Here is a 72,089-nt window from a genome sequence, read left to right as displayed (position 1 = left end):
TCTCGAGATGCGTTCTCGGCTGAGTGGGGTCACTTGCGGGAGTGACCTCACGCCCTAGTTTCGCCCTTCGTGGAACCCGCCACGGAAGGGGATGTGCACATTAATGGACAGGGTTATCGCTCGGTATGATGAGCGGGGCTTAGGTGGGAACGGCTGCGGTCCCCCACTGGCAGAGCTGGTCCAGTGGACAGTCGGTGATTGACATTGTTGGGATTGGTGTGATGGGGTGTGTGTGTGTGATGGTTAAGCTGTCTGCTTATCTTATTGTGACATGTATATTAATTGTGTGATTAGTACTGACCCCGTTTAAATGTTTTAAAAACTGTGGTGATCCATTCGGGGTGGTGAGCGATTGCTTGCGCGGTATATCTTGGATACGCGTGGGATCTAGCTGGGGATGGAGTCATCACATATCAGAGTCTTTAGTCTTCCGCTGTGTTTATTAGAACAGTTCCTTTCAGTTGGTTTATAGGTTGAGAACAGTTGTATTTTGCTTACAGTTGGTTTTGTAATGTAATCACTTAAACTTATTTAATAAAGTATGTTTCTTCATTGTCTTATGATTATCATGCCTCGGGCAACCGAGATGGTAGCATCCTTATACCTGAGTGGTCCTGGTAAGGCACTTGGAGTATGGGGGTGTTACATTTTCATTCTTCAATTCTCGTGTTCTTCATTGTAGGGGCACTACAAAGGCATGAATAGTCTAGGCAATTGCTATCCCCACACTAAGGTAGAGCACTACACATCAATAAAATCATAAGTCCCTCCCTCACTTCTCTCAAAATGATGAATATCTTGATCAAGGCACAAAAATAAATCCAAAATGACAAAGAATGCAATGTAATAATTGAAATACAAGTTAGGGAGTTAGAATATTTACAAATGGTGGTTTAGGGAGGACTCCACCAAACTCTCATCCAATGTGAGATGTCAAGGGGGCATGTTCAAGGTGTTGTTGATGTTACTCAACACCTTGAAGAAGTAGTCGAAAGCTTGTTCATTATCATGATAAAGGTCCTCAATAGATTTTTGCATTTGTTGTTCTCCATGATGGTCTTGGTTCAGAGCATTACCAATATAGGGATTGAATATCCCTTCGAACTCATCATCCCAAAGACCGCAAACTTCGTCTACTTGATCATTGAAGGTTTCTTGAGTTGATAGAGACAACTCTCTTTCTTTCTTGTCTTGGCCAATGGGGCCATCTTCTTCACTTGTCACGGGTGAGCTTTTGAAGCTCTCATTGTTGCTATTTCCTTGCTCTTTTGATGGAGCATCATCCACTTTCTTTTTCCATTGAAATTCCAACTTCTTCCTATCATCCTTCCGGCTATAGTGATCAACCATAAAATATGGCTCATGCAATCGGGGAGCTCTCATGGTCTTGTCAAGATTGAAAGTGATGGTTTCATCTCCCACTTCAAGGGTGATTTATCCATGCTTTACATCGATCACTGCTCCCGCGGTGTGCAAGAAAGGTCTTCCTAAGATAATAGGAATGTTGGAGTCTTCTTCCATGTCAACAATGACAAAATCCACCGGGATGAAATTTTTTCCAATTCTCACGGGAACATCTTCCCATACCCCTAAAGGTGTCTTTGTTGATTTATCCGCCATTTGAAGCGTGATGTTGGTACATTTGATTTATCCCATTCCTAGCCTCTTGCTAACCGAATATGGCATGACACTAACACTTGCCCCAAGGTCACATAAAGCTTTGTTGATTGTAGTGTCACCAATATTGCATGGAATGGAGAAACTTCCCGGATCCTTGAGTTTTGGAGGTGAACTCCCTTGAAGGATGGCACTACTCACCTTAGTGAAGGCAATAGTCTCAAGCTTCCGGATTGATTTCTTCTTCGTAAAGATGCCCTTCATGTACTTTGCATAGGCCGGAACGTGATTGATCAATTCCGTGAAAGGAATCGAGACTTCTAAATTCTTCACAATTTCCATGAATTTTCCAAGTTGGTCATCAAACTTAGGCTTAGCTTGACGACTCGGGAATGGAATCCTAATCACAATGGGTTCCTTCTCCTTGCCCTTTTCTTCATTTTTCTTTGAAACTTCTTGATTGGTGGGTTCTTCTTCCCTAGAGTTTTGCACAACTATTTCCTTGTCACTAGCTTCCACAACTTCATCCTCAACTTGCTTCTTTGGTCCTTCATATTTCGTACCACTCCTCAAGTGAATGGCACTAACCGTTTCATGTCTTGGGGGATTACTTTGAGGTGGTAATTGCCCCTTTTGTCTTTGGGAGTTTGAAGATGCTAGTTGGGTCAATTGAGTTTCCAACATTTCTGTGTGGGCTAGGATGTTGTTGATGGTGATGTCTTTTTCTTGGCTATCTTTTTGCATTTGAGTGAAAAATTCGTGTTGATTCTTTTGCATTTGGAGGACCGCTTTTTGAACATTAAAACCTTGGTCATTTTGTTGATTATATGGAGTTTGATTTTGATAACCTTGGTTTTGGTTGAAAAAGGGTCTTTGGTTTTGGTTTCTCATGGGAGGTAGGGTGTATGTTGGTTGAGGGTTTTGAACATTTTGGCTTTTGTATGAGAGATTTGGGTGGAATTTGGTGTTTTCATTGTAATAGTTGGAATAAGGGATACCACTTTTGTATGCTTGAAAAGCATTCACTTGTTCATTTGTTCCCCTACATTCACTTTGGTCATGTCCCAAAGTTCCACAATTCTCACATATCTCACTTGGGATTGACGAAGATGCTACCATGGCATTAACATGATGCTTTGGTGATTTTGAGGCTTCTTCAAGTTTAGTCATAGCCTTCTCAAACTTCAAGTTGATGGTATTAATATGAGCACTAAGTTGAGCACCCAATTGAGTAATAGAGTCCACTTCATGCTTTCCTCCTCTAGTAGCCTTGCGAGGTCTACTATATTGTGAATTATGGACCGCCATTTCCTCAATCTTGTTCCAAGTTTGATTATCGTCAACTTCGGTGAACATACCATTTGATCCCATGTTGAGAATGTTTCTTGAGTCTTCATAAAGACCATTCCAAAATTGTTGTACCAAGAACCACTCGCTAAGTCCATGATGAGGACATGAGCGACAAATTCCTTTGAATCGCTCCCAAGCTTCATACAAAGATTCTTCATCCCTTTGCTTAAAACCCGTAATTTGAGCTCTTAGCATGTTAGTCTTTTCCGGAGGGTAGAATTTTTTGTAGAAAGCTAGAGCCAACTTCTTCCAAAAGTCAATTCCAAGAGTAGCTTTATCAAGGCTTTTCAACCATTGTTTTACGGTGCCAATTAGAGAAAAAGGAAATAAGACCCATCGAATTTTTTCTTGATTCACTCCGGTTTGTGAAATCGCATCATAATAGTCACAAAAAGTTTCCATATGGGAATGAGGTTCTTCACTAGGCATCCCCCCAAATTGGCTTCTTTCGACTAATTGGATAAATGCGGATTTTGCAATGAAATTTCCGGTTAAGTGTTGTAGTGTGGGAGTACCATTGGGTAGGTTCTCTTCGGTTGGTACGGAATGTGATGAAAACTTAGGCATTGTGGGTTGGTTGTGTGATTGATTTTGTGTTGGGTTCTCCTAACCTTCTCTTGCAAAAGGATTGATGAACTCAATAGTGTTTGGTTGAATATCTACAACCTCACCAATACCTCTCAAAGTATTTGTAGCAAGTCTTATATTAGATGTCAAAGTCCTTTCAATTTCGTGATCAATGGGTAACAAGTTACCTTGTGATCTTCTAGACATGCAAAATATCAAACAACTCGAAAACAATTAGAACAAACCTTGAGGAGCTTTACTTCCCCAAGGCAAAGAAAGACACAACTAATAACAATCAAAGAAAATCAAATCAAGTTAACACCGTCCCCGGCAACGGTGCCATTTTTGGTCGGTCCGCTTTGAGCTTAGATTTCGGTTACTTGTCGTTAGGAGCACCTAGACCAAAACAATATTTATAACTTCACAAACAACTCTACTATTAGTAAAGAGGCAAGTAAAGGTCGGATCCCAAGGGACGGGTATTGATGTAGGATTTTCGATTGCAAGTAGCGGTGTCTAGGGGTGTCACAATTTGGGTTGAGATAAGAAGATCACTAAACTAAATAACAATTAAAGTAAACAAGCAAGATGACTAAAATGAGATGTAAACAATTGATTAAAAGCACTTGGGTGTCATGGGGTCATAGAGGATTCATGGGAATTGATTATACAAACATATTCTCAAATTATAAGCAAGCAATTATTGTTGTGATAGGATCGAGTTGGTTTATATCTTACAATCCTAAGAAGGTTTGGGTCCCGGAGCCGAATCCATTAGATTGTACAACACCTACAAGTCGACTTAATCCTCCCTACTCAACTATATGCATGGTCTAATGAGACTCGAGTTGGTTTATGTCTTACAAGTCTCATTGAAAAGATAAGTGATGGGTAAAAAATGCAAGGATTCATAGGCTTGCATTTCATCAAACATAACATGTGCATAAGTTGAGATCACAACAAGCAAGCAAATAAATTATGAAAACATATTAAATTAAGCATGGATCATCCCCCATGTTGGTTTTCCCTAATTACCCATTAACCCTAGTTAAGGAAACTACTCACTTATTATCAAGTTTAACATGTTAACAAGGTTGTCAATCATATTAACAAAGCAAAACATGATGAATAAATGAAGATGATTAACAATAATTAAAAAGGGATTAAGAGAGTTATACCTAATGATGATTCCAAAATAATAATGCAAAGACTAAAAGAAGTACTTGATGATTGATGGAAGGTTGTCAATCTCCCAATAAACCCAAATAATCTTCAATTACCCAAAATAAAAGATGAACAAAAGAGAAATTAAGGAAATGAGATTTGTATTAATATTTGATTAGAAGTTGATTACAAGATTAAGAAGAGATTAGAATGATATAAACTACACTAAACATTGATAAGAAGAACATGATAACCTAATTAGACTAATGGGGTATTTATATTGGGGATTAGGTGCACAAATTAGGGTTACTAAGGGCTTAAATGACGATTAAGTCCTTGAGGAATCACTCCTCTCAAGAAAAGATGTGGGTCTCCTTTTAGCTAGTTTTTCAAAAATATGCGCATCTTCAATGGAGGGAAGAAGAGGGCGTGTCCCTCTGGAGTAGAATCCGAGCGTCCAAGGATCGGGACGGGCGGATTGGGGAGCTGCTGGACGGGCGTCTGGGCGGCTTGGACGAGCGTCCTGGGAGGCTGTTGGACGGGCGTCCCGAGTGGTGGGACGAGCGGATCCTGACTCAGCTTCCTTTTCTTCTTTTCTTCTTCCAACAATCCTCCGGGATTTTGTCGGGGATGCAAGGATCTTCTTCATCATTGTTCATCTACTACATTATGTACAAAGGCCTTCTAGTCTTGTCTTCTCTTTGATGCTTGGTCATTAGATTCGACCAATTTAGCTCTATTTTGCCATGAAAATGCAAGGTTTGCACTCCTCTCCTACCAAGGAAACAAAACCTCAAAGAATATGCAAAACAAAGGACTAAAGATAGTAAATGACCCAAATATGCACTAAAAAGCATAGGAACAAGGCTAATTCGGGGACTAAATATGCTCAAATATTGATCACATCATATATATATATATATATATATATATATATATATATATATATATATATATATATACATACATATAGTGAAAAGATCAAATGAGTCATCCTCTTACATTTGAGTCCATAAGTCCCATTATGGGCCATTGGATCTTGGAAATGGAGGGCTAAGATGAGAACCCAAAAATTAAGGTTAATGCTCTAATTTTGCCATATACCTCTAATTTTCTCATTAACTACATTAATCCTCCTCATCTTTCATTCACCAACTCATTATCACATCTCCTCATTCTCTCTCTATATCTCACTTCTCCATATTCTCTCCAAAAAAACCAAGAAAAAAAAAACCCAAAAAACCAAACAAATAAAAAACCCAAAAAATTCAAATAAATCATTTACTCATCTTTTCCTCATTCACCATCCATCTACCACCACCCACCGGACACCACCACCGCCGTCGCTGCCGCCACCACCGCCGCCGCCACCGCCGCCGCCGCCGCCCGACGTCATTTTTTAATTTTTTTTTTTTTTTTTTTTTTTAAAAAAAACTTGATGTTTGGGTGTTCTTTTTATTTTTTTTTCTCCTTATATCGTCTTGCTATATAATATTGTTTTAAATTTGTGATTTTTTTTAATTTTAATCTTAGATCTACTAAAATAGATAAATTTTCATTGACCCGTTTTTTTTCCATTTCCGTTTTTTTTTTTTTTTTTTTTTTTCAATTTTGATGTTTTGGTCTTTTTTCTTCCGGTTATTGACAATCTTACAACTTATAGTGTGATTTTAGTACTAAATCTATTAGTTATGAAATCTCATTTTTTACTTTTTTCTTGTTGATATCACTTTGTTAATATCCGTCTTGTTATATATATTTGCCAAATTTCGTATTTAGAATTTTGTCTTGGTATTGTGTGATTTACGATCTATTAAACTTACTTGTTCGGTTAAAATTACACTTTTTTGGTTAAAATTACACTTTTGTCCGTTAAAATTACACTTTTTTCCGTTAAAATTACACTTTTTTCGGTTAAAATCACAGTTTTTCGGTTAAAATTACACTTTTTTCCGTTAAAATTACACTTTTTTCGGTTTAAATCACAGTTGTTTTCCTGTTAAAATTACATTTTTTAACGTTAAAATTACACTTTTTTCTGTTAAAATTACACTTTTTAACGTTAAAATTACACTTTTTTTCGTTAAAATTACACTTTTTTTCCGGTTAAAATTACACTTTTTCCCGTTAAAATTACACTTTTTTTCGTTAAAATTACACTTTTTCCCGTTGAAATTACACTTTTTTCTGTTAAAATTACACTTGTGTTCATTAAAGTTACATTTATCTCTATTATTAAAGTTACACTTATCTCTACTAAGGTTACCCTTTCAATGACTAAAGTTCGCTTTTGGACTAAAGATAGAACAATTTGGACAAAAATTACACAATTTGGACTAACTTATACAATTTGGACTAAAGATACACAAATTTGGACTATAGTTATACAATTTGGATTAAAATTACACTTTTATGGACTAAAATTACACTTCCGTTGACTAAAATTACACTTTTGTAGACTAAAATTACATTTGTGGATTAAAGTTACACATTTGTAGACTAAAATTACACTTTTTTGGACTAAAATTGCACTCATAAAATGATAAAAGATACACACACTATCAATTTACTAAGTTACACTTTAGCGGTTTTAACGGATATTATTTTGAAATTTGTAATTTTAAGGAATGTTTACGAGAATTTTGCGTTTTACGAGTTTAACTTCAGTCTTTTTTGAGTGATTTTGACGAATAATATTTTAAATTTTTAAAATTTTATCACAACTTATTGTAATTTTAGCATTTTACGAGTGTTATTTTAACGACAAAAAGTGTTATTTTAGTCCAGAAAAGTGTAATTTCAGTCAATTGAGAGTGTTATTTTAGTCCAGGAAAGTGTCATTTTAGTCCAAGAAAGTATAATTTCGGTCCAATGAGAGTGTTATTTTAGTCCAAGAAAGTGTAATTTCAGTCCAATGAGAGTGTTATTTTAGTCCAACAAAGTGTTATTTTAGTCCACGAAAGTGTAATTTTAATCCAGTGAGAATATAATTTCAGTCCATTGAGAGTGTAACATTAGTCCAATGAGAATATAACCAAGTCCATTGAGATAAATAATTGTATTTCTAATGGATATAAGTGTAATTCTAGCAGAAAAAAGTGTAATTCCAAGGATAAAAAGTGTAATTTTAGCGAGAAGAAGTGTAATTCTAACGAGAAAAAGTGTAATTTTAACCGGAAAAAGTGTAATTTTAACAGACAAAAGTGTAATTTTAAGCAACAAAAGTGTAATTTTAGCTAACAAAAGTGTAATTGTAACAGACAAAAGTGTAATTTTAACTAACAAAAGTGTAATTTTAATATAAATAAGTGTAATGTTAATTTCAATAGAAGATAAAAATTAACTAATAAAGAGAATATGAGAAAAATAAATAGATCTAGGACACCAAAAACACCAACAACTACACTAATTCCCAAATTTAAAAAACAAAATCAGAAACAAAATAAAACAAAAATACACAAAAGAAAAAAGGTGAAACGAGATTTGAAAAAATCGAGTCACCAACACATTCAACAACATCGCCAACAAAACAAAATAAGAAACAAGCGAAAAAAGAGAAAAAAAGGTAAAAATGACAGGAGAAAAAATAAGAAAAATAACAAAACAAAACAATATAAAAAAAAGATCATAAACGAAATCTGAAAAAAAAAAAAAAAATGAAAAAAAAGATTAACAATTTCGAAACAGGGGAGAGAAGAAAAAGAAAAAAAACACCCACATATCAAAATTTGCTAAAGAAAATAGAAAAAGAAAGTGTAGATCTAGTGGGTGTTACCATATGACCAACAACAATAAATTAAAAAAAAAAAAACAAATAAAGAGAACATGAGACGTGAGAGAAGAAAAAGAAGGAAAAAAAAAACAAATAAAAAGAAACAGGAGACGTGAGAGAAGAAAAAGAAGAAAAAAAAAATTTGGACTAAAAAGGAGGAGGCGACGTTTGGTGGGCTGAAAAGAAGGTGGAGGCCGTGTGGGCTGCGTCGAGGTAGTGCTGCGGCGGCCGTGGGGTGTGTGGTGACGGTGGGTGGTGACAGGAGGCCGAGGAAGGAGGAAGTATAGGGATAAGCGGAGTGGTAGGTGGCGGTCGGTGGTGGTGGGTGAGGAAGTTTTGTTTGATTTATTTGGTTTTTTTGGTGGTGGTGGTTTTTGGGTTTTTTTGGGTTTTTGGTTTTTTTTTGTTTGATGAGAGAATGTGAGAATGTGAGATATAGAGAGATATGAGGGGTTTGTGATAATGATTTAATGAGGGATGAATGATGATTAGGGAGGAATTTAATTGAGTTGAGTAGCTAATTAGAGGAGATTGGTTTATAAGCCTCCATTGAGATCTAATCTCACCCATCGATTCCCTTCATCCAAAGGCCTTAGAAAACTTGGACTTTCATAGATGTAAGGAACTTTGAGAACTTTTTATATATATATATATATATATATATCTATATATATATATATATATATATATATATATATATATATATATATATAAGCGGGATCTCGTGAGTTTGGTTCTTACGGTGAGTTGTGAGTTTGTGTGCTCACAAATATCAGCCATCAGATCAAGCAAAACTAACGGCTGGGATTGAATTACAAAAATAAAACAAAGCTAGCAGCCGTCAACTTCCGGATGAACTCAGGCAAAACCCATCAGCGTCGATCTCATTTCAAGCAGCCCAGAACTGCACCTTCATCTCAATTCGCCCAGCTGCCACCATCACGCAACTTTGCTCACCCTTGTCTCACATCATTGAGCACAACCGCAACACCGACAATCGAGCCATGCCATGGCCCAAAGCGAGGCTAAACCAAGTAAATTGAAGGGCACATATCAAAGCAATTACAAAAGCGAGATCGAAGGGACGAATTACAGGAGCGACATCGAAGGGACGAAGAGAAATCATTAGAGGCTGCATACCTAATTTATAATTTCAATGATCAATTTAGGAATCAATTTTTGATTTCGAAAATGGTAAGAGAATCGATTTAGGGATCTTTCTAAGACTTAGCTTGATCCATAATTGTTCTGTGTTGTTCAATTTGCAGAATTGTTAAAAAATTTGACTTGCAAATTTGGGTTTTCTTGTTGAGGAGTGCGAGATTTCCTTGAAACCAAATTGCATTCTTAGCTTCTTTAGTTGTTTCTATCTCTATGATTTCTGATCCTTGAAACCAAATTGCATTCTTAGCTAATTTAGTTGTTTCTATCTCTATGATTTCTGATCCTTGAAACCAAATTGCATTCTAGCTAATGATTTCTAAGTTGTCACTGGTTTGTTCGTTTTTACTACTACTCCATCCGGGTAAGTCATTTGTTTACCTTTTACCCTCTTCATCTCAATTATTTGTTTACCTATGATAAAAATACTCTTTACAAAGAACACAAAACTTAAATAATTTAATGAGACGGGGTGAGTACTACTCGTTCGCTCTCTGTTCCAGTTTATAGTTAATGATGATTTAGATTTCATTTTCTACGTTTTACTTTTTATTGAATCGTCAATTTGTAATACTGTTTGTATGTTCTTGGCTTAACCAATCCGGTTTATATGCACGGTTGATTTTTCGTTGAATGCCACTAGCATTGTTATATATATCAAACCTGAATGCCACTCATATTTGTCATATAGTGAAGATTTGTAGGACCTAAATGACGCCTCTTGGAGAGTAGAATTGCAGCAGAGAGTAGAATTGCAGCGAATACGGTAATTTCTTGATTGAGCAGGTAGGACTGAATTGGATTTGCTTGGCAAAAAAAACATCCCTGAATGATGTGTTTTTTTTTTGCAGTTGATAACAGTAAGGGTAGTTAGTATGTTGGATTTTGTTTTGCTTCTTGCATTTTCCTGTTTTCATTATTGCTTTTGAATTCCATTTTTCACGAAAAAAAAATGAACATGGAAACACTGCAAAGAAGAGGACAACTAGAAATACAGCCACTGCACAAGCTGAAATGGCCTTGGATGAAGATGATTTGTTTTCAGGACCAAGTGAGACTACATGACCCTTTGTCATCCTCAAACGTTCCCAGCTTGACAGGCAATCTGAGTTAAACTTGAACCAATGAGATCGGATTTATTAAGCACCCGAGCTGCCAAGTCACCCGCCTCAATGCATTTATTAGAAAGATTATTTTTACTCTCGACAATTTGGATCGTATCGTGTATGTGTAATTTTTGCTAATAATAACTTGAAATTAATTGTGACTATATTTTAGCAAGGCAATATTTGCATTGTTACTTTGAATTTCAAAGTGACACCGGAATAACATCACAATAACACCATAATAACAATAACACCAGAATAACAGCACAATAACACGTGGTGAAAAAAAAGAGTAAAAAAACCAAAGTAGTAAAAAAAAATCAAAGTGACACCGGAACAACATCATAATAACACCAGAATAACAATACCACCAGAATAACAGCACAATAACACGTGGTAAAATATAGTAAAAAATCAAAGTAGTAAAAAAATTAGAGTGACACCGGAATAATATCACAATAACAGCAGAATAACATCACAATAACAGCGGAATAACAATAACAGCGCAATAACATGTGGTAAAAAAAAAGAGAAAAAAAATCAAAGTAAAAAAAAAAAAGCACAATAACAGCATAATAACACGAGGTAAAAAATAAGAGTAAAAAAAATTCAAGTAAAAAAAATCTGGTACAAAAAAGAAAAAGAAAAAAAGGTAACATAATGAGAAAATTAGAGAAAAATATAAGAGAAAAAAAAATCAAAGTTGTAAAAAAAAGCATAATAACACGAGGTAAAAAAAAAAGAGATAAAAAAAATTAAAGTAAAAAAAAAGTAACATTAGAAAAAAGAGAAAATAAGTAAATGACAATGGTTTTATATGACATGTAAGATTAGATCTTGGCCATCCATCTCTAATATAATCTAGTGGTTGAGATTTTAAAGCGCAAACTCACAACTCACCATAAGAAACCAAACTAACAAGATCCTATCTATCTATCTATCTATCTATCTATATATATATATATATATATATCTATCTATCTATAGTGATAAGTTCTTCTAAGTCCTTAATATCTTTTGAGTCCCTAAGTCTTTATTAGGGCCCTTGGATTAGGAGAATGGAGAGTGGAGATTTGCCTACTTTAAGGCCATTATAGGCGTGAAAAAAAAAAGGAAATAGGGTGAGCAGGAGAGAGGATGTGTGTGTCAGTACAATTGGCTATTACCCACTGTGCACACACAAACACATGCATAATCACTTAACAACCTTCCTCAACACATTTCTAAACATACTCCACCAAAACACAATTTGAAAAAAAAAACTCATCAGACTGGCGAAAATTGAGAGCAAATCCTACTTTCTTCATTTCTCATCTTCCTTTATCAGCTTGCATTATCAGCTTCCTTGATCATCTTCCATTATTATCCTCCAAGCTCAGAAACAAACAACAAGACCAACGTCCAACGTCAAAAATGGCGGATTTGCAAATGGTTCCATTTGGCCATGGTAAATATTGGATTGTTTTTTTTTTTTTCTTCATGTTAGTTTATATATCATATTTTTATGAAAACATTAGGTTAGATATTAACAGTTGTTTAAATATGATGAGGAAGTGTATTTTAGGTTATTTTTGAAGCTTGTTTTTTATTATGTAAAATCTGTAAATCCACTCTTTTAACATGAACTCCATCATTATGGAGTTCAATATCAACTCTGTGAATAATAAGTTAAACTTCTCCATGATGGAAGTTAAACTCGTGAATAATAAGTTCAACATCATAGTGTCGGGCTTGAAATTTATAACGGTGAATTCGATGAAATTGTAATTTTAATCAAAAGGTGTGATTTTAAGCCACCAAAGTATTATTGTAATTATTATGGTAGAATTGAATTTCAAAAGTGTAATATTTGTATCTTAAATTGAAATTGTCAATATCGTAACTATAACTTATAAAAGTGTAATTATATCTGATAAAAGTATAATTTTAACAGGTAAAAGTGTTATTGTAAGAGGCAAAATATGTCAGTTTTCAAACTGTAATTCTAATAATTACAAGTATAATTGTAACAGACAAAAGTGTAATTATAACAACCAAATGGTTTATTGTAATGAAAAGCAAGTTTTGAAACTGTAATTGTAATAATAAAAAGTATAATTCTAACAGATTGGACCGTAATTTTAACGGAGTTAAATTGTTATTATAACAGGCAAAAGTTCTAAATTTGTAAACATTAATTGTTACTAGTAAAAGTGTGATTGCAAAAGACAATTTCTGTAAGTTTTCAAACTGTAATTCTAATAGAAACAAGTATAATTGTAACACAGAAAAGTGTAATTTTAACAACCAAAGGGTTGATTGTAAAAAAAAGTTTGCAAGTTTATAAACTATAATTGTAATAGTAGAAAGTATAATTCTAACAGGCAAAAGTGTAATTATAACTACGAAAAGTGTAATTTTAAGAAATATATAATTTTAACAAATATATGGGTTACTTTAAGTTGTTATGAAAACAATTGATAATAATTACGCTATTGTCAGATAATATTGAGCACAATGGAAAACGAAAGCCGAACGAAGAAGAATTTTGCAAGGATGTTGAAGCTAAGTTCACCCCCTATGTTGGTCAGGAATTCCTGGAAATAGAGGAAGCATGACATTTTATAGAATTTATCTTTGTTGCTTGTGGTTTTGATGTGCGTAAGTACACGACTAAGAGATGGCGTGGAGGGGAGATCAAATATAAACTCGTTGGTTTGCAACCGGGAGGGGTTCAAACAGAAGGGACAATTGGAGTGTAGTGGCGGCCGGGACTCGGGTAGGAGACACAAAGTCAGGCGTGTTGGTTACAAAGCGAGGATTAGGTTGTTCTTGATGAAGGGGAATTACAATTGATTCCACAGTGGGCACAACCATGAACTCGTATCGACCCAGGAGATAGAGAGTTCCAAAAGTTGGCATGCAACATAACAGACTATCACAAAATGATAATCCTTTATAATTCAAGGGTGAGTTAATTAAAATTACACTTTTCTTGATTAAAATTACACTTGTTTATGTTATAATTTCACTTTAATTTGTTAGAATTACACTTTTGTCAACTAAAATAACACTTTTTGCGTCTACAATTACATTTTTTCTTGTTAAAAGAACACTTTTCTTTTTTTTTGAACTTATACATTTGTATCTTTTTCTCTATCACCCCGAGATAGAGAGTTTCAAAAGTTGGCATGTAACATAACAGACTATCACAAAATGATAATCCTTTATAATTCAAGGCTGAGTTGATTGAAATTACACTTTTCTTGATTAAAATTACACTTGTTTATGTTATAATTTCACTTTATTTTGTTAGAATTACACTTTTGTCATCTAAAATGACAATTTTTGAGTCTACAATTACATTTTCTATTGTTAAAGCAACACTTTTCTTTTTTTGAACTGATATATTTGTATCTGTTTTAATTATGTTTTTGATGATTAAAATCCGTACATCTAAAAGATTGTCAATAATCAACAAACAAGATAAGAGCTACGAAGACTTACAAAATTCTGAAGGAACATGTTAATGGGTTTGAAAACATCGGTGCTAGTTTGAATTCTTTTAAGAACTTTCACGGGGATGTGAAATGCTACATTCATGAACGGGACGGTCAGATGTTCGTGGACCACTTTAAGGAATTGGTCATTACGAGACCAAGGTTCTTCTTTGACTATGATGTTGATTCTGACGGTAGCCTTAGTAAAGCTATATGGGCCGACGGGATCGCTAGAAGGAACTACTCGGTTTTGGGGATGCGGTGTCATTCGATCCGACGTATTCCACCAATAAGTATGACATGTCATTCACACCTTTCACGGGGGTTGATAATCATAAACGGTCAGTCACTTTCTGTGGAGCGCTTGTTGCTCATGAAGATGCAGACTCGTTTAAATGGGTGTTCACCCGTTTTCTGGATGCGATGGGTGGCAAAGAGCCTAAGTACATTATCACCGATCAGGATCCTGGTATTCTTAAAGCGGTGCCATTGGTGTTCAAGACAACGCGCCACCGCTATTGTATGTGGCATATCATGAACAAGGTTCCAAGCAAGTATGGAATGGCGAGAGATGATTATTCAGTGTTTCTAAAGAAATTGAATGCCATAATATGGGATGAAGACATTGAAGCGGCAGAGTTCGATGCAAAATGGGAAGAAATTGGCAGGGAACACAATGTTAATAACATTGACTGGTTCCAAGAAATGTACGCTAAAAGGAAGCAGTGGGTTATGGCTCATTGTAGGGACCTAGATATGGGAGGTGTTATGAGGACAACCCAAATATCAGAGAGCGAAAATAGTTTTTTTAAGAGATTTGAGAGTAAGTCAGGAACATTAGTTGAGTTTACGATGCGTTTTCACAGCGCGATGGACCAGCAAAGACACACACAGAAACAGATTGACAACTGTAACAGACATAGTTTCCCTGAAATATCAACGCATCTAGCTATTGAAGTGCATGGGGCGGAAGTGTACAGTCATAAAGTATTCGAGGAATTTAAAGAAGAGGCCAAGTGCTCAATTGGTACTTGTAAAAGTAGAGGATTCACTGAGTGTGGCTCTTTAGAAGTGACCACTGTAAGAGATGCAAACAGGGAGAGAAATTATGAGGTCACATACTGCCCGGGTATCATTCTGTAGCATTTGTTTACTAAAATTATACTTTTATCCGTTAAAATTATACATTTGTTGATTAGATTTACACCTAGGGTTGTTAGAATTATACGTTGGGTTGTTAAAATAATACTTTGGGTTGCTAAAGTTATACTTTAATCCGTTAAAATTACACTTTTATTGATTAGTATTACACTTTGGGTAGTTAAAATTACAAATTGATTAAAGTTATACTTTTATCCGTTACAATCACACTTTTATTGATTAAAATGCTACTTTTGTGTATTACAGTCACACTTTCATCCGATGATTTAACTAACATATTACTCTATATTGTTGAACTAGATACATTGAAAGCCACTTGTAGGCGCAGAATGCTTGAGAGGAAAGGCATTATTTGCCGGCATGTCATATGGATTTACTCATCAAACGGAGTGAAGATTATTCCAGAACAATGTATTGTTAAAAGATGGTGTAAAGATGCAAGGTTGTCTAAAATGTTCGATTGTAATGGTGAAGCAACTGAGGACGTTGATATAATAGATGGAAAACAGATTGCGATGTCAGTAATGCGGTCGAAGATTCATCAGACAGTTGGGTTGCTCATGGGCAAATTGAAGAATGATGTCGAGAACTTCTCTAGTCTAATTAGACAGTTTAAGGAGAAACTCTCACCATTAGGATCACCATTGAATAAACGACAACAGTTGGAGAAAATTCTTGGATGTTCTCCTAGTGAGGAGATAACCATTTTGCCGCCCAAGAAATCCAAGAACAAAGGGAGCGGAAAGAGAATGTTGTCGAAGAAGGAAAAAGCAGTTGCTTTGGCAAGGAAGCCAAAACGTATGTGTAAAAATTGCAAGCGATTAGCTAACCATGACAAAAGGAACTGCCCTAACCCATTCGCAGAGCACCCGCCAGTGTCACAATCGTCAGAAACCTCGTCGGAAGAAGAAGAAGATGGAGAAGACGAAGAAGAAGGAGAAGAAGACGAAGAAGAAGAAGAAGAAGAAGAAGGCATCTTAGAATAATCAATATAATACGTAATAAGTAGTACAATTTTTTGGGATGTCTACACAAAATACGAGGTACAACATGATGTTTCGTATTGTGTTTAGACATCAAACTGCCAGGAAGACAACTGGTCGCCGTTGGTATTACAATGTATTTTGATGAAGTATTTTTTATTAGACGACACAGTTATAATGTGCAAATTCAGAACGTTGAAATTTTCACTCTTGACTATTATGACAAATTATGTTCTTAAAAGTACACATATCTAGGGAATAAAATTGCAATGGCCTCATATCTCGCTACGGTAGGATTGTTATGATCAAATTACACTTAAACTCATTATAATTACAGAGTATGCAATTTCAGTTACACTTCGTCTATACTAAAGCCTTATAACATAGTTATTATTGCACCATCTTTTAGATAGGTAAAACAACATTACTATCTTTTCATAAATAAAACTACTAAAATGACACTTTTGCCTTTTAAAATTACATTTATATTTTATGTAATGTAAGGTCTATCTCACATCGCTATGGCCTGTTAGAATTACACTTCTGACGGTTAGAATTACACTTTTGTGTATTACAGTCACACTTTCTTCCTCGATCGATTTAACTAACATATTACTCTATATTGTTGAACTAGATACATTGAAAGACGATTTGTGGTGCATCTTGCTTGAGAGGAAAATGCATTCTTTTATAGAATGTTGTAAGATTATTTACACAAAAACTAACTGTCTACATTAAGGTTGCTAACATCTGCAAATAATACAAAGTATGAAATAAGTGTTTACATAGCCAAGGGAATATTCCCACAAAAACAGAACTACTAAATTAAGGTTGTTATTTTTTCACATTGGCACGGGTCATCTACGCTTCATTGTACTACCTTCCACAGTTTGTCCTTCGTGCTAACAAAAGCTTTGACCTTCTCGAGCACACCTTCGCGCAAAATGTTCATGTCTGCCAGAACGAGGGTAGCTACCAGCTGGATCACCAAATAGCGCCGTGATTTCTTCTTCTCGAGGTCTTCATGCTCAAAAGGAAGACCCTCGTATAAGAGCATAGCCATCATGGTGAACAGACCCGACTCTGGTTGGTTGAGAGTTGGTGACATCCCGCTGAAAGGTATCTGGCGCAACACATAATTAGGAATTTCCCGTGCCCTAGTGTTCTTCTTTTCCTTATCCCGTGATTCTAAATAATCACTCACTGCGCTAGACTGCAAATGTACATAATTACCTTATAAAAACTGATTGAACAAAAAAGATAGCATTCGGAAGAAAGCGATCGACAATAACTTACAATTAAACGCGCTGCTTTGCCAAACTGCGACTTTTTCAAATCAGAATGCCTTTGCCCGTCCAGCAAGTCGACTGTATTTGATTTGTGATTGATACATACGCATGCGAAATGGTCGTCAATGCAGAACGGGACAAATAGCAAGTCTGTTTTCAAGTTAACGGTACGCTCACTGTCGACGATGAAGGTGTCCCAGATCTGGTACAGGTCGTCATAGTTGCTGTCTGATTGTGTGCCTGGTTGCTCAAACGTCCCGAGCATACGCAACAGTAAATCCTTGAAAAGGCAATAGTGAACATGATTAATGTGGTTACATTGTCACCCAAAATTACACTATTGTCCCTTAAAATTACACTTCACACGGTTAGAATGACACTTTTGTGGATTAAAAGAACTAAAGTGAAACATTCACATAATAACACTGTAATTAAGAAAAGTGTCATTCTAAGTAACAAAGGTGTAATAGAAGTGGACATAAATATTATGCAATGATAAATGGAATTACCATGTGACGTATACCAAAGAATGACATCCTCATTTGGTCGCCATATTCCTCCTTCTCCAAATGGTTCATCAAAATCGACCAGCACTCGATCACATTTAACGACATAAGGTTTTCAGGCATCAAGGACATAATGTCTTTTCTCCGAAGCGTTGCGTGACGGTGTACCAGACATTTGTTCACTTTGCACTCAGTAATATTAAAGAAGTCGTTAATTAAAGTAAAATAAATGTGAAAAATAATCGAGTATCCTTGATTAAAGAAGTAGTTAATTAAGCCGTTGACAGACCGTTCATCATAAGTGTGGTCATCTAACAAGAAATAGTCGGCAACATGCTTCCTCCTGTTTTTAATATCCTTGATTAACGCTTGGTTGCCCCGGGCGACTTCGACACCACATTTGTGTTGAGACCACCTCTACCACGAAGAGAGCAGCCCAAACCGTCACCCTTTCCACGGGGATGGCTCTTAACGAGAGGATAGCGCTTTACCGGATGGAATGCGCATGGCAACAAAGCGTCGCCTCCATAACGAGCTCTTCAAATTCGATTCGCGTGCACGTTTTGTGGACTCCGGCCCTATGTCACCATCTGTTTTCCTCTTAACGACATTCAACTTTCTTGTCAACGGATGTCCAAAGCGGTCGTTTTGAAAAAACCAACCCTCATCGGGATCTCTTCTCTCGATCTTTGTTAATGTCACAGGACGAGTGTTACGGCAATCTCGGACGGTACAAACTCATAGCATCCTCTTTCCCGAGGTCACATTGAAAAGGGCTTCCGCGGTAGAACATCATATGTAGCATCATGAAAACGCCACATCATTTCTCGAATACCCTTGACCTTGCCAAAATGAACTCAATGTTGACAATCTTGAACCCGCCGACCTTTGCCCCCTTAGACAGCCCTTTAGACACCAAATACTTCCCCATTATATTTGCATGAACATGAAAAAACGTCAGTGTGTTAACGTAGTACGACCCATATAAATTGGTTGACTTTTGGATATCGGACACTTACCGAAATACGCGCTATCCCTCCGTAAGGGGGCGTTTCTATTGGGTCATCGTACTTGCGGTTGTCGAGGTAGTCAATCTGCTCGGTGAGAAAGTTGATGCACACGCAATTTGTAGTGATCACCGTCGCCGGATAACATGGGCAGAAAGATCTGCACCGTGTGTCGCTAAGATGAGAAAAAGGAAAACTTAAAAACCATGAGACAAGATTACATGTTTTGTTACCTACCATGTCCGTATCAAGCTGGAATGGTGCACGACAGTTTCACCCCTGCATCCCAGCCACCATAAATGTCTTCCTCTTTGTTCAACACTTTCCCAAGCTTTTGAGCGTTCCAAATATACCTTGCGGGGTCCTTTAATTTGAAAAGTGTTAAATGCGTGAACAGATAATTAAAAGAGCTATTTTATAAAAATAAAGTGAACCTTTAACCAAAAAAAGTGTTAGAATAAACTCAGAAGGGAGATGTTAAAAGTATAATTTAAACAATCAAAAGTGTAATATTAACGGCAAAAAGTAACATTTTAACGGACAAATGTGCAATTCTAACATACAAAACAAACTTTTTAACTTTAAAAAGTATAATTCTAACGGACAAATGTGTAATTTTAACACACAACGGTAACATTTTAACTTACAGTGTGACTTAGTCCAAAGAAAGAACGGGATATGTCCGAAGGTTTCATGATGTGGTTGAGTAGCAAGCACCAACCATCAATAACACTTGTCATGATTTGCTCCCGAGGGTTCAAAGTTGCAATATCTTCCCGGGTAATGAAATAAAACTCGCTGAATTGGACCAATCGTTCCCTACAACAAAAAAATGTAATTAGCCAACAAATATATATATAATTAGGAATGTTAAGGGCCTCTTGTAAAAAATAATACACTTACAACTCGTTAAACGCGTCTGACTGATTGAACGCATAGTCAATCACGTATTTCCTGTCACTGAACATTGGCACTAGGAGCTCCTGACTGAATGCTAGGTTTCTCGTCGCAAAGCACAATTCAGGATTAGGTGCCCCATAATCAATAGAACACCCAAGGTTCTCAATGACGTGATCCATGCATGGTAAGGGCTCACTCGAGTGAAGTAAAAAAGGATGGTAGCTCAGATCACTGTGAGGGACGTACGGGACCGGGATAGGAATGTCGGCGTTCTCTGCCTCTGGTACTACGTCAGCTGTTACCTCTCTTCTCTCGATAGTCCCTTCCGAAGACTTCCCGGCAACATCCTCAACTGCCGCATCTGTAATAAAAATAGTGTTATTTCATCATCAGACAGTAAGTGTAACTGTGGCAGAGAAGAAAGTATAGTTTAGTAGACAAAGTTATAATTCAAACAAAATAGAGTGTTATTTTATCACAAATAAGTGTAATTTTAACTAAAAAGTCTAATTCTATAAGACAAAAGTGTAATTGTAAGCTACAAAAGTATAATTTTAACTTAAAAAAGTGTAGTTTTAGCAGAGAAAATTGTAATTCTAACTAAATAAAGTGTGATTTTAACTAACAATTGTCTAATTACAGCAGAGAAAAGTGTAATTCTAAGCCAAAAAAGTGTTATTGTAACTAAAAAAAGTGTAACTTTAAAAGAGAAAAATGTAATTCTAACTAAATAACTTCATCTCAGGCACTTCTAAACTCTGAAGGTCAATGCATTACCTCCGTGATCCTTCAGTGCAGCCCCATCCACCACCTTCTCTACCACTGTCTGAGAACTTGTATCCAAATTTGGCTCATCATTATTCCACCCCTCCTCATTTTCAGCATGCACAGATATTGGGTGCTCCTGGAACAGCGCGTTTACATCCGCAGTAGAATATACAGTACTTGTCCATTCTACGTCCATAAATTCCTTTGCCTGCAACGCATATACATATTCCGGCTGCTCGTTTCCCTTTAACAACCGCTCGTCAGTCGTTGCGCATCCGCCGTTTCCTGCACCCTCTTCATAATGTTGTTCGGCTGCGCGCTCTGCATCACATATCTCAGCAGTCGAGAATAGGAACTGAGTGGCGGGGGGGTAACTTCTATGTTCTGAACTTCCACCAAAGCATTATCCGCCTTCTCAGGCTCCCCGGCATCAGGCCCACAAAATTCCGCAGATTTAGAATCCACTTGTACAGCATCGTCTAGTGTTGCAGAAACCACTATTGTACTTGAACATTGGAGACCAGGGTCAGCATTACCCTTCCCAATCTTGTCATCATCCTTGTCCGCCTCGGCATTCAGAACTTCACTCACATGCACAACCGCTCCCGTAGCGTCGGAGGCCACATTCACCAATTCTCTTACCTCTCCAATTCCATGGTCTTCTCTGGCCGGCATTTCTGCTCGGCGGTCTGCTTCAATAATCTCCGCAGACGAAATCAGCAGTTGAGTGACGGGTGGATCAGCGTCGGTGGGCCCATCGTCCTCATTTTTATTGTCAGCTATCTCAATATCCCCGGCCACATTCACGTCCATATCCATCGTCTGCTCTTCTTCCTTTGCAGCTGCAGCATTCGCATAGAACTTCTTCTCAGCCTCATCAAGCTCTTCTTTTGAATATATATATTCGAGAATTTCCCGGTCAAATTTTGGTGGTTCTTTAACAGCCACCTGCTTTCTATCTACCTTCCTCCTTCTGTAAATAACGGAAATCTCACGAGTACTACCAACATCCACGTCGGTGTCCTTCTTGTACTCGTCTCTCGTTAGCGAGTCCATAAATTCAAATTTGAGCCGTAAAATTGCATGGCCTCCATTATCTGTTGTGTAGACACCTCCAGTGCTTTCTCACTAGCTGCTTCATCCGAAACAATTGAGGTGGCCACCGTGCCTTCACGGTCTGTACCAACATCTACAGTCACCTCTTTCTCATTATCGTATCCATCATCCTCCATATCATCACCATCCTCCTCATCGTCAACATTATCACCATCCTCGTCATCTCCCTCGTCCTCATCACCATTGTCCTCCTCTTCATCATCGTCACCAACATGCTGCTCGTACCCGTCGTCATCTACCTCATCATTCTGATACTGATCACCTGGACTTTGTTGCAGAACAGGTGCTGATTTCACGGAATGATTTATTCGTTCAGCTATCTCCTGCATTTCCACAGCATAATCCTTCATCCTTTGGCTTTGAAAGAATGATTGCGTGCATTGTGTAGCGACAGGGTCACTAGAATGGTTCATCCCTCCTGTTAACCTTTTGAGCGTCATGGCTGCATCTGCATACCATGAATAGAAGACAGTAGCATTCCTTTGCATCTTCAAGTAAAGCTCATGCACATCCTACATTAAAATACAGATAATTGGACAATTGTTCAGTCAAAAGTGTTCATTCAAAAGTATAATTTTAACCTTGACAACTGTAATTCTAAGGGCAAAAACTATAATTCTAACGGACAAAAGTGTAATTGTAAGCTACAACAGTAAAATATTAACTTTAAAAAGTATAATTTTAAAGGACAAAAGTGTAATGATAACATACAAAAGTATAATTTTAACTTTAAAAAGTATAATTTTAACTGACAACCTTCTAATTTAAGCAATTACTAATTAATATCGCAATTACAATTGTAGTGTAATTGTAGTGAAAGAAAAAGTAACTTTAAAACATTAAAATTAGCCTTGACAAATAAACAAATAGCACTTACATCTACAGCCCGAGCTTTCAACTCCTCGTCATCATCAACACCAGATGGCAGTTCAATCTATATGAACTTCTTCCTGTCGGAAGTTGAAGTCACTTGTAATGCCGAATCACTAACCACATTGCCAATGGCCAACACTTGGCTGTCATTAGAAACCCCGCCAATGCTTAACAGTTCCCTTTGAAGGCACCGAGGATACTTAACCAAGGACCAAGTTTGCCGACCTAAACGGTTCTTGTCAAGCTCACCATGTAGTCTGTCCGAAAGCGTCTGCCGGTCCCAATGCTTAATGAGAGGCAGGCTGTGACGACAACTCTTACCACGGAAATCGAATCGTTGAAAGTACGTAATCATTAAGAAGGGGATACACCCCAACAAGGTCTGTTTATTTTCACCGGTGGCTGCATGGCCTTCACCAAATGTTCCAGCACATACGTACACCAATCATACTGCGCAATCGACGCCACGTCTTCAACAGCTCTCAAAAGCTTGAAGTCAACCCCGCTGTATGACGTTGGGGTTAGGAATGATGACATGGCGAGCAGAACAAGTAGCCTGCAGAATTGAGGACCTCCTTTTTTGTATTTTTTTTTTAAAATATCTTGGAAGACAATTCCTAAATTAATGCCTTCGTTCACCCCTTTTATGTTGTACGCTTTTCGCCATTTATCTTTCAATGCCTTGTTCTCCAGCGCTTGAGAATCCTTTTGGCGGCCCGTAGGTACTAGATCAACTGTTTTAGGACCAAGTGGTAACATAAAACAGTCATACACATCATGCTTGGTGACCATGAACTCCTTATCTTTAGCTGCCCGAAAAATATAGGATTAAATGTCATTTGAATGCTTTGAGAAAATCTTTAACATAACCCATTGGATATGTTTTGAGCTTAAGCTCCAAAATGCCACCGAAACCGATCCTCCGTACTGCATCTCGCTGCGCATCATTAAGCTTTTCAATGAGCTCAACAAGTTGCTTCGGCCGACACTTGACAGCCACCTTTGCTATTTTGTTCTTGGCTGGCTTGGCCTCAACGTGATCTGGGGTCTGCTGAAGAAAAAAGTAACAGTAATTAAAAACGTGACATATAGACCTTACACCACACAAAATACAAATAACAGTAATTTTAAGTTTTTCAACCTGCGCAACAAGCTGCTTCTTCAACTTGGCAGGCACCTTTGCTTTTTTGGACTTGCCTGATTTAACCTCATTTCCTTCTGACATCTGTTAACATTCAAAAAAATTAATTCTAGCAGACAAAAGAAAAATTCTAACAAAAAAAAGTGTAATGTTTAGCAGACACAAGTGTAATTCTAACAATATGAAGTGTAATTTTAGCAGACAAAAGTATAATTCAAACAAAATAAAATGTTATTTTAACAGACAAAAGTGTAATTTTAACAAAAAAAAATGTAATTTTAGCAGACAAAAGTGTAATTCTAACAATATGAAGTGTAATTTTAACAGGCAACAGTGAAATTTTATAAAAAAAAAATGTGTAATTGTAGCAGCATAAAGTGTTATTTTAGCAACAAAAGTGTAATTCTAACAAAATCAAATGTTATTTTAAAAGACAAAAGTGTAATTTCAACAAAAAAAAGTGTAATTGTAGCAGACAAAAGTGTAATTCTAACAAAATAAAGTGTTATTTTAACAGGCAACAGTGTAATTTTAGCAAAAGAAGGTGTAATTGTAACAGCATAAAGTGTTATTTTAGCAACAAAAGTGTAATTCTAACAAAATCAAATGTTATTTTAAAAGACAAAAGTGTAATTTCAACAAAAAAAAGTGTAATTCTAGCAGACAAAAGTGTAATTCTAACAAAATAAAGTGTTATTTTAACAGGCAACTGTGTAATTTTAGCAAAAGAAGGTGAAATTGTAACAGCATAAAGTGTTATTTTAGCAACAAAACGTGTAATTCTAACAAAATCAAATGTTATTTTAAAAGACAAAAGTGTAATTTCAACAAAAAAAAGTGTAATTCTATCGGACAAAAGTGTAATTCTAACAAAAAAAAAGTGTAATTTTAGCAAAAGAAGGTGAAATTGGCAGCATAAAGTGTTATTTTAGCAACAAAAGTGTAATCTGAATGAAAATGGATTTTAACAGAGAATGAGTAATTGTAATCAACAAAAGTGGTATTTTTCAAAAAAACTCTGTGTAATCTTAATGAATATGAACATATGTGCTAAAAACGTTTGTTGACAATATACAGTGATGAAAAATAAATGTCCTAAATGTGCTAAAAATAACTGCGTAATCAAAATGAAGAAAGCAAAAACAGTGATCAAATAGAACAGTACAGCAACAATGGTGACAAAATACAGTAATTAAATACACTGCAATTACATAACAATGACCAATAAATTATAAAAAAACGTCTAAATAAAAGAAGAGAACAAATAATAAAACTCTACAAACCCAGAAAAAAATCATATAACTCTAAAAACCCCGAAAAAATTACCGTCTGAAGTGATCTGAAAGGACGACAATGGCAGTTTGCAAGTGAGCAAAGAAAATGGAGAAAAAAACGATAATAAGGTAACAAAAAAGCGATAAAATTGGGGGATTTTTAGAGCAGTTTCGTCTTAAGCAGTTGAAATGAATGGGGTTTAATTTGGGGGAAAATTTGGGGGAAATGTTTTGTGGGAAATTTTATTTTGAATAATAGAGAGATGGTAAGTGGGGGGAAGTTAGTAGGACGTGTGTGAGTGATGTTTTGATTGACAAGCTGCATGCATGCTAATACCCTATGAGTGGTAGGAGGAGAGAGGTAATTATTTTAGCCATTAGAATAATATTATTAGTTGCTTTTTACTTTTAATCTAAGCCATTCAATAACAAGATCTAAGGGATGACAATAGAACTCATGGACTCAAATGTAAGACATGGACTTAGATGATCTTATTACTCTATATATATATATATATATATATATATATATATATATATATATATATATATATATATATATATAGTGATAAGTTCTTCTAAGTCCTTAATATCTTTTGAGTCCCTAAGTCTTTATTAGGGCCCTTGGATTAGGAGAATGGAGAGTGGAGATTTGCCTACTTTAAGGCCATTATAGGCGTGAAAAAAAAAAGGAAATAGGGTGAGCAGGAGAGAGGATGTGTGTGTCAGTACAATTGGCTATTACCCACTGTGCACACACAAACACATGCATAATCACTCAACAACCTTCCTCAACACATTTCTAAACATACTCCACCAACACACAATTTGAAAAAAAAAAACTCATCAGACTGGCGAAAATTGAGAGCAAATCCTACTTTCTTCATTTCTCATCTTCCTTTATCAGCTTGCATTATCAGCTTCCTTGATCATCTTCCATTATTATCCTCCAAGCTCAGAAACAAACAACAAGACCAACGTCCAACGTCAAAAATGGCGGATTTGCAAATGGTTCCATTTGGCCATGGTAATTATTGGATTGTTTTTTTTATTTTCTTCATGTTAGTTTATATATCATATTTTTATGAAAACATTAGGTTAGATATTAACAGTTGTTTAAATATGATGAGGAAGTGTATTTTAGGTTATTTTTGAAGCTTTTTTTTTATTATGTAAAATCTGTAAATCCACTCTTTTAACATGAACTCCATCATTATGGAGTTCAATATCAACTCTGTGAATAATAAGTTAAACTTCTCCATGATGGAAGTTAAACTCTGTGAATAATAAGTTCAACATCATAGTGTCAGGCTTGAAATTTATAACAGTGAATTCGATGAAATTGTAATTTTAACTGCAAAAGGTGTGATTTTAAGCCACCAAAGTATTATTGTAATTATTATGGTAGAATTGAATTTCAAAAGTGTAATATTTGTATCTTAAATTGAAATTGTCAATATCGTAACTATAATTTATAAAAGTGTAATTATATCTGATAAAAGTATAATTTTAACAGGTAAAAGTGTTATTGTAAGAGACAAAATATGTCAGTTTTCAAACTGTAATTCTAATAATTACAAGTATAATTGTAACAGACAAAAGTGTAATTATAACAACCAAATGGTTTATTGTAACAGAAAAGCAAGTTTTGAAACTGTAATTGTAATAATAAAAAGTATAATTCTAACAGATTGGACTGTAATTTTAACAGGTTAAATTGTTATTATAACAGGCAAAAGTTCTAAATTTGTAAACATTAATTGTTACTAGTAAAAGTGTGATTGCAAAAGACAATTTCTGTAAGTTTTCAAACTGTAATTCTAATAGAAACAAGTATAATTGTAACACAGAAAAGTGTAATTTTAACAACCAAAGGGTTGATTGTAACAGAAAAGCTGCAAGTTTATAAACTATAATTGTAATAGTAGAAAGTATAATTCTAACAGGCAAAAGTGTAATTATAACTACGAAAAGTGTAATTTTAAGAAATATATAATTTTAACAAATATATGGGTTACTTTAAGTTGTTATGAAAACAATTGATAATAATTACGCTATTGTCAGATAATATTGAGCACAATGGAAAACGAAAGCCGAACGAAGAAGAATTTTGCAAAGATGTTGAAGCTAAGTTCACCCCTATGTTGATCGGGAATTCCCGGAAATAGAGGAAGCAAGTGACATTTTATAGAATTTATCTTTTGCTTGTGGTTTTGATGTGCGTAAGTACACGACTAAGAGATGGCGTGGAGGGGAGATCAAATCTAAACCGTTGGTTTGCAACCGGGAGGTGTTCAAACAGAAGGGACAATTGGAGTGTAGTGGCGGCCAGGACTCAGGTAGGAGACACAAAGTCAGGCGTGTTGGTTGCAAAGCGAGGATTAGGTCATTCTTGATGAAGGGGGAATTACAATTGACAGATTCCACGGTGGGCACAACCATGAACTCGTATCGCCGAGAGATAGAGAGTTCCAAAAGTTGGCATGCAACATAACAGACTATCACAAAATGATAATCCTTTATAATTCAAGGGTGAGTTAATTAAAATTACACTTTTCTTGATTAAAATTACACTTGTTTATGTTATAATTTCACTTTAATTTGTTAGAATTACACTTTTGTCAACTAAAATAACACTTTTTGCGTCTACAATTACATTTTTTCTTGTTAAAAGAACACTTTTCTTTTTTTTGAACTTATACATTTGTATCTGTTTTCTCTATCAGCCAGAGATAGAGAGTTTCAAAAGTTGGCATGCAACATAACAGACTATCACAAAATGATAATCCTTTATAATTCAAGGCTGAGTTGATTGAAATTACACTTTTCTTGATTAAAATTACACTTGTTTATGTTATAATTTCACTTTATTTTGTTAGAATTACACTTTTGTCATCTAAAATGACACTTTTTGAGTCTACAATTACATTTTCTATTGTTAAAACAACACTTTTCTTTTTTTGAACTGATATATTTGTATCTGTTTTAATTATGTTTTTGATGATTAAAATCCGTACATCTAAAAGATTGTCAATAATCAACAGCTGAAGATAGGAGCTACGAAGACTTACAAAATTTTGAAGGAACATGTTAATGGGTTTGAAAACATCGGTGCTAGTTTGAATTCTTTTAAGAACTTTCACAGGGATATGAAATGCTACATTCATGAACGGGACGGTCGATGTTCGTGGACCACTTTAAGGAATTGGCTGTTACGAGACCAAGGTTCTTCTTTGACTATGATGTTGATTCTGACGGTAGCCTTAGTAAAGCTATATGGGCCGACGGGATCGCTAGAAGGAACTACTCAGTTTTTGGGGATGCAGTGTCATTTGATCCGACGTATTCCACCAATAAGTATGACATGTCATTCACACCTTTCACGGGGGTTGATAATCATAAATGGTCAGTCACTTTCTGTGGAGCGCTTGTTGCTCATGAAGATGCAGACTCGTTTAAATGGGTGTTCACCCGTTTTCTGGATGCGATGGGTGGCAAAGAGCCTAAGTACATTATCACCGATCAGGATCCTGGTATTCTTAAAGCGGTGCCATTGGTGTTCAAGACAGCGCGCCACCGCTATTGTATGTGGCATATCATGAACAAGGTTCCAAGCAAGTATGGAATGGCGAGAGATGATTATTCAGTGTTTCTAAAGAAATTGAATGCCATAATATGGGATGAAGACATTGAAGCGTGCAAAATGGGAAGAAATTGGCAGAGAACACCATGTTAATAACATGACTGGTTCCAAGAAATGTACGCTAAAAGGAAGCAGTGGGTTATGGCTCATTGTAGGGACCTAGATATGGGAGGTGTTATGAGGACAACCCAAAGATCGAGAGAAAAATAGTTTTTTTAAGAGATTTGAGAGTAAGTCGGGAACATTAGTTGAGTTTACGATGCGTTTTGACAATGCGATGGACCATCAAAGACACACACGAAACAGATTGACAACTCGTAATGTACATAGTTTCCCTGAAATATCAACGCATCTAGCTATTGAAGTGCACGGGGCGGAAGTGTACAGTCATAAAGTATTCGAGGAATTTAAAGAAGAGGCCAAGTGCTCAATTGGTACTTGTAAAAGTAGAGGATTCACTGAGTGTGGCTCTTTAGAAGTGACCACTGTAAGAGATGCAAACAGGGAGAGAAATTATGAGGTCACATACGCCTGGTATCATTCTCAGAGCATTTGTTTACTAAAATTATACTTTTATCCGTTAAAATTATACTTTTGTTGATTAGATTTACACCTAGGGTTGTTAGAATTATACGTTGGGTTGTTAAAATAATACTTTGGGTTGCTAAAGTTATACTTTAATCCGTTAAAATTACACTTTTATTGATTAGTATTACACTTTGGGTAGTTAAAATTACAAATTGATTAAAGTTATACTTTTATCCGTTACAATCACACTTTTATTGATTAAAATGCTACTTTTGTGTATTACAGTCACACTTTCATCTGACTGATTTAACTAAAATATTACTCTATATTGTTGAACTAGATACATTGAAAGCCACTTGTAGCTGCAGAATGCTTGAGAGGAAAGGCATTATTTGCATATGTCATATGGATTTACTCATCAAACGGAGTGAAGATTATTCCGGAACAATGTATTGTTAAAAGATGGTGTAAAGATGCAAGGTTGTCTAAAATGTTCGATTGTAATGGTGAAGCAACTGAGGACGTTGATATAATAGATGGAAAACAGATTGCGATGTCAATAATGTGGTCGGAGATTCATCAGACAGTTGGGTTGCTCATGGGCAAATTGAAGAATGATGTCGAGAACTTCTCTAGTCTAATTAGACAGTTTAAGGAGAAACTCTCACCATTAGGATCACCATTGAATAAACGACAACAGTTGGAGAAAATTCTTGGATGTTCTCCTAGTGAGGAGATAACCATTTTGCCGCCCAAGAAATCCAAGAACAAAGGGAGCGAAAAGAGAATGTTGTCGAAGAAGGAAAAAGCAGTTGCTTTGGCAAGGAAGCCAAAATGTATGTGTAAAAATTGCAAGCGATTAGCTAACCATGACAAAAGGAACTGCCTAACCCATTCGCGGAGCACACCCCCGGTGTCACAATCGTCAGAAACCTCGTCGGAAGAAGAAGAAGATGGAGAAGACGAAGAAGAAGGAGAAGAAGACGAAGAAGAAGAAGAAGAAGAAGAAGAAGGCATCTTAGAATAATCAATATAATACGTAATAAGTAGTACAATTTTTTGGGATGTCTACACAAAATACGAGGTACAACATGATGTTTCGTATTGTGTTTAGACATCAAACCGCCAGAAGACAACTGTCGCCGTTGGTATTACAATGTATTTTGATGAAGTATTTTTATTAGACGACACAGTTATAATGTGCAAATTCAGAACGTTAAAATTTTCACTCTTGACTATTATGACAAATTATGTTCTTAAAAGTACACATATCTAGGGAATAAAATTGCAATGGCCTCATATCTGCTTACGGTAGGATTGTTATGATCAGAATTACACTTAAAACTCATTATAATTACAGAGTATGCAATTTCAGTTACACTTCGTCTATACTAAAGCCTTATAACATAGTTATTATTGCACCATCTTTTAGATAGGTAAAACAACATTACTATCTTTTCATAAATAAAACTACTAAAATGACACTTTTGCCTTTTAAAATTACATTTATATTTTATGTAATGTAAGGTCTATCTGTCACTGCTATGGCCTGTTAGAATTACACTTCTGACGGTTAGAATTACACTTTTGTGTATTACAGTCACACTTTCTTCTAACTGATTTAACTAACATATTACTCTATATTGTTGAACTAGATACATTGAAAGACAGTTGTGGCTGCATCTTGCTTGAGAGGAAAATGCATTCTTTTATAGAATGTTGTAAGATTATTTACACAAAAACTAACTGTCTACATTAAGGTTGCTAACATCTGCAAATAATACAAAGTATGAAATAAGTGTTTACATAGCCAAGGGAATATTCCCACAAAAACAGAACTACTAAATTAAGGTTGTTATTTTTTCACATTGGCACGGGGTCTCTTCACGCTCGTTGTACTACCTTCCACGGTTTGTCCTTCGTGCTAACAAAAGCTTTGACCTTCTCGAGCACACCTTCGCGCAAAATGTTCATGTCCGCGAACGAGGGTAGCTACCAGCACCGATCACCAAATAGCGCCGTGATTTCTTCTTCTCGAGGTCTTCATGCTCAAAAGGAAGACCCTCGTATAAGAGCATAACCATCATGGTGAATGACCCGACTCACGGTTGGTTGAGAGTTGGTGACATCCCGCCGAAAGGTATCCGCGCAACACATAATTAGGAATTTCCCGTGCCCTAGTGTTCTTCTTTTCCTTATCCCGTGATTCTAAATAATCACTCACTGCGCTAGACTGCAAATGTACATAATTACCTTATAAAAACTGATTGAACAAAAAAGATAGCATTCGGAAGAAAGCGATCGACAATAACTTACAATTAAACGCGCTGCTTTGCCAAATTGCGACTTTTTCAAATCGAGAATGCCTTTGCCCGTCCAAAGAAGTCGATCAGTATTTGATTTGTGATTGATACATACGCATGCGAAATGGTCATCAATGCGAGAACGGGACAAATAGCAAGTCTTTTTCAAGTTAACGGTACGCTCATTCACCGACGATGAAGGTGTCCCGGATCCGTACAGTCGTCATAGTTCTTTGTCGATTGTGTGCCTGGTTGCTCAAACGTCCCGAGCATACGCAACAGTAAATCCTTGAAAAGGCAATAGTGAACATGATTAATGTGGTTACATTGTCACCCAAAATTACACTATTGTCCCTTAAAATTACACTTCACACGGTTAGAATGACACTTTTGTGGATTAAAAGAACTAAAGTGAAACATTCACATAATAACACTGTAATTAAGAAAAGTGTCATTCTAAGTAACAAAGGTGTAATAGAAGTGGACATAAATATTATGCAATGATAAATGGAATTACCATGTGACGTATACCAAAGAATGACATCCTCATTTGGTCGCCATATTCCTCCTTCTCCAAATGGTTCATCAAAATCGACCAAAGACTCGATCACATTTAACGACATAAGGTTTTCGGGCATCAAGGACATAATGTCTTTTCTCCGTTAGCAGCGTTGCGTGACGGTGTACCAGACATCACTGTTCACTGCACTCCGTAATATTAAAGAAGTCGTTAATTAAAGTAAAATAAATGTGAAAAATAATCTGAGTATCCTTGATTAAAGAAGTAGTTAATTAAGCCGTTGACAGACCGTTCATCATAAGTGTGGTCATCTAACAAGCAATAGTCGGCAACATGCTTCCTCCTGTTTTTAATATCCTTGATTAACGCTTGGTTGCCCCGGAGCAGCTTCGACACCACATTTGTGTTGAGACCACCTCTACCACAGTCGAGAGAGCAGCCCAAACCGTCACCCTTTCCACGGGGATGGCTCTTAACAAAGGATAGCGCTTTACCAGATGGAATGCGCATGGCAACAAAGCGCGCCTCCATAACAGCTCTTCAAATTCGATTCGCGAGCACGTTTTGTGGACTCCGGCCCTATGTCACCATCTGTTTTCCTCTTAACAACATTCAACTTTCTTGTCAACGGATGTCCAAGCAATTTTGAAAAAACCAACCCTCATCGTGGATCTCTTCTCGATCATCGTTAATGTCACAGAGGACGAGTGTTGCGGTAATCTCAGCACGGTACAAACTCATAGCATCCTCTTTCCCGAGGTCACATTGAAAAGGGCTTCCGCGGTAGAACATCATATGTAGCATTATGAAAACGCCACAATCATTTCTCGAATACCCTTGACCTTGCCAGCTGAACTCAATGTTGACAATCTTGAACCCACTGACCTTTGCCCCCTTAGACAGCCCTTTAGACACCAAATACTTTCCCATTATATTTGCTTGAACATGAAAAAACGTCAGTGTGTTAACGTAGTACGACCCATATAAATTGGTTGACTTTTGGATATCGGACACTTATCGAAATACGCGCTATCCCTCCGTAAGGGAGCGTTTCTATTGGGTCATCGTACTTGCGGTTGTCGAGGTAGTCAATCTGCTCGGTGAGAAAGTTGATGCACACGCAGATGTAGTGATCACCGTCGCCAGATAACACGGGCAGAAAGATCTGCACCGTGTGTCTCTAAGATCAGAAAAAGGAAAACTTAAAAACCATGAGACAAGATTACATGTTTTGTTACCTACCATGTCCGTATCAAGCCGGAATGGTGCACGACGGAGTTTCAGCCCCTGCATCCCACCACCATAAATGTCTTCGTCTTTGTTCAACACTTTCCCAAGCTTTTGAGCGTTCCAAATATACCTTGCGGGGTCCTTTAATTTGAAAAGTGTTAAATGCGTGAACAGATAATTAAAAGAGCTATTTTATAAAAATAAAGTGAACCTTTAACCAAAAAAAGTGTTAGAATAAACTCAGAAGGGAGATGTTAAAAGTATAATTTAAACAATTAAAAGTGTAATTCTAACGGCAAAAAGTAACATTTTAACGGACAAATGTGCAATTCTAACATACAAAACAAACTTTTTAACTTTAAAAAGTATAATTCTAACGGACAAATGTGTAATTTTAACACACAAAGGTAACATTTTAACTTACAGTGTGACTTAGTCCAAAGAAAGAACGGGATATGTCCGAAGGTTTCATGATGTGGTTGAGTAGCAAGCACCAACCATCAATAACACTTGTCATGATTTGCTCCCGAGGGTTCAAAGTTGCAATATCTTCCCGGGTAATGAAATAAAACTCGCTGAATTGGACCAATCGTTCCCTACAACAAAAAAATGTAATTAGCCAACAAATATATATATAATTAGGAATGTTAAGCGCCTCTTGTAAAAAATAATACACTTACAACTCGTTAAACGCGTCTGACTGATTGAACGCATAGTCAATCACGTATTTCCTGTCACTGAACATTGGCACTAGGAGCTCCTGACTGAATGCTAGGTTTCTCGTCGCAAAGCATAATTCAGGATTAGGTGCCCCACAATCAATAGAACACCCAAGGTTCTCAATGACGCGATCCATGCATGGTAAGGGCTCACTCGAGTGAAGTAAAAAAGGATGGTAGCTCAGATCACTGTGAAGGACGTACGGGACCGGGATAGGAATGTCGGCGTTCTCTGCCTCTGGTACTACGTCAGTTGTTACCTCTTTTCTCTCGATAGTCCCTTCCGAAGACTTCCCGGCAACATCCTCAACTGCCGCATCTGTAATAAAAATAGTGTTATTTCATCATCAGACAGTAAGTGTAACTGTGGCAGAGAAGAAAGTATAGTTTAGTACACAAAATTATAATTCAAACAAAATAGAGTGTTATTTTATCACAAATAAGTGTAATTTTAACTAAAAATAGTCTAATTCTATAAGACAAAAGTGTAATTGTAAGCTACAAAAGTATAATTTTAACTTAAAAAAGTGTAGTTTTAGCAGAGAAAATTGTAATTCTAACTAAATAAAGTGTGATTTTAACTAACAATTGTCTAATTGCAGCAGAGAAAAGTGTAATTCTAAGCCAAAAAAGTGTTATTGTAACTAAAAAAAGTGTAACTTTAAAAGAGAAAAATGTAATTCTAACTAAATAATTTCATCTCAGGCACTTCTAAACTCTGAAGGTCAATGCATTACCTCCGTGATCCTTCAGTGCAGCCCCATCCACCACCTTCTCTACCACTGTATGAGAACTTGTATCCAAATTTGGCTCATCATTATTCCACCCCTCCTCATTTTCAGCATGCACAGATATTGGGTGCTCCTGGAACAGCGCGTTTACATCCGCAGTAGAATATACAGTACTTGTCCATTCTACGTCGATAAATTCCTTTGCCTTCAACGCATATACATATTCCGGCTGCTCGTTTCCCTTTAACAACCGCTCGTCAGTCGTTGCGCATCCGCCGTTTCCTGCACCCTCTTCATAATGTTGTTCGGCTGCGCGCTCTGCATCACATATCTCACCAGTCGAGAATAGGAACTGAGTGGCAGGGGGGTAACTTCTATGTTCTGAACTTCCACCAAAGCATTATCCGCCTTCTCAGGTTCCCCGGCATCAGGCCCACAAAATTCCGCAGATTTAGAATCCACTTGTACAGCATCGTCTAGTGTTGCAGAAACCACTAATGTACTTGAACATTGGAGACCATGGTCAGCATTACCCTTCCCAATCTTGTCATCGTCCTTGTCCGCCTCGGCATTCAGAACTTCACTCACATGCACAACCGCTCCCATAGCGTCGGAGGCCACATTCACCAATTCTCTTACCTCTCCAATTCCATGGTCTTCTCTGGCCGGCATTTCTGCTCGGCGGTCTGCTTCAATAATCTCCGCAGACGAAATCAGCAGTTGAGTGATGGGTGGATCACCGTCGGTGGGCCCATCGTCCTTATTTTTATTGTCAGCTATCTCAATATCCCCGGCCACATGCACGTCCATATCCATCGTCTGCTCTTCTTCCTTTGCAGCTGCAGCATTCGCATAGAACTTCTTCTCAGCCTCATCAAGCTCTTCTTTTGAATATATATCTTCGAGAATTTCCCGGTCAAATTTTGGTGGTTCTTTAACAGCCACCTGCTTTCTATCTACCTTCCTCCTTCTGTAAATAACGGAAATCTCACGAGTACTACCAACATCCACGTCGGTGTCCTTACTGTACTCGTCTCTGTTAGCAGAGTCCGTAAATTCAGCCGAGCCGTAAAATTGCACGGCCTCCATTATCTGTTGTGTAGACACCTCCAGTGCTTTCTCACTAGCTGCTTCATCCGAAACAATTGAGGCGGCCACCGTGCCTTCACGGTCTGTACCAACATCTACAGTCACCTCTTTCTCATTATCGTATCCATCATCCTCCATATCATCACCATCCTCCTCATCGTCAACATTATCACCATCCTCCTCATCTCCCTCGTCCTCATCACCATTGTCCTCCTCTTCATCATCGTCACCAACATGCCGCTTTGCACGTGGTACCCGTCATCTACCTCATCATTCGATCGATCGATCACCTGGACTTTGTTGCGTAAATGATGCCGATTTCACTAATGATTTATTCGTTCACTATCTCCTCGCATTTCCACAAAGATAATCCTTCATCCTTTGGCTTTGAAAGAATGATTGCGTGCATTGTGTAGCGACAGGGTCACTAGAATGGTTCATCCCTCCTGTTAACCTTTTGAGCGTCATGGCTGCATCTGCATACCATGAATAGAAGACAGTAGCATTCCTTTGCATCTTCAAGTAAAGCTCATGCACATCCTACATTAAAATACAGATAATTGGACAATTGTTCAGTCAAAAGTGTTCATTCAAAAGTATAATTTTAACCTTGACAACTGTAATTCTAAGGGCAAAAACTATAATTCTAACGGACAAAAGTGTAATTGTAAGCTACAACAGTAAAATATTAACTTTAAAAAGTATAATTTTAAAGGACAAAAGTGTAATGATAACATACAAAAGTATAATTTTAACTTTAAAAAGTATAATTTTAACTGACAACCTTCTAATTTAAGCAATTACTAATTAATATCGCAATTACAATTGTAGTGTAATTGTAGTGAAAGAAAAAGTAACTTTAAAACATTAAAATTAGCCTTGACAAATAAACAAATAGCACTTACATCTACAAACAGCTTTCAACTCCTCGTCATCATCAACACCAGATGGCGCTCAATATCGATGAACTTCTTCCGCCGGAAGTTGAAGTCACTTGTAATGCCGAATCACTAACCACATTGCCAATGGCCAACACTTGGCTGTCATTAGGAACCCCGCCAATGCTTAACAGTTCCCTTTGAAGGCACCGAGGATACTTAACCAAGGACCAAGTTTGCCGACCTAAATGGTTCTTGTCAAGCTCACCATGTAGTCTGTCCGAAAGCATCTGCGGTCCCAATGCTTAATGAGAGGCGGGGCAATGTGGGCGACAACTCTTACCACTGAAATCGAATCGTTGAAAGTACGTAATCATTAAGAAGGGGATACACCCCAACAAGGTCTGTTTATTTTCACCAGTGGCTGCCGTAGCCTTCACCAAATGTTCCAGCACATACGTACACCAATCATACTGCGCAATCGATGCCACGTCTTCAACAGCTCTCAAAAGCTTGAAGTCAACCCCGCTGTATGACGTTGGGGTTAGGAATGATGACATGGCGAGCAGAACAAATAGCCTGCAGAATTGAGGACCTCCTTTTTTGTATTTTTTTTTTAAAATATCTTGGAAGACAATTCCTAAATTAATGCCTTCGTTCACCCCTTTTATGTTGTACGCTTTTCGCCATTTATCTTTCAATGCCTTGTTCTCCGGCGCTTGGGAATCCTTTTGGCGGCCCGTAGGTACTAGATCAACTGTTTTAGGACCAAGTGGTAACATAAAACAGTCATACACATCATGCTTGGTGACCATGAACTCCTTATCTTTAGCTGCCCGAAAAATATAGGATTCGTCGCTGAATGCTTTGAGAAAATCTTTAACATAACCCATTGGATATGTTTTGAGCTTAAGCTCCAAAATACCACCGATACCGATCCTCTCAGATCGCATCTCATCGCATCATTAAGCTTTTCAATGAGCTCAACAAGTCGCTTTACCGACACTTGACACCACCTTTGCTATTTTGTTCTTGGTCGGCTTGGCCTCAACGTGATCCGGGTCCGGCCAAGAAAAAAACAAGAATTAAAAACGTGACATATAGACCTTACACCACACAAAATACAAATAACAAGTAATTTTAAGTTTTTCAACTGCGCAACAAGTCGCTTCTTCAACTTGGCACCTTTGCTTTTTTGGACTTGCCGATTTAACCTCATTTCCTTCGACATCCGTTAACATTCAAAAAAATTAATTCTAGCAGACAAAAGAAAAATTCTAACAAAAAAAAGTGTAATGTTTAGCAGACACAAGTGTAATTCTAACAATATGAAGTGTAATTTTAGCAGACAAAAGTATAATTCAAACAAAATAAAATGTTATTTTAACAGACAAAAGTGTAATTTTAACCAAAAAAAATGTAATTTTAGCAGACAAAAGTGTAATTCTAACAATATGAAGTGTAATTTTAACAGGCAACAGTGAAATTTTATAAAAAAAATGTGTAATTGTAGCAGCATAAAGTGTTATTTTAGCAACAAAAGTGTAATTCTAACAAAATCAAATGTTATTTTAAAAGACAAAAGTGTAATTTCAACAAAAAAAAGTATAATTGTAGCAGACAAAAGTGTAATTCTAAAAAAATAAAGTGTTATTTTAACAGGCAACAGTGTAATTTTAGCAAAAGAAGGTGTAATTGTAACAGCATAAAGTGTTATTTTAGCAACAAAAGTGTAATTCTAACAAAATCAAATGTTATTTTAAAAGACAAAAGTGTAATTTCAACAAAAAAGTGTAATTCTAGCAGACAAAAGTATAATTCTAACAAAATAAAGTGTTATTTTAACAGGCAACTGTGTAATTTTAGCAAAAGAAGGTGAAATTGTAACAGCATAAAGTGTTATTTTAGCAACAAAACGTGTAATTCTAACAAAATCAAATGTTATTTTAAAAGACAAAAGTGTAATTTCAACAAAAAAAGTGTAATTCTATCGGACAAAAGTGTAATTCTAACAAAAAATAGTGTAATTTTAACAGGCAACAGTGTAATTTTAGCAAAAGAAGGTGAAATTGGCAGCATAAAGTGTTATTTTAGCAACAAAAGTGTAATCTGAATGAAAATGGATTTTAACAGAGAATGAGTAATTGTAATCAACAAAAGTGGTATTTTTCAAAAAAACTCTGTGTAATCTTAATGAATATGAACATATGTGCTAAAAACGTTTGTTGACAATATACGATGATGAAAAATAAATGTCCTAAATGTGCTAAAAATAATCTGCGTAATCAAAATGAAGAAAGCAAAAACAAAGATCAAATAGAACAAGACAAAGAACAATGGTGACAAAATACAAGAATTAAATACACTGCAATTACATAACAATGACCAATAAATTATAAAAAAACGTCTAAATAAAAGAAGAGAACAAATAATAAAACTCTACAAACCCATAAAAAAATCATATAACCCTAAAAACCCCGAAAAAATTACCGTCTGAAGTGATCTGAAAGGACGACAATGGCAGTTTGCAAGTGAGCAAAGAAAATGGAGAAAAAAACGATAATAAGGTAACAAAAAAGCGATAAAATTGGGGGATTTTTAGAGCAGTTTCGTCTTAAGCAGTTGAAATGAATGGGGTTTAATTTGGGGGAAAATTTGGGGGAAATGTTTTGTGGGAAATTTTATTTTGAATAATAGAGAGATGGTAAGTGGGGGGAAGTTAGTAGGACGTGTGTGAGTGATGTTTTGATTAACAAGCTGCATGCATGCTAATACCCTATGAGTGGTAGGAGGAGAGAGGTAATTATTTTAGCCATTAGAATAATATTATTAGTTGCTTTTTACTTTTAATCTAAGCTATTCAATAACAAGATCTAAGGGATGACAATAGAACTCATGGACTCAAATGTAAGATATGGACTTAGATGATCTTATATAATTATATATATATATATATATATATTATATAATTATATAATTATATTTATATATATATATATATATATATATATATATATATATATATATATATATATATATATATATATATATATATATATATATATATATATATATATATATATAGGGTCTGGTCAAAGCGAACTAAAGTACGGTGCGAACCGCATTTAACTAACTTAAAAACCCAATTTCAAAGTCAAACCCGACGCACTTTAACCTTTATCCCTAATTTTACTCTCTCTCTCTCTCATCCTTATTCACCACACAACCATCACTACCAACAGCTTTTCCAGCTGCCATCGGGGACCGACGAGGTACCACCGCTACCGGCGCACTGGTGGAGATTGTCGGCGCACCGCCGGATCTCCGGTTGTCACTTCCAACGGTAAATTGAAATCGACAAGACCAGTTGGAACGAAGCCATGTTTGTAATCGAAGCATACCGGACGCTCCGAGACCGCGGTTCATACCCGGCTCATCAAGTTCTCATGGATCTTCAAGGCTGTTTTGGGTTTGTCATTTTTGATAAAAATGCTGGAACTGTCTTCACTGCTCTGGTAACTAATTACCCTCTAATTTTGGAAATTACCCATTTTATTGTTAAAATTAAAATTAGAAAAGTTGGTAATTAATGTGTTGATAAATGATGATAACAGGGGGCAGATCAAAGAATACAGCTATTTTGGGGAATTGCTGCAGATGGGTCTGTGGTTATTTCTGACAATAAAGATGTGATTAAAGCAACCTGTGCCAAATCATTTGCACCCTTCCCATCTGGTAAGTCTAAATTTATCAGATCCGACCTGTACTTTGTAACAACTTAATATTGACCCGACTTGAGCCTTACCTACACTGCTCCGCGGTCTAACATCACAATTTATAATCTGAAATATTTTTACAAATTTTAGTATTCTACAATGAAAAAGTAGCACAAGTTTTAAAGATTATTTGTGAAATGGGAAATGCAGGGTGTATGTATCACAGTGAAGTGGGACTGACGAGTTTCGAACACCCCAAGAATAAATTGAAAGCAATGCCAAGAATAGACAGTGAAGGAGCAATGTGTGGAGCTAATTTCAGGGTGGATGTCAGCTCTAAGAAAGCATCTATGCCAATAAATTTGACATGCTAGTAACCAGTTGGAACGGAATTGAATAGGAGCCCCACGGTAAATTGAAATCGACAAGACCAGAAGTCGAACTCCCTGACCAGAATGATAGCTCTATGAGAAGAAGGAGCGGGAATCCTACAATCATACTTAAGGATGTTTACTTGAATGGTGCAGGATAGAGAGTTAAATGGTGCAGGTTGAATAAAACAAGGAGAAGAGTATGACTGTATGTGTAGTGAAAATGTATAATGGTGGTGTATTGTAATAAATTTGACATTGGAGGATTCTAATAACGCGACATAGTTATGCTATTTATTTGCAGTGGAGATTTTGATTAGGTGATGTGTTTGTGTTGCTGTGTTTCCCACAACAAAGCTTTAATACCAATAATAGATACCAGATCCGCAAAGTTGAGGGCAATTACACAACTTTACTGTAGCATGTACAAGAGTATATCTAGCTAGTTAGATAAGTGTATCTAGCAAGCTAAATGAGTGTATCTAACTTGGAAAAGATGTGTATTGTTAAGGTAATTGAGTGTATCTAGCAATCTAAATGAGTGTATCTAGCAAGCAAGAGATGTGTATCTAGTAAGGTAAAATAATGTATCTAGCTTGCCACATATGTGTATCTAGCAAAGTAAAGGCATGTATCTACCATTCTAAAGGAGTGTATCTAGCTTTTGAGAGATGTGTATTTAGTAAGATAAATGTGTGTATCTAGCAATTTAAAAAAGTGTATCTACTTAGTCAGGGATGTGTACCTAGCAAGGTAAATGAATGTATCTAACAAGGTAAAGTGTATCTATCTTATTATAGATATGTATCTAAAAAGGTAAATGATAGAGTGTATCATGTTTTTTAAGAATAATGATATGAAAGATTCCGTTCGAGTAAGATTGGGTTACTCAAATTTGCTTAAAACACACTCGTTTTTTCAGAAATTTTGTTGAAATTCATGATGGGTTGTTTTGAAAATTTTCAAACTACTGTAAATATGATAAATAGAATAGTGCATATCATTCTTTCATGGCATTTACATTTTAGTGGGTTTCTAAGTATAGTATTTGGTACGTCCAATATCAATCGCGAATAGTGTTATATGAGTTTTGTTTATACGGTTGTTTGTTTTATGACATTTAACCTTTTGTTTGCAAGTTTATTTACAGTGGAATGGTGTCACTTAATTACATTTAATCGACATAAAAAGTGATAATTCACATGAAAAGTGATTAGAATGGCAATATTATTGAACATCGTCTGTCACGCCCACCGACTCCTTAGATACACTTATAAGCACTCTAGATACACGTATATGTAGTCCAGGTACGCATATCAACACATATCGATATGTGTACCTGACTACTTAGAAATGTATCTAGTCTCATCCTAGATGTATCCACCACTGTGACTCCACCACCAACTGCCATCAACTACAACTACACAAAGACCCACCACCAACCAGGCCACCACACCACACCAACTACCACCAGCGGACCACCACCAAGCCCTATCCCTGCCATCAGACCCGACTCCCACAACCACTTCAAAACTACATCGATGACATCACCGGCTACCGCAGGCCGTGTCGGGGACATCACCGACCAGCTCAGACAGAACTGACAACACTGACTACCTATCACCGTAGCCAACACGAACACTCTACCATTTTGCACAAAAAATCCGACAATCCAACCCACCACACAGTAAAAATTGAATTCCAAATCTACAAAAAAAGAGTTGGCATTTCAAAGACATTGTCGAGATCTGAATGTCGACAATCTAACCCACCTCTAGTCCTAACTTTTTTTCCGAAATTCGAGATCTGAATGTCGTATCTCGGACATAACATATATCGACAACGGCGCATTTCCGGCGATAACTTACCTCGATACAGTACAGGCGACGACGGCGGGTGAATCGCAGGGTTGGAAACCATTAGAGAGGAAATAAGTGAGAGAAGTGGCGCATCTCCGGAGATAGAGTGGTCGGAGGCGACGTCGTGGGTGATTAGTGGCGGCTGCCGGCGGTGTGGTGATGGTTAAAGAGAGAGAGGGGAAGCAAGGGGTAATATAGGTTTGTCACTTTGTGTTGTTTATACGGAGTATATGAGGAGTGTAGCGTTATTGTGTTTTGGTTTTTAAATTAGTTCGCACGTTCGCATCAACTTTAGGTTCGCACGAGATCCTATTTCTATATATATATATATATATATATATATATATATATATATATATATATATATATATATATATATATATATATATATATATATATATATATATATATATATAGGATCCTGTACGAACCAAATTAAGTTACGAACCGTACGAACTAAGAATATCCCTCACTGTTTGTATTTGTTAAACACGACCATCACTCACAATCACGATAATAGCAACGAGGACCGCTTTCTACTCAACAACGACGAAGGTCTCTGACGGCGACGACCATGGCTATGTCGACTTGATCTCCCATTGGTTTCCTACTTCGACGAGATCTCTATCTTCGTTAATTGTTGTACGTTTTCCCGCTTTTTCGTAACCCTAATTTTATCAATTGATGTTATATTTTTGTGTCAGGTTAATTCTAATTTGTGTTTTTGATCTTCATTAAGTTTATAATGTTGTTTATTGAAGCTCAATTGTACATATTTAATGTTTTTATTACTTTTACTTCATTTTTTTATTTTAAGTTATTATATACCAGTGATTGGTGGTCGTCCTGGTCAAGGTTCTGGTCAAGGTTCTGGTCAAGGTTCTGGTGATTGTGATGTTTAGTTGGTGTTGTGTTCATATCGCTGTATTTTTCACTCTAGATACACATCGCTTTCCTACAGCATACACATGCTTCTTCTACAGGATACACAATAGGCTGTGCATGTCCGATCATTATCTTACTGTTTTCAAGTTGTGTTGGGTCAGAATTCAGTAGAATGTTACGTTTTTGGCTATACATACATATTTGTCATTCACTGGATACATTCTGTGCATGGTTTGGTAGATACATGAATTGATTCGTGAATCGATTCATGTATCTTGTTAGCCACATTATATTTATGTATTTGTTAGCATAGCTACACATCTGTCATTCACTGAATACACATGCTCCTTTCACTAGATACACGAATTGATTCACGTATCCACTAGCAATAAGGCTCTTTATTATTTGAAAATTTATGGTGGTTGTATTGATGAGGGTTCTGCCGACTGTGCCGCTCATTTAACCTGTGTTCATAGTTGTATTTTTGACCCTAGGTACACATTTATTAACTACAGCATACATATGCTTCTTTTACTGGTTACGCAAATCGATTCATGTATCTGTTAGCAATATTCTGTGCATGGTTTGGTAGATACATGAATCGATTCATGTATCTGTTAGGCACATTATATTTATGTATTTGTTAGCATAGCTACACATCTGTCATTCACTGAATACACATGCTCCTTTCAATGGATACACTAATTGATTCACGTATCCACTAGCAATAAGGCTCTCTCTTATTTGAAAATTTATGGTGGTTGTATTGATGAGGGTTCTGCCGACTGTGCCGCTCATTTAACCTGTGTTCATAGTTGTATTTTTGACCCTAGGTACACATTTATTACCTACAGCATACACATGCTTCTTTTACTGGTTACGCAAATCAATTCATGTATATGTTAGCAATATTTTGTGCATGGTTTGGTAGATTCATGAATTGATTCATGTATCTGTTAGCTACATTATATTTATGTATTTGTTAGCATAGATACACATCTGTCATTCACTGAATACACACGGTCTTTCTACTGGACACACAAATTGACTTATGTCTCCTCTGGTTATATACATAGCTCGATAGATCCACCTGCTTTAGTAGCTAGATGCATCTGATTTAATAGCTAGATACATAACCTTATTTTATATAGAAACATTTGCATTTGTTCTAGTATGCACCTGCTTTAATAGCTAGATACATATCCTTATTTTAATCAAATGGTTTAATTATTCTGTTAGGTTACAAATGGATAAGTTGATGATATATGATGGTGGTGCAAGTACAAGCAAACAAAACCAGAATGCTATTACTAAGAGAAGTCTTTCTAAGAATGTTGGTAAAAGGAATAGGAAAGAAGATGATGATTTTGGGCAGTGTTATTTGAGAACACGGATGTCACCTAAAATGTTGTTGACATTTATTAACAGCAATTTGAGTGCAAAACAAGTAGCCGATATAAAGGACATGGGTTTTGGTGGCCTTCTTAATCTCCAGACAGATATGGTTCCAGGTGCTCTTGCTCATTGGCTTGTTACCAGATTCAACACATCGTTATGTTCCTATATGAAAGGGCAACTTCAAATAACGGATGAAGATGTTCATTTATCACTTGGTATTCCAATGGGTGCAAATGATGTCATGATAGCTTCCTCAACAGATAGGAGTGTTGATTTCATTGAGTTTAAGAGTAGATGGTTGACACAATTCATTAACAAAGATCCCACAAAGGTTGATGTTAAGGACATACTATTGCTACTTATAAGCCAAAGAGACGGTGGGGAAGAGTTTAAAAGAAATTTTATTGTATTCATCGTTTCAGTATTTTTAATGGGTGTAAAAGGAACGTGTGCCAGCTTGCGTGTGTTGAATTGTTTGCAAGATATTTCAGCTGTCTCATCATTAAACTGGTGTAAATTCACTCGACAGCAGTTTATTGAAGCTGTTAAAAATTGGAAAAGTTCTAAAAATGATAACTTTGCAGGGCCTATCATGGTGTTCGTGTTTATCTATCTTGATAGAGTATCCTTTGTTACTTTTCAGTTCCTCGAGTTTTCCCAACAATAGCTTCATGGACGAAGGGAAGGATTCAATCTAGGCTTAAGGAGGAGATGAAGGACGGTTTTGGTACTGGAGGTGTTCTATGTCGTATTGTCAAGGGTACAGTTCAAGAAGTAAATTTCAGTATTTCAACACAATCAGATATGTCTGAGGCTTCCATTCAACAAGCAGAGACTACTGAGGATCTGAAGGTTACTGACAACCTGACGGTTAATGAGGATCAAAAGTCTACTGAGACAGTGGCGAAGGACAGTAAACAGAGCAGTATTTTTTCCGTAAAGAAATTGGCAGAAGATGCAAACATTCTTGCTCTTGCTTATTCTAGCTTCTCAAAGTCGCTGGCAGAAGCTAAAATGAATTATCCAGAGTGTAAGATTGTACAACAGATGGCTCAAATTGTTGGAATATGTGTCCTCCGACAATAATGCGATCACAATTGTCGATCATATTGATCACATATTTAAATCTCATAACAAGACTACGAAAGGGATGATACATTACATATATAGTCAACTGGTCCACACATATCGGTAATGATTGGCTGGCTAGAGTTTGACATTACTGTCATGCGACGGTGGTGATCAGTTGATCCCTTGAGGTCACACCTAAAGGACGATTCCCTTAATTGAAAAAAAAAAGGTTAATTAATTGTAAGTCGATACAGATTAATTAATTCCTTAAAATTGAATAAATTATTATCATAAGAGAGAAAATGACATCTTATTATAATGTGATTAAATAAGATTTTATTTAGTAATTTAAGAAGTTATATTACTAAAATTAATCGGTGTTTGCGAAACACGCGAGATGAGAATGATAAGTTAGTTATAATTACAAGATGTTGTGAATTATAATAACTAGTATTTAAATAACCATTTTATGTGGAAGTAATTTTGAATTACTAGTCAATTTGTTAAATGTAATTTATTTAATTTGTAAATGATATTTAATTTGTTAAATATGCATTTTAAATTAAAACATGACATAAGACATGTCACATGTCACATGACATACAATTGTACAATTGACAAAAATAAAATGGACTTCATATTACATATGATAACCAAAATTGGTGGGCTAATTTTAGAAGTTTTGTCTTATTCATTTGTCTTATTCATTTGTCTATGACACTTGATAGTGACTTGACCATGACAAAGCCTTACACTAATTTGTCTTGTGAAGACAAAAAGGAAAAAGAAAAGGGTCCTAATACCCACCCTACCCACCGGTTTTAGAGAGTATAATTGAGAGATTTTTCTCTCAATTTTTCCATTCTCTCATGTTTAAATAAAAACATAACATTCTCTCTCTTGTTTTCATAAAATCAAGTTTTATGAATCAAATTTGTACAAATCAATCACTAATAATACTAGTAGTAGTATATGAGTATTAGTAACCGATTTTAAGGTAAACCACATTACAAATATCTAGTACATATTATTTTGTGGGATTTTGGGATAGTTTTGGGTGCTACTTATTAGAGGGCTTCTATTTTGAAGTCTTGGATGATCATCCTAATGTATTTTCTAGCTCAAGAACAAATGAAGGTAGGAGACCTTCATTTGTGCCCATTTGGCCGATTTTTCATGGTGAGAAAACGATTTTCTCATCTCTTGTTATTTATGTTTGCATGCATAAGATCAACTATTTATTTTATGACTAAATAATTTCTCACATATATGAATATGTAAAATAATGAGATTATTGTTTTTATAACAAGCGGTATCATGAGCCTTAGGTTGTTTGCATGCAAATCGGTTTATAGTTTTTCCGAGTTATATGATTAACATACAAAACTAATTAAATTGGTTTTATGAAGATAAACCTTAAAATAAATTTGCATGTTAAAATTTTCTGATCCTAAGTGATTTTTAGGATATTTTGGTTTATTTATGGATTTTATTGTTAATTTTATATAATATTGACATTAAAATGTGATTTTTATGATAAAAATGTCATTTTTGGATGAAAATTAGCTAAACTTTGATTTTTTCAGTGGTTTTTGGATATGTTTTCACATATAATATCTACTGATGGCCTGTAAATGTTCATAATAAAATGAGTTGTTATGCTCGAAATATAGATTTTTCAAGTTAAAATCGTATTTAAATGGGAAAATAAGTTAATATGAGCTATATTTCGAATCCGGTCATGGAAATTTAGTATATTGTCACATGCAATTTTACAAGATGTTTTTAAAATATTTGGCTATAATGAAGTCTTTATGCATGCTTTATGAATTTTTGATGAAATATCACATAAATAGTGACTTTAATTAGTAAATAATGCTAAAACATACTTCATGACTAAGAAAAAACGTTACATGTTGCATTTTATCATATGTTTCAGATCTAAAAGTGAAAAGTTGATAAAAATAATTTTTCTCATATTTTTATGGTAATAATTGATAAATCCGATAAACCGCAACATTGTTTTTCTCGATAAATTTTCGAAATTTTTAATTTATGTTTTTAATATTATGAGTGTCATGGTATTTTTTCAGAATGTTCATGAGTTTAAATTTCAAATTATGAAATTATTTGAAATTTTTATGATTTAATTTGAAGTTTATGGCAAAATTTTGTATTTTGAGTCCATTTATGAACAATATTAAGAAATATAAGGTAATTATTGTCAAATGTTAGTGGCGTTTTGAGTCCTAAGATGTTTAGGGTAATTAACGTGTACATAAATATGAATTTATGTAATTATTGTGATTTTAAAAGGTTAAATCACGCAAATCCGTAAAAACCGATTAATATACGATATTGGCTCCTTAAAGGCGATTTAGCATAAAATTGGGCATGTTCATACATATTATAATGCTGCATTTTATTTATGATTGTCATATTTTAATTTTTATGTAATTTTTGAATTATGTAATTTTACTTAGTATGACCTTAGTTTTAATTGGTATTACCCCAAATGTATGGGAATATCGATTCGGTTGTAATTATTGTGATCTCGTATCACCGTTTTGTAATTTAATAGATTTATTTTTATTTTAATTACAAATGTATAATAGGAAATTATGTAATTCATTTTGTAATTTAATTATTCCGGAGTTCCTTGAAGACGGTGCCACTCGAGAAGGCGATCCATTAAAGAAAGTGTTGCCATGAAATGCGTGCCAAGACCGAAGTTCAAGAGACCAAAGGAGTTGGTTTCCGAATTTGTAATAGTTTATTAGATTTACTATTCTAGGAAGGCCATACTAGGATTTTATTTATGCTTTGCATTTTATTTATATGTTGCATGCATCGCTAAATCGCCATTACTAAAATATGCATTATCATTAAATTGTGTATATCGACTGTGTCAACTATAATTATCGTAGTTCACTGCTTTTGTTCACTTAAAACGTGATAGATAATAAATTGACATGACCTCTCGCTAAAATAAACAATTGAGACTTAGCCTTACCAAAAAGTAGAAACCATGAAAACCTATTTCGTGAGGGAGTGCACTCGGCCACACCGGGGTACAAACCTTGTTACATAGGGGAAGTGGGTGATAAATGTCTATCCACCAAATTTATGTTAATAAAGGGTATTTCGGCACACCGTGCCCTAAGTTAATATGAATTTGGATCATGGACACATTTATTCGAAATTTGGATTGAACTCAACGAAAGTATTCACGACGATTTCCGGATGTGTTTCGGGCTAAAGATAAATATTAATGTAATTTTATCGACCAAGAGTTCTAAAAGTAGAATCGATTAAAGAGTTAATCCACCGAGTTATATTAATAAAGGGTATTTCGGCACACCGTGCCCCAAGTTAATATGAATTTGGATCTTGGAATCATTTATCATAGTTGGGTAGAGGTCACTATGTAAATGTTTTACTTGTTATTTACAAGTATTATTATAACGATGAATGTTTTGTTTTCATTATTCCGTTATCATATTGTTATATTTCTTTACCACAATTCATATACGATATCATTTCGATTTTTGATTCAAATCTCCATTAAAACATCGTAACTAAAGACAAATATATATTTTATTCTAAAATCTCATATGAACCATTGCTAAGGATCTCTTGTGAAGAGTATAGATAAAAGTTATTCGTGATCAAAAGAGTTTTTGATTCTTGACTAACATATCTACTTACAATGAATTGTTTCTCATATGCTTAATTGAGTTAAGTACTGTGAAACGTTATATCATTTTGGTAACTAGATTTGTTGGAAATCAAAATTGACCAAAATACCGCAACCACTTCAATTAAAGTTTTAAGACTAAACAAACAAATGAAGAGCAGTCTTCATGAATTTCAATTTTGCTTCTCTTAGCAAAGACTCATTGAAATGAGTGGGAGCATTCTCTTAAACCGTTAAGAAAAGGACGAGGTTTAAGAAGTAAAGATTAGAATGGAATTGACAAGACAAAGGTAAAAGTAAAGACTAAACCTATCAATTCCAATCGATAAAGTTCCCATTTTAGTAGTGTTGGACACTAGAAAGGAAACTACCCCAAAGTATTGAAGAATCAACAAGTTAGTTGTGGGACATCTAATAGAACCTTCTTCTTTAAATGTTTATTTGATTAACATAAATTTTGCTAGTACTACTTCGTCAATATTAGAAACCAGTGGAGGTTTTCATCATTGTATACGATAAATAAGATGATTATAATATGACGACTAGCATCAAATAATATCGAGAGATAGAGTCTTTGTGTAATCAATCTAGTTTTAGGTTTATAGTTGTACTTAATTATGACTATTAAGTGCATAAACTCTAAATAAGAATATAAATTTGTTAAGATACAAAAGAGGTATCACTTTTGTGACCCTATACACCACGGTTTGATGTATGGCTAGCCCATTATCAAGGTGAATATATTCTAAACCAAACTAGAATGATACATCATGTATATGATGCAAGACTCAAATTGGTATCCCATGATTAAACCTTAGATTCTGGAATGATGAACGCAAAGAGTTATCAAGTACTCTTGAAACCATTAGATCTTATGGTATATGCGTATCTTGTATTCAAAGCAAGATGTCTCGTGCCTTTTGGTTGAAAAGGAGATCGAGGTTGTAAATCATTGATCCAAAATAGGTTGATCATTTTATTTTACCAACGATTTAAGTTGACGCTAATGTGTTCACTTAATAAGGTAAATAGAGAAATCTTTGAAGAAGTTCAAAGAGTTCAAGGAATCACGATTTAGATAGTCGTGATGGGATTATCAAAGTGAAGACTTTGATATAAGCCAAATGAAATGTGATATAGTATCACAAGTTAATCTCTCTTAGCACGCATTATGGGATAATGTGTGGTTGGATAAAGAAATCAAACGCCATTCGATATGGTTTGGACTTCAATCAAGTTACTTTGAGTTACTTGATCCTTTTGGGGATTTTATCATTTTGTCTAAATTATTTTCCCACTAAATCTAAAACGAATCATATGAGATATGAAATGGTAAGGTACCATGTTTGTAAGTTTTCAAAAGAAACAAATGCTCATTTTTCCTTATTATAATCACGAGTACAACGGGTTTGTGGCTCGTGAAGCTATCTTTCTAAAATACAAGTTTATTTCTAGAAGATAGAGTGGGATAAATTAATCAAGAGCCACAAAGAATGTTATGTCGCCAGAAACTGGTCTTTCTTGGCTACATGAGACATTTTGTGTAAGACGTTGTTTCAAATTAATCAAGAGCCACAAAGAATGTTATGTCGCAAGAAACTGGTCTTTCTTGGCTACATGAGACGTTTTGTGTAAGACGTTGTTTCTTCAAGAAACTGGTCTTTCTTGGCTACATGAGAAGTTTTGTGTAAGACGTTTTTTCTTCAAAAACTAGGAGGTTAAAGTCATCACTTGTTGAAGATGATGAATTAGTGTTACTTTTAGAAAGTAAAGAGCTTGCAACTTACAAAGAAATTGTTTGATTCAAGTTGATTACTTCTGGAAAGTGATGAACATATGACTTACATGAGAGTGTTTAAGTCACAACTCAATACAAGGCTTAGAGCCATGAAAATCCGAAATAAATTCCAAGTGAATTGTTAGATATCAAAGCTTGATTGGTGGCAAAGGGTTTTGAACTAGTTGAAATGCTTAAGTCTATTTGGATCTTCTTAGGGATTGTGTTTCATTATGATGATATACATATAGCAAGTGAATCTAAAACCCACTTCTTCAATTAGAAGGAATGTATTCAATACATGTCTTGAGTTTTGTAGATTCTTGCAATCCTAAGATAATGTGAAACTTAAGAGAGGGTCTTAAGTAGGACATCAATGAGTTGGAATCAATGTTTTGATCATGTTATAAAACTTTTCTCGATAAGTCGAGAAGTTGTGTTTATACATGGAGTTTAGTGGGAGTTACGGAAATTTTAATTAGTCTTATATGTGGATGACATATTGATCATTGGGAATGATTTGACACTTATGGAATATTATAATACATCTTTAATATCCGGATTTATGGAGATAAATCTGCATGATATTAGCATCAAATAAGAAGTCTTATGTTAATAAGATTCATGACTAGTTCAATCAAGTTGAACATATTTGATTGATTCCATTTGCTTCCGCTGCCGGATCAATTAAATAAGTAATGATGTATAGCACTTCATATACTTTGAGTATGATGAATTGTTTCAAATCGAATTTAAGTAATAGCTACCAAGTAAGCCATAAAGATTACCCTTAAGTGCTTGTAGAAGCATTAAGGATGTAAAGCAAAGTGTTTTTGATGCAATTTTGTGTAAGGGTGTTACACAAATGACAATTGACAATTGAGATTGCGAATGGTTTCTGACAAAACCATAATCAAAACACATTAGGATGGTTTAGGAACCATTGTGGCTATGTTATTTAAGAAATATATTTGCTAGAATCGTTCTAGGCAATAAAGAACAATGAGAGATATTTACAATGGAAATTGAGTACACTTGCAATCATGAGATGTGCAAGAAGGATGAGTCTCGCACCAGTGGGAGTTGTTCTAAGGATAGATGGCCTATGTCTAGATTGGATCTAGACACGTACTTAGAAAGTTTTGTAATGCAAATGTATACGTTACAAAGGAAAACGAGTATGTAGTAAGGTTGAGTTAGGTACAAGAAGTTGATAAAACCTATTAACCAAAGCGTTCTTATAGGCTTAACATGATAAGTCATGTCATATGTTATTTCAATTGCATTGAGATGAACAACTACATATAAGATGAAAATGGATTATAAAAATATGAAGTAGTAATCAAGTATTGACTCTTCATATGTGATAATCACATTTGTCGTTCGAGTTTTTAAATCTAAAAACTCCTTTTATACTTTGTTACATCCAAACGGGTTGTAGAGACAATATTGAACCCCGTTAAAGTGAACCCGGATTAACATGGTATTCTCCCATAGTCACTTGTATGAGGTGACGTCTCGAAGTGATTAGAGTGTGATGCGATTGATGGCAAGTTCAAGTGCCATAGAGTCATGTGAGATGACTAGTCGATCACATAGGCAGATCAAGGAACACTTTGTCGGACAAAGACCGCTTATAGAGTTCTCGCAAATTTATATAGCCTGGTCGTGGCGAGAGCTACTATAGTATTCTAATGAGTCGATTCTTTTGACTAAAGACTGTTCGCCTAAGATGGCACAGTTTCAGATTAGCTTTGATTCATGTTACTACGACCTTCGTAAATAGGGTCAAATGGGCATATTTTGGGTTATGATGGTTGTGGCTAGTCGAAGGGAATAGTGCGATAGAATTGTCCACCCCTTGTCGTCAGGGTTAAAACAATATCTCGGGGCCACTCGAGGAGTAATGAACTGGAAATGCGTGGCCACGCTCGGAAGGTAACTATGGTAGATAATTCCGGTCAATCAGTTATTCTCCAGATCGAGGAAACCACTCTCGATATGATCACTTGCAAGTACGACCCGAAAGACACCTTGCATTGAGTGGGAGATAGTAATAGGACAAGAGAATTGGTGACGCACACTTGTCGAGGACAAGTGGGAGATTATTGTAATATGTGTCCTCCGACAATAATGCGATCACAATTGTCGATCATATTGATTACATATTTAAATCTCATAACAAGAATACGAAAGGGATGATACATTACATATATAGTCAACTGGTCCACACATATCGGTAATGATTGGCTGGCTAGAGTTTGACATTACTGTCGTGCGACGGTGGTGATCAGTTGATCCCTTGAGGTCACACCTAAAGGACGATTCCCTTAATTGAAAAAAAAAAGGTTAATTAATTGTATGTCGATACAGATTAATTAATTCCTTAAAATGGAACAAATTATTATCATAAGAGAGAAAATGACATCTTATTATAATGTGATTAAATAAGATTTTATTTAGTAATTTAAGAAGTTATATTACTAAAATTAATCGGTGTTTGCGAAACACGCGAGATGAGAATGATAAGTTAGTTATAATTACATGATGTTGTGAATTATAGTAACTAGTATTTAAATAACCATTTTATGTGGAAGTAATTTTGAATTACTAGTCAATTTGTTAAATGTGATTTATTTAATTTGTAAATGATATTTAATTTGTTGAATATGCATTTTAAATTAAAACATGACATAAGACATGTCACATGTCACATGACATACAATTGTACAATGGACAAAAATAAAATGGACTCCATATTACATATGATAACCGAAATTGGTGGGCTAATTTTAGAAGTTTTGTCTTATTCATTTGTCTTATTCATTTGTCTATGACACTTGATAGTAACTTGACCATGACAAAGCCTTACACTAATTTGTCTTGTGAAGACAAAAAGGAAAAAGAAAAGGGTCCTAATACCCACCCTACCCACCGGTTTTAGAGAGTATAATTGAGAGATTTTTCTCTCAATTTTTCCATTCTCTCATGTTTAAATAAAAACAAAACATTCTCTCTCTTGTTCTTCATAAAATCAAGTTTTATGAATCAAATTTGTACAAATCAATCACTAATAATACTAGTAGTAGTATATGAGTATTAGTAACCGATTTTAAGGTAAACCACATTACAAATATCTAGTACATATTATTTTGTGGGATTTTGGGATAGTTTTGGGTGCTACTTATTGGAGGGCTTCTATTTTGAAGTCTTGGATGATCATCCTAATGTATTTTCTAGCTCAAGAACAAATGAAGGTAGGAGACCTTCATTTGTGCCCATTTTGCCGATTTTTCATGGTGAGAAAACGATTTTCTCATCTCTTGTTATTTATGTTTGCATGCATAAGATCAACTATTTATTTTATGACTAAATAATTTCTCACATATATGAATATGTAAAATAATGAGATTAACCAAGTGCTTGCAGTCTAGTGGTAGACTTGGGTAACCTCAAAGCTTACAAAGGCGAGAATTGCGAGGTCCCGTGTTCGAACCCACAGATGAGCAATTGCATGCGGTTATCTCGGCGGCCCCAATTAGGGTGGTTTACATGGTCCAGGTGGTGACGCCGGAATGCCTAGGCCCGGGGGATTAAACCCCTCGTCACCAAAAAAAAAATAATGAGATTATTGTTTTTATAACAAGCGGTATCATGAGCCTTAGGTTGTTTGCATGCAAATCGGTTTATAGTTTTTCTGAGTTATATGATTAACATACAAAACTAATTAAATTGGTTTTATGAAGATAAACCTTAAAATAAATTTTCATGTTAAAATTTTCTGATCCTAAGTGATTTTTAGGATATTTTGGTTTATTTATGGATTTTATTGTTCATTTTATATAATATTGACATTAAAATGTGATTTTTATGATAAAAATGTCATTTTTGGATGAAAATTAGCTACACTTCGATTTGTTCAGTGGTTTTTGGATATGTTTTCACATATATTGTCTACTGATGACCTGTAAATTTTCATAATAAAATGAGTTGTTATGCTCGAAATATGGATTTTTCAAGTTAAAATCGTATTTAAATGGGAAAATAAGTTAATATAAGTTATATTTCGAATATGGTCATGGAAATTTAGTATGTTGTCATATGAAATTTTATAAGATGTGTATAAAATATTTGGCTATAATGAAGTTTTTATGCATGATTTATGAATTTTTGATGAAAAATCACATATATAGTGACTTTAATTAGTAAAAAATGCTAAAACATACTTCATGACTAAGGAAAAACGTCACATGTTGCATTTTATCATATGTTTCAGATCTAAAAGTGAAAAGTTGATAAAAATAATTTTTCTCATATTTTTATGGTAATAATTGATAAATCCGATAAACCGCAACATTGTTTTTCTCGATAAATTTTCGAAATGTTTAACCTATGTTATGAACATTATGAGTGTCATGGTATTTTTTCAGAATGTTTATGAGTTTAAAATTCAAATTTTGAAATTATTTGAAATTTTTATGATTTAATTTGAAGTTTATGGCAAAATTTTGTATTTTGAGTCCATTTATGAACAATATTAAGAAATATAAGTTAATTATTGTCAAATGTTAGTGGAAACTAATTTTGAGTCCTAAGATGGTTAGGGTAATTAACTTGTACATAAATATGAATTTATGTAATTATTGTGATTTTAAAAGGTTAAATCACGCAAATCCGTAAAAACAGATTAATATACGATGTTGGCTCCTTAAAGGCGATTTAGCATAAAATTGGGCATGTTCATACATATTATAATGCTGCATTTTATTTATGATTGTCATATTTTAATTTTTATGTAATTTTTGAATTATGTAATTTTACTTAGTATGGCCTTAGTTTTAATTGGTATTACCCGAAATGTATGGGAATATCGATTCGGTTGTAATTATTGTGATCTCGTATCACCGTTTTGTAATTTAATAGATTTATTTTTATTTTAATTACAAATGTATAATAGGAAATTATGTAATTCATTTTGTAATTTAATTATTCCGGAGTTCCTTGAAGACGATGCCACTCGAGAAGGCGATCCATTAATGAAAGTGTTGCCTTAAAATGCGTGCCAAGACCGAAGTTCAAGGGACCAAAGGAGTTGGTTTCCGAATTTGGAATAGTTTATTATATTTATTATTCTAGGAAGGCCATACTAGGATTTTATTTATGCTTTGCATTTTATTTATATGTTGCATGCATCGCTAAATAGCCATAAGTAAAACATGCATTATCATTAAATCATGTATATCGACCGTGTCAACTACAATTATCGTAGTTCACCGCTTTAATTCACTTAAAACATGATAGATAATAAATTGACATGACCTCTCGCTAAAATAAACAATTGAGACTTAGCCTTACCAAAAAGTAGAAACCATGAAAACCTATTTCGTGAGGGAGTGCACTCGACCACACCGGGGTACAAACCTTGTTACGTAGGGGAAGTGGGTGATAAATGTCTATCCACCAAATTTATGTTAATAAATGGTATTTCGGTACACCGTGCCCTAAGTTAATATGAATTTGGATCATGGACACATTTATTCAAAATTTGGATTGAACTCAACGAAAGTATTCACGACGATTTCCGGATGTGTTTCGGGCTAAAGATAAATATTAATGTAATTTTATCGACCAAGAGTTCTAAAAGTAGAATCGATTAAAGAGTTAATCCACCGAGTTATATTAATAAAGGGTATTTCGGCACACCGTGCCCCAAATTAATATGAATTTGGATCTTGGAATCATTTATCATAGTTGGGTAGAGGTCACTATGTAAATGATTTACTTGTTATTTACAAGTATTATTATAACGATGAATGTTTTGTTTTCATTATTCCGTTATCATATTTGGGTGATGGAGTTGATTGTGGAATTTATCTCATGCGTTTGTTGGAGAAGTAAAAAGACACTAGAAAGGATTTTTCTTTGGGTCTAAACGATGTAAGTTGTGATTCAAATAGTAGAAACTCAGTGTATGGGGTTTATTTACTTGGTTGCATTGCTTTAAATTGCTAGATACATACATCTAGCTAGCTATATACACTTCAAAATAAAACATAAGTCGACTCAAGACAGAGTCTATATACATTTAATGGTTAACATATGTTTCAAATTCTTTTGTAGCACAATCAACTTAAGCTTTTTGCTGCAAGAGTTTGCTCTGAAATTTGTTGTTTCAACGGTAATCAACTGAAGGATAAAGTCTTATCACAAGCTGACAAGCTGGATCTTCGTGTTTTGATGTGAGGTATCCTTTTATTCCTTTATTAAATATAAGCAGAAAACATCTCAATGAAGTTGTACTTATCTGAAGCTGCATTTTTCTGTTTAGTACTCAATAGTTGGCGATAAATTTAATTGTTTGATTTGACACTGATTTTCTAGGTTTAAAGCAGTGTACCGAAAAGCAATGCAAAGTTTGCAAAATCGTCACTGGGTAATGGATTTGGTAAGTATGTAGATATTTATTTTTATTTTTTTATATTTATACTGATGTATGTGTGACAATTTTAGAATATGATGCTTTATTTGTAGGTGCTTGATATGTATGGTGTGATGTGCACATATGATAGAAATGATATTCTCTACTTGCCATCAACAGTGCAGGTCCTTTTTGTTCAGATTCAAAATGCACCTTTCTGATATTTTAGTAGTCCATATCTAACCCATTTTTTAAAAAAATTTGTAGTTTGCTAAGCCGTCCTTAAGTCCTAAGAATGGAAACATTGTCTGGTGTCCTCATCTAAAGATGCACTACAAGCCTAAAAATGGAGCAACTATTGATAAGGTAATTTTTTTTAAATGGAATTTATTCGAACCTACTTTTTTTTTATTGAAGTGTCTATTGTTCGTGTAACCTCCACTTTTGTTTGGTGTATTTGTGTCCATTTTCGGAACGAAGTCAACTTTGTGTTTGACAATTCATTTTTGACTTTCTTTATCTTTGTAGATTTTTTTCACGATTGGCAAAAATGGTAATCATTGGTTACCTTGTGTGTCGGACTTGAAGAAGCAGGAAAACTATATTTTGGATTCATGCAAGCCAAATATAAAAAATATAGATGAAATGGAGGACTATACTTCTTATGTGGAGGATATTGTATGGACTTTTACTCGTGTTTGTTATAATTATGCTTCTGATATTATCAGTTATCATTGAATAAAGCTATTAATATTTTGATGATTGTTTGTCATTCAAAGGTATTCCATGTTTCAAATCAGTTTGACCACCACAATGGTTACAAACATCTAAAGAGCATCATCTTGTTTCCTTCTATTATTGTGAATGTACCTCAGCAAGAAAACATGTAAGTTTTTTTAAATTGCATAAATTATGATCTACTGATTAACATATTATCAGACTGTCTCTATAACAGATTGCAGTTTTTTCAATCTCACACTGTATTTGTGTGTAGTTTTGATTGCGGACTATATGTTATGAAGTTTTTGGAAGGGGCATTAGTAGATCAGAATTTATGGGAGGACAAGAACTACTTCAAAGTGAGTTTCATGGACTTAATAACTATTCTTTATATATTGAAAAATTTGGTTGAGATAATGTTGGCTGCCCTAAATGTAACATGTTGATTGAAAGTGCTTTGGGAAAAAAGTAATGCCTAGCCAACATGTTGATTTTAATTTTCATTTCACTTGTTTTTAACTAAATCTGTACCATTTTATTTTGCAGAATATCATTGGTTATCGGCGTCAAATTATGTTGAAACTATTAAAATGGGAGAAAAATACTCTGAAGGTAAAATACACAGCTTTATTATAATAGTTTCACTTATTTAAACTGCTGGATACACATCTTTATGAGACTAGTTACACGTCTCCTTTGTGGGGGTAATATCCGTATAAAACCCTTAAAAATTAGGACTATAACGCAAATTTTACATGTGATAAAATGTCATAAACGAAAAACAATAGAGAAACGATAAAGAACAAGAATCAACCTCGGGTCCTTGTGAATGCGGCCTAAGAACAGAAATCAAAGTAGATTTCCTCCTAATCGTTGCACCCAAGACCGTCTGAGACTATGCCCCTTGTGCTAGAAATGCTCTCTAATTGCCTTGCAATATTGAGAGAGCTTTTGTGAATTTTCTTGATGTGAGATCTAAGTTTTCAGAGAAAAACACTCCCAAAACCCTAATTTTGTTTCAAATGAATTGAGTTAGGGCAAAAGGAGAGAAAGCTCTCCTTTTGTTTGTTTTGGTTCGGCCGTGAGCTTCAATAGGGGAGAGTGGGCTTTCCACTTTCTCCTTATTTTTTACTCGTGGTCCGACTCGAAAATGCTGAATGTATATGACGCGATTTTATTATAAATCGTCATCGGTTATCGGTTATTAAAATATCGTCTAGTAACATGAATTAGTCGATATAATAATACATGTCCGATAATGACAATATTGTATAATTAATTTATTCAATATACATTAATCAAATATAATCGTTTATATTCAATTTACGAATTAACCGCTTAATTCGTTTTAGCCATTATTATTTAATCCATATTAAATAATTATCTCAACATCGCATTTGACTAATTATTAGTCAATAACTCCGACTAACTGCTTAGTCAACTTAGGCATCAACATGACTGTATTTTCATACCGTCACATCTCTCAAACGTATCCTATAGGTGTGACTTTTAGGGACCAGTTGATCACCGCCATCTGTATGACAATAACGTCAAACTTATCTAGCAAGCCAACCGTTATTGATAAACGTGGACCAACTGATAATAATACAAAAGTATACCCTTTGATCCTTTTAGAGATTTAAATGTTATTGCACTAACTGTAGAGGACACCAGCCCCAACAAGCTCCCACTTGTCCGTACAAGTGTATGTGTAATAACGTTATCCGCACTAACTGGAGGACACAGCTCCAACAAACTCCCACTTGTCCGTACAAGTGTATGTGCGATAACCGATTCTCATATTCATTTAAAATTTCTCCCACTCAATGTAAAACAATTTGCAGATCCGGATCCGCAAAGGTCGTATTTTACAATCGATTTGTATCAAGAGTGGTTTCCCCGACTAGAGAGTAACTCAACTGATAAAACGAATTCGTATTCGAGCATGGCCATGCATTTCAGTTACATCTCCTCGAGTGGCCCTGAGAAATATCGAGTACCTGATAAAGGCTGAATATCTCCTTCAACTCGACTCCTTCCAATCTAAGCACAGCATGAAATGACCCAGAAAAAATCTACTTGGCCCCCTGTTACGGATGACCGTGAGAAAGAAACCAAAGTCACCCAAAATCGCCTTTAGTCTCAAGAGACAATCGATAGTCAAAAGAATCGACTCTTAGGATCACCATGGAGGTCCTATCCACGACCTGGCACCGAATGTTATAAAACATTTAGGACTCCACGTCGATGTCACAATTGTGTCCTACGAGATATCCGTATAAATCGCCTCTGTGATTGGTCAGTCAACCTTTTGACTTATGGCTCGTTGAACCCACCATCAACCAACGTCACAAAATAATTGCCGAGTTATCACTCACGTGGGCAATTAAGGACCAAAAATATAATGTTTGTTCAGTTCACTTTGTGGTGTTCAAAATTGTCGTACAAATCCACATGAAAAACAGAATATATAAATATCAAAACGATGATGTCGTATAGAGTACAAAAGAGAATGAATCTAATCCATAAAATAGTACTACAACTCAGGAACACGTTTAATTCCCATGGAATTAACATGCCTTTCATGCTTATCTTGTCGTAATGGTTTAGTGAGAGGATCTGCTATGTTATCATCTGTAGCAATCTTTTCTATCACTACCTCTTATTGCTCCACGTAATCTCGGATTAGATGAGCTTTCCGTTGTACATGTCTAGACTTGTTGCTAGACTTAGGCTCCTTAGCTTGGAAGATGGCACCTCTATTGTCGCAATAGATGGTGATCGGGTCATTCGAACTAGGCACTACAGATAGTCCTTGTAAGAATTGACGCATCCATATCGCTTCCTTTGCGCCTTCGGACGCGGCATAGTACTCGGACTCGGTCGTAGAATCTGCTGTAACACTTTGTTTGGAACTCTTCCACCGATCGCAGCGCCATTAAGAGTAAAAACGAATCCGATCGAGATTTTGAGTCATCACGATCCGTTTGGAAGCTAGCATCTGCGTAACAGGTTGCGCATAGCTTTTGTTCGCCTCCATAAGTCAATGCCCAAGCTTTAGTCCTCCGTAGGTACTTAAGAATGTTCTTGACAGCCATCCAATGTGATTCACCTGGATGCTGTTGGAATCGACTTGTCATACTCAATGCATATGCCACGTCCGGACGTGTGCATATCATGGCATACATGATTGATCCCAAAACCGAGGCATAAGGAATCCGTGTCATGCGCTCTTTCTCTTCTGGTGTCTCTGGTGCCTGAGACTTGCTCAAATGCACCCCTGGAGCCATAGGAAGAAACCCCTTTTTGGAGTTAGTCATGCTGAATCTCTCTAGGATCTTGTCTATGTAAGACTCCTGACTGAGAGATAACATCCGACGTGATCTATCTCGATAGATACGGATGCCCAAAATTCTTTGTGCCTCACCCAGATCTTTCATCTGGAAATGGTTCTTCAACCATACCTTTACCGAAGTTAAGAGAGGTATATCATTCCCAATGAGGAGTATGTCATCAACATACAATATTAGGAAGACAATCTTGCTCCCACTCGACCTGCTATATAGACATGGTTCCTCGACCGATCGAGTAAATCCATTTTCTTTTATCACTTGGTCGAAACGATGATTCCAACTCCTAGAAGCTTGCTTAAGTCCATAGATGGAATGCTTAAGCTTGCACACTTTCTTAGGATGTTCTGGATCGATTAAACCTTCGGGTTGTACCATGTACAACTCTTCCTCAAAAAAACCGTTTAAGAAGGCGGTTTTCACATCCATCTGCCAAATTTCATAGTCATGAAAAGCGGCAATCGCTAAGATAATCCGAATGGAACGCAGCATGACTACGGGTGCAAAAATTTCATCGTAGTGCAGACCTGGCACTTGGGTGAAACCTTTAGCAACTAGTCGTGCTTTATAGATATCTTGTTGACCTTCCACAGAATGCTTTATCTTGTAAAGCCATTTGCATTGAAGGGGACGAACCTTAGCAGGTAAGTCAACAAGATCCCATACGTTGTTCTCATACATGGAGTCCATCTCGGATTGCATGGCCTCAAGCCATAGCTTTGAGTCGGAACTAGTCATGGCACCTTTATAGGTTGCGGGTTCACTACTCGTTAAGAGTAGAATGTCATCTATGTCATGTTCCTCGACCATACCAATGTATCTGTCCGGAGGAATAGAGACTCTTCCCGACCTCCTAGGTTCCTCAGGAATATTAACCGCAGCCGGGATTGAAGGAATTGGTTCCTCCAATGGTTGCTCGGTATTTGGTTCTGGAATCTCTGACAGTTCGAAGGTTCTATCACTCTTTGCATTCTCGAGAAATTCCTTCTCTAAGAATGTCGCACTAGCCGCAACAAAAACACGTTGTTCGGTTGGCGAATAAAAGTAATGACCAAGCGTTCCTTTAGGATAACCTATAAAGTATGTCTTGACCGATCGCGGGCCGAGCTTATCCTCGTGTCTCCACTTGACATAAGCCTCGCATCCCCAAACCCGTATAAAGGACAAGTTAGGGACCGTTCCCTTCCATAGTTCATATGGAGTCTTGTCAGCAGCTTTAGACGGACTTCGGTTAAGTATTAGAGCAGCTGACAGAAGAGCATAACCCCACAATGAGTCAGGCAACACGGTGTGACTCATCATGGATCGAACCATATCAAGTAGTGTTCGATTTCTCCGTTCGGACACACCATTCACCGAGGTGTTCCGGTGGAGTTAACTGTAAGGCAATCCCACAGTCTTTAAGGTGTTGATCAAACTCATGAGAAAGATACTCGCCACCACGATCTGAACACAGTGTTTTAATCTTTCTACCCAATAGGTTCTGTACCCGATTCTGGTATTCCTTGAATTTCTCAAAGGATTCACTTTTGTGCTTCATTAAGTAGACATAGCCATATCTACTTAAATCGTCCGTGAAAGTGATGAAATACCTATAGCCTTCTCGTGCGGTGATTGACATAGGTCCACACACATTCGTATGTATGAGTCCTAATAGGTCAGCAGCGCGCATTCCAACACCTTTGAAGGAAATTCGAGTCATCTTACCATCGAGACATGATTCACACGTGCCAAATGATTGAAAATCAAAGGCCGAGATAGCTCCATTCTTTATGAGCTGTTTTACACGTTTCTCATTAATGTGTCCCATACGGCAGTGCCATAGATACGTTTGATCTTTGTCACCAACCTTTAACTTCTTATTCATTACGTGTAATATTTCGGTGGTCTGATCTAAAACATAAATTCCGTTCATGGAGACTGCCTTGCCATAAATCATATCGTGTAATGAGAAAATGCAAGTATTATTCTCTATTACAAATGAAAAACCAAGTTTGTCAAGTGCGGCCCAAATAATGTTTTTAGAAAGACTGGGTACATAATAGAAGTTATATAAAAATAACTCAAATCCGCTAGGAAGCTGGATCACGTATGTTCCCCTCGAGACGGCAGCCACTTGTGCTCCATTCCCGACACGCAGGTCCACCTCACCCTTTACGAGGGGTTCGATGTTTCGGAGTCCCTGCACATGATTACACAGATGAGAATCACAACCAGTATCTAGTACCCAAGTTCCGTAACTTGCGTGGTTAATCTCAATCATATGAATAAAAGTAGAAGAGGAAGAAGACATACCAACAAGTTTAACGCGACCTGCTTTTATGTCCTCATGGTAAACAGGACATGTACGCCTCCAATGCCCAGTCTTGTGGCAGTGATGGCATTCCATGTTTTCGGTCTTGCTCTTTGTCGCGCCTGATGAGTTGCTTGCCTCACCAGGCCCACTCTTACCTGATCCCGACTTCTTAAACTTCGGTTTACCTACCGCTAGGTCTCGCCGAGCTTTGCCCTTACCCTTGCCCTTGTTTGACACAACGAGAACATCCTGTTTCAAGCTCCCACCAACTTCATATCCTTCTCGGTGCATGCGAGTAGGGAGTGTAGTTCATGAGGACTTTTCTTCAAATCATTCATATAGTAATTCGCTCTAAAGAGCGCAAAACCATCGTGGAGTGAATGAAGCATGCGGTCAATCACGATGTTCTCGCTGATTTTACAATCAAGCGACTCCAGTCTCTCGACATTCTCAATCATGCTGAGAATGTGAGGGCTAACCGGTTGGCCCTTCTGGAGTCTCGCATCAAAGAAGCGAGTGGTATGCTCATAGGTCACGATTCTCGGTGCTTTCGAGAATTCCTTAGTGAGCGTGGTGAAAATCTTGTTTGCACCTTGGGCTATGAAGCGTTTCTGCAAATGGGATTCCATTGCAAAAATGAGTACGTTTTTAATCGCACCCGCTTCCATGACGAAATCGTTATACTTGGCGATCTCGTTAGCTCCGGCCGTGGGGCCTGGGTTTGACGGGATGGGCTCTAGCAGATATTTGAGCTTCCGTCGCCAGCGGCAAAGATTCCGTAATGCCGCCTCCCGATCCGCGAAGTTTGATCCATCATTCTTCGATCCGAGTAGACCGATTCATCCGATTCATGAAGATCCGCCGTGGACTCACGGTCCAATGTGGCACTTGGCATTGGGTCGTCAGCACGGCCAGCCATTTTGTTATTAGCAGTTTAAGTGATCGTGATCTACACTGAAAAAGAAAGGAAAAACAAAACGAAATAAGCAACTCATCGAGGTGATTTAAGTCTATTAAAAATTCATTTTAATCGTGTAGACTCATTGCACTTGCATAATTGATCTCCCTCAAGAATAATACAAGTGATCCCAAGACTCAATTTCCGTAAATTGATAAGCCAACTGTTTAGCTAGTTCTATCGTTAGAACTCTTGGTCGATAGATTTCCGTAAATCCTATCTGTAGTCCACCATAATCACAGGATCGTACGAGTGACCATAGTGTTGAGATAAAATAGGTCAATCGGTTCCAACTTACCCGACGTAGAAGGGGTCATATTATGCCTACCGACGAAGAAGGGATTCATTGGAGTTTGACCTATAAAGACTATTCTCAATTTTTGTTTATACGAGGAAGATCCCATCAACTTAGTTTTAATTCATTTTAAGTGAACGAAAAACTAGCATTGCGTGAATGAATTAATTTAGGTGATGGCTTATATATAAAATCGTGTGATATCGGTATATCAAAGAAAACTAACGCGTGACCTCTATATGAGTCAGTTTTCATGCAATTATTAGGTGGTTTGGTTTTAGGCGGAATATGATGCAATCTATCGTTACGATAAAATAAATAAAAGAATGCAAAACGTAAATAAAAGTCCTAGTGTGGCCTATCCTAGTACAAAGAACATAATACAACTTTGGAATCCACCGTTGGACCCGAGAAGCTTGTCTTGATGTTCCATCTTTGATCATGCAGCGGGAGTGAGCATCCGATCTCCATCTTTGGTCTTCTCAAAATTACAATTAAAATTTACAAAATATAAACCTATTTACATTCTAAATAAAAAACTGTAATTACAAGGAAAAACCAAAACGGAGATTCAAGATCTCAAAATACAACCAAGACCGTGTTCCATCATTACGGTAACACGTTCTACTAAGGCCACACTAAGTTACAACCGTTTGTAAATTTAAATACGTAATTAAAAAAAAAATATTCAAGGCATTCAAAATAACGATAAATAAAATGCATCAACTAAAATAAAATTTATTCGTGACATAATTCCGTAATTATGTTAAATTTATCCAAACCACCTATGATAATTAAAATTATGTGACAAAACCGCTTTAATCAACTTAATTTTAATTCATTACAATCCGTTACTTTAAAATCGCTTTAAAATAACTAAATGGTACGTGAGTGAACCGTTTCACTATCAAGCGAATGCATAAAATCCGTATTATGCATATGTTATGGCCAAAACCGAAAAAAAATAAAAACGCGAAACTTTTTTTTTTTCTTTTCACGGCCTGACCGTGAGAAATGCCAAAAAAATTTTTTTTTTTTTAATAGCAGCTGGCCGAGAGCAAAACAATGCTCAAAATGCCAGTATGCCAAAACCTTTGTGAAAAAGATTGAACAAAACAAGACCAATTGCAATTTTGATCAAATTCATATAAAATTTAATCTACAATTGATGATACTTTAACATATTGCTATGATTATCGTTTAAAATAACAATATGCAAAGAACAAAATGAAAACAAAAACCATCGTCTGATCAGACGGTAACTGATTATCACGGTTTTCAAAGAACAACAACAATGTAAACATGGCACGGAATTCAAGAAAAACAGCCGTGTATTATCATGACACGGTTTTCAAGAAAGAAAAAAAACAGTCGAGCATAAAAAAAAATCCAGCCGTACGGTTTTTTTATGCAAAAAAAAATTTATCGATTCAATTCGTATAATGAAAATCACAATGAAAAATTTACGTGGCCTTGCTCTGATACCACTTGTGGGGTAATATCCGTATAAAACCCTTAAAAATTAGGACTATAACGCAAATTTTACATGTGATAAAATGTCATAAACGAAAAACAATAGAGAAACGATAAAGAACAAGAATCAACCTCGGGTCCTTGTGAATGCGGCCTAAGAACAGAAATCAAAGTAGATTTCCTCCTAATCGTTGCACCCAAGACCGTCTGAGACTATGCCCCTTGTGCTAGAAATGCTCTCTAATTGCCTTGCAATATTGAGAGAGCTTTTGTGAATTTTCTTGATGTGAGATCTAGGTTTTCAGAGAAAAACACTCCCAAAACCCTAATTTTGTTTCAAATGAATTGAGTTAGGGCAAAAGGAGAGAAAGCTCTCCTTTTGTTTGTTTTGGTTCGGCCGTGAGCTTCAATAGGGGAGAGTGGGCTTTCCACTTTCTCCTTATTTTTTACTCGTGGTCCGACTCGAAAATGCTGAATGTATATGACGCGATTTTATTATAAATCGTCATCGGTTATCGGTTATTAAAATATCGTCTAGTAACATGAATTAGTCGATATAATAATACATGTCCGATAATGACAATATTGTATAATTAATTTATTCAATATACATTAATCAAATATAATCGTTTATATTCAATTTACGAATTAACCGCTTAATTCGTTTTAGCCATTATTATTTAATCCATATTAAATAATTATCTCAACATCGCATTTGACTAATTATTAGTCAATAACTCCGACTAACTGCTTAGTCAACTTAGGCATCAACATGACTGTATTTTCATACCGTCACATCTCTCAAACGTATCCTATAGGTGTGACTTTTAGGGACCAGTTGATCACTGCCATCAGTATGACAATAACGTCAAACTTATCTAGCAAGCCAACCGTTATTGATAAACGTGGACCAACTGATAATGATACAAAAGTATACCCTTTGATCCTTTTAGAGATTTAAATGTTATTGCACTAACTGAAGAGGACACCAGCCCCAACAAGCTCCCACTTGTCCGTACAAGTGTATGTGTAATAACGTTATCCGCACTAACTGGAGGACACAGCTCCAACATCCTTTGCTGTGTATTAAATGTTGTCGATACAACTCATAGTTTTTACCTTAAAGGGTCTGCAGTGGATACACATCTCCTGTGTTATAGATACAGATCTGCTGCTGCGTAGATACACATAGGGCATGTTATCTGAAAGACCCTTGTGGGAGGACGGTGGATTTGGAATTTAAAGCAGATACACATATCCTGTTTCTAGACACATCTGCTACTGTGTAGATACACATAGGGCATGTGTATGTTTCAAGACCCTAGGGGTTATAGTTGCATTTACTTAAACGGCTGGATACATATCTATGTGAGACCAGTTACATGCCTCTTTGCTGTGAATCAAGACTACGTAGTTTTTGAGACTAACAAATTTTTGTTAGGAGTGTCTATTCTTCGTGGTACTGAACAGAAAACCAATTAATTTGTTACAGTGTACGCCGAAAGTATACTTCTTAGGGTTCAACTTCATTTGACCTTCAAGGCACTATTGTTTTGCCTAGACAAAAGGAGAGGAGTGGAAAAAATAAGGTGGACAGTTGAAATAAGAGTGAATAATGTTCTTCTATCGAGATCCAAGCTAAACGTTGACAGGCCGATCTGCCCAGTTTTGTGATCCTTAATAGTCAGTTTGTGATAAGGAGTCGTGAAAAGGATGAGTTTGATGGGAAACAACTCTATCAACAGTGTCTGCAACGAACAACTGCAAGACAGATTAAGCTCGGTCCCAGACTTCCTTCTCTATGAAATCCTATCTCTTCTCCCCATCAAACTAGCTGCTAGCACCTTCGTCCTGTCTCACCATTGGCGAGATCTCTGTACACTATCACGACATTATCACATCTTACTCTGGTAGATATGAGAAATTCTTAACTACCATAGACCATATACTCAGTCAGCCCCCGTTGCTGAAGCTCCACACTTTCTTTTTTGGTTTAAGTGGTCCTTTTATCGATGGCCCAGCCGAACTCTGTCAGTCTCGTTTACAATCATGGCTTCTGCTGTTTTGCTGTAGAAATCCGGAGCAAATCTCGATAGAAGAAGATTATTCACTCTTTTTCCCTGCCTGTTTATTTCAAACTCAGTCTTTAGTGGAGTTGAAATTAAATAAGGGGGTGTTTGGTTCGAAGGGAAGGAATGGAATGGAGAGTGGATACACATCTTCTGTTTTCTAGATACGCATCTGCCAGTGAGTAGATACACATAGGGCATGTGTTATATGAAAGACCTTAGGTTTATTTTTTATTTGCTGATTTATTAAAGTAACTTAATGTCACTTTTTTCATGTGTTTTTTTGCCAGGTCAGTTGCTAGGGTCTTTTTAAGAAGATGGATGAACTCTAGTTTTCTGGATTTTATGTGTTTTCTTATGGTGGTATTTTGTAATTCAGTTTGTTCATTGCCTTTTTTGAACATTGTCAAATTCACAATATGTTATTCAAATTCAGAATATGAGATTTTTTCTTTGTTCCTCAGTGAGTAACTGCCACTGATGAGTGTAAATTTCTTGAGCAAATGGTTTAGGGTGAAGATTGGAGATTCACGATTTTCTGTAAGAGACTAAGAGTGAATCTTGCTCAATGTTTATATAAGTGCATGTTTTAGAGTGTATGTCCATTTGAATTTAGCTATCTTTTTAGGTAGCCAACATACTTCTTCAATAGATGTAAAATGCTTTGATTCAGCTCACCATGCTCCAAACTCTTGGATACTATCGAGTAGTGTTAAAAGTTAGTTTTTGTGAGACAGTTGAACATGCAAGTTTAGAGCTCAATGTTTCAACTTTCAAGTAAGTCGAAGACTCGGATGAGATAGCTGAACATGCTACTGTAGAGCTCAATGTTTCACCTTATTTTGAGTAATTGTAGACACCTCGTTTCTGCACCTCCCGCAAATCACCCGGTGATGATTGGGCCGCATGTTTGATACGCGGAACGATTTGTGATAGTTCGTAAGATTATCGTCAAGTGTTTGCTCAAATATTAATGTCAACCTCTTAGTTGTCATCTACGTCCTGATACGGTCGTTTTGGCAAGAATTAGAGTACATTCGAGTCCGGTCAAAAACCGTCTCCATTTTCGATAACTCGTTAAATCCCGAGTCGAATGTTCGGAATGTTCCGGATATTTCTATTCCATATTTCATAAATTTTATCTTTTGGCAAACAATATCCCGTAATATTCATAAGATAATCGAATTATTTCCGTCCTACCATAACTCAAACGCGAAATCTTTCTTCAAATAGGAAACCTCCCGGGAATGCAGACGCAAGAAGCGCCGCGCTCTTCTAAGGGACGCAGCGGATCGCTGCGCCTCTTCCCAGGCCCTTCTTTGCATGATTTACGTATCTTTTTTATATCTTTCCGAGATTCACTTCCAAAGAGTCTCCGAAACCCTATTCCTTCACCTGATTAGTATAAATAGGAGCTTTCGTTCCTCATATTTCTCACGCGAGTGTCCGCCCTTCTCTTCTCCCTTTGCATTCTAGACTTTGTTCTTACTAATTGGCGCCTACGTGCTTGGACTTCCGACCACGTAAGCTCGGATCTTTCCGGGTACCAGCCTCTCCGTTGCATGACCGACCAATTTGACCAACTACACTCAATCAACTTTAATTAATCAATCGTTTTCCTCTTACGAGGGCACTCTCTTTGCATTCGCGTCGAGCATTCACTAGTCGATATCTTAGTTCATCTCGTTCCGTCAACATGTAAGTCTGAGGGTGTATAATCCTCTTTTATTTATTGTATTTTTGTACTTTATCGTATCACTCATGTAATATTTATGTCGAAAACACCGTTAAAATCGATTTCTAAAACCCTTTGTTAAAACCTGTTTTTGCGGATTTCCAGTAGACAGACGTCGAGAAAAGACGCAGCAACTGCTGCGCCTATTCGAAGGAGCGCAGCTTCTCGCCGCGCCTCTTCGTGAGGGCCGCCAGCAGCTTCCCGCTTCTTTTCTTCTTCCTCGTCCTCTGTAATTCGTCTTTGTTTATTTGTTTTTCACTTGTTTTCTTAAATTCTTCGTTCATCATCATTAATATTCACATGTATATTGTGTCACATAATTCCTTCATCATTAACATGTTTTAATTATTCAAATCCGACTTAAATCCCTTATAATCCAATATTTGCGGGTTTTCGTCATTAATATTCAAACCCGGATTTCAGAGGTTCAATTTGTCCATATTGAGTTCCTGGAATTCATCCTTTGATATAGTTTTCATCTGTTTATTCACATGTTCATTGTTAATTCGTCATTAATTCATCATGTTTAGTTTGTTTCATTCACCGATGTCACTAATTAATCTAACTTCATGTAATTAATTCGTCTAATCCCGTTTCATTCATGTTCTACTGCTTTCATGACTAATTCATATGTAATTAATGCATTAAATCACTTTCATCCGAGTCAATAATCTAATCAATCTTTAAATTCATCAATTAACATTAACGATTTGCAGTTCCGGCTTCACAGCCAGAACTCACCCTTGGAACAGACGCAAAGAATCGCCGCGCTCTCTTCCGCTAGGGCGCGATCTCTGCGCTGTTCGAGATGAGTTCTGCCTCTGAACTCCTTTTCTGCCTTGACGTAATTAATTAGTCCACGTATTATCTAACTATTATCCGTAGTATCGCTAATTTCTGTTCGTTAATTTATTCTTTTATTCCTTTTTCTCAAATCATCCGTTTTAGCGGTATTTTCGACATAAATCACCTATTCCAATGTAATTAGTGTAATTTTCATTATTGTAATTTATGATTATTGTATTTCTTTTATCGTTTGTATGTCTTTCACATGTAAATGAGCATTAAATTCCAACTTCGACCCAATTGTATGCTAATTACGTGTCAACCGACTTAGTATTAATTC

General features: G+C 35.9%; 2 protein-coding genes, 1 long non-coding RNA gene and 1 other non-coding gene across 4 annotated transcripts; 3 read left to right on the top strand and 1 right to left on the bottom strand.

The window, feature by feature from the left end:
• The first annotated feature begins 3,055 nt into the window (after positions 1-3,055).
• Positions 3,056-3,162, top strand: LOC141625810 (small nucleolar RNA R71). The gene has a single exon (XR_012535562.1). It is a non-coding gene; the product is annotated as a small nucleolar RNA R71 (small nucleolar RNA).
• Positions 3,163-9,211: 6,049 nt separating this feature from the next.
• LOC141623399 (uncharacterized) lies at positions 9,212-10,915 on the top strand. Its single transcript, XR_012533348.1, has 3 exons — positions 9,212-9,664; positions 10,323-10,397; positions 10,483-10,915. It is a non-coding gene; the product is annotated as an uncharacterized LOC141623399 (long non-coding RNA).
• A 6,174-nt stretch (positions 10,916-17,089) lies between these two features.
• Positions 17,090-19,086, bottom strand: LOC141617586 (uncharacterized). Its single transcript, XM_074434769.1, has 5 exons — positions 18,991-19,086; positions 18,159-18,344; positions 17,657-17,929; positions 17,241-17,573; positions 17,090-17,110 (listed from the first exon to the last, which is right to left on the bottom strand). Exons 1-5 carry the CDS (start codon positions 19,084-19,086, stop codon positions 17,090-17,092), a joined length of 909 nt encoding a protein of 302 aa, XP_074290870.1.
• Positions 19,087-40,255: 21,169 nt separating this feature from the next.
• LOC141617582 (uncharacterized) lies at positions 40,256-43,723 on the top strand. The gene is made up of 4 exons (XM_074434766.1): positions 40,256-40,390; positions 40,490-40,610; positions 40,802-40,964; positions 43,639-43,723. Exons 1-4 carry the CDS (start codon positions 40,256-40,258, stop codon positions 43,721-43,723), a joined length of 504 nt encoding a protein of 167 aa, XP_074290867.1.
• The last annotated feature ends 28,366 nt before the right edge of the window (positions 43,724-72,089 follow it).

The sequence above is a fragment of the Silene latifolia genome, chromosome X (assembly GCF_048544455.1).
Source record: "Silene latifolia isolate original U9 population chromosome X, ASM4854445v1, whole genome shotgun sequence".
Lineage (NCBI taxonomy): Eukaryota > Viridiplantae > Streptophyta > Magnoliopsida > Caryophyllales > Caryophyllaceae > Silene > Silene latifolia.
This window is presented reverse-complemented; position numbering and strand designations above follow the sequence as displayed.

What these genes read in the sequence shown, in the direction of transcription:
- LOC141617586 (XM_074434769.1), bottom strand. Translation starts at nt 19,086, where the DNA reads ATGGGGAAGTATTTGGTGTCTAAAGGGCTGTCTAAGGGGGCAAAGGTC. An exon ending in TCTTTGGTATACGTCACATG is followed by an intron (nt 17,930 to 18,158) that starts GTAATTCCATTT and finishes TGCCTTTTCAAG; the next exon opens with GATTTACTGTTGCGTATGCT. An exon ending in GCAAAGCAGCGCGTTTAATT is followed by an intron (nt 17,574 to 17,656) that starts GTAAGTTATTGT and finishes GTACATTTGCAG; the next exon opens with TCTAGCGCAGTGAGTGATTA.
- LOC141617582 (XM_074434766.1), top strand. Translation starts at nt 40,256, where the DNA reads ATGTTTGTAATCGAAGCATACCGGACGCTCCGAGACCGCGGTTCATAC. An exon ending in GAACTGTCTTCACTGCTCTG is followed by an intron (nt 40,391 to 40,489) that starts GTAACTAATTAC and finishes TGATGATAACAG; the next exon opens with GGGGCAGATCAAAGAATACA. An exon ending in CCAATAAATTTGACATGCTA is followed by an intron (nt 40,965 to 43,638) that starts GTAACCAGTTGG and finishes TTTTATTTTAAG; the next exon opens with TTATTATATACCAGTGATTG.